A 60948-nucleotide genomic window follows, 5' to 3' on the forward strand; every position below is an offset into this window, starting at 1 on the left:
TTGTCAATTTAATAACACACCTTGGCCCCCAAATCCTCATCCCTGCTACATGCTTCTGCTTTTACTCATGACGACGTCACCGTAATACAGGACTTCATGGAGTGCTTCTTGCTGTAGTTTCACTCAGTGATTCACGTGATTATGATGAGAGCTTTCAGCTGGCTCGTTAAAGACTAAAATGACTTTCTAATGATGTCTCAACAGGTGTGATTAAGCAGTAAAACGTCATAACACCTCTGTAGTAAAGTCCAGGCTTTAATTGTGTTTTGTCACGTTTAATGTGTATTTCACTTTTCAGTTTCACATATTAAAGGTCAAATATTATTTCTACATCAGTTTTACCTCAGACTCTAAGAACACGTCAGTGAAAATACTCCAAATCTAACCTACAAATACAACAACATGTTCTCCTGACTGTTGGGCATTAACTTCTGTATTGTGTTTTAATAATCTCCAATAATTCTGATCTTATATACATAATTATCTGTTCCTGATATCAGACAAGAAAAGTAGCATGAAATTTTGACTTTAACAGCTGACAGTTTATGGAAAAATAACCCATATTATCTGTCAGATATTGAGTCTGGTGAGTTATAAAACATTCACCCCCTTTAGACTACTTTTAAAGGTGGAAAATTAGATACTGCAACCTTTTTCATATCAGGCTGTAAACATGTTTATTTCTGCTGTAAAGTTTAACAAACCACTGTAAAGTAAATAAAATGTTACTCTTTTTTTCTGCTTTTATAAAAGATCAAGCGTAGATCCCTGGCTCGGATTAAATTAACAAAGCCGGTCTTTCTGCAGGAGTAGGGATGGGTATCGTTTAGGTTTTATCCGATACCGGTGCCAAATCGGTACTTTTGAAACGGTGCCGGTGCTCAAACGGTGCTCAAACCGGTGCTTAAAGAATGGAGAACACAAACTTGGTCCAAAAACCTCTCATGTTCAGCTGGTTTTTTGTAAAAAGATAACAATGTTAGCCTTTTCTGCAGCTATGGGGCATATATGGCATCACTCTTGGCTGGAAGCAGTGCTTAATCAATGGAAAAAACACAAACTTTATCCAAAACCTCTCATGTTTAGCTGTTTTCCACTTTTTCTTTGGTCATTTTAGCCTTTTTGGCCAGGGTGAAGGGAGTATCTGCCATCAAACAAGAGGACAGCCGCATGTAACTACGATGATGTTTGTTAGTTCACTTTACATGCATTAATGTAATAACGTGGTTAGCCTACTCAACGTAAATCACACACGAACAATATTAAGCTACTCACGCAGAGAAGAACAGCTGCTGCTGCATCATCATCCGTCATCATTTCTGCTACACTGGCAGGGCTAGGGGCCAGGACTCTCCTCTTCGGGGTTTTTGGGGGATATTGCTAACTCCGGGTCAGATAACAGGCAACCCACGCACAGTAGATGCGCTCGGTGTGAGGTCTCGCAGCAAGCTATCATACGGCGCATTTCTGGGCTTTTAAAAAAAACGCTATGCGTCGCCAGGTGTTTCATCGGATTTGAGGTGTTACCTCCTTTGACAGTATCACCTTAAAGCACTTGTTGCAGGCTGCTGAGTTTGCATATTTTGCTGTGAAGTACAGCCAGACTTTTGACCGCTTCGCCTTGGACATTTTAATCTGTAGCTCTGCTCTAAAAGAAAGCACGTACCTGGACCCGCCTACTATCCTCGGAAACGTAAAATTATTGGCTAGAAGTGCACAGCTCAGGAAAAAAAAAGCACCGAAATAAAGCACCGAAATGTGCGCTGCTTTTCGGTCTGGTTACTACCGTTTATGTCAGAACCGGTGCCATCATGGCACCGGACACCGGTACCCATCCCTATGCAGGAGTATTTTAACTTTTCAGAGGCTAGGCTAGGCTACAAATTCTTGCTTTTTCTATTGTAAATGCAACATCGTCTACAGTCTGAATCCCTTATAAATTTTGTCTTTTAGAGGTTAAAATCATGTGAGTTAAGACAGCATCACAGCAGGTTTGATATTCCAAATACAGCATGACAAAAAGCCAGTACATGGGGAAAAAAAAGTTGGACATTGTAACATCGGATCTGATTCACTGCTGGAGCCTCAAGTGGACATTAGAGGAACTGCAACTTTTGGACTGAGGCTGCTGATTGGTCTTCACCTTACCAGGAAGGATATAGTTCATTTCAAAGCTGCACTTAAATAAATAAATCTGTTAATCTAGGCTTATCTCGTGTGACCAACAGAGAACCGTTTACCCTGAGCTACACAGCAGAACAGTGGTTTAACTCGGCAGTGACCATTGTGTGTATGTTGAGGCAAAATGTCTACATGTGTTTGAAAAGCTCTTCTGCAAAGCTACAGCAGTGTGCAACAATGGATTGATTTTTGCGTAGGACCACAAACAGTCTGCTTCTTCGCATTCGGCGCTCGTTGACATGATGAATATCTCCCACGTGGGCTCACCCATGATTGGAATCCGTATTCCTGGATGAGTCACACGACAGGAATCAAGAGTTTCTGTGTGGATTATCTTCTTATTGTGCGACGGAGATGCACCCTGATGACTTACTTACTTGTTTACACACGACACAGCCGCATGCATGACTGAGCAATTATCTCACTCAGCTGCAGCCGAGTCCGGTTTGTATCTACCCACGAACGTTGCAAAGGAGAACGCTGAAAATCAAACGCATCTCGGATCATACAGGAGTTTCCCTCCGAGCGCAGCATTTTGAAGTTACTGTGTTTGGTATGCAAAGAGAGCGCTCGAAAAAGCAAGAAATGTACAGCAAGCCAACGCAAGCACAGGTCTGCGTTCTCAATGGCCTCCAGAGAGATTTCATCCCACTCAGGCTCAAACTTTCATTTCCCACCGAGCTCGTAATCAGCGCTGACACTGGAGCCTCCTGGGCTTTAAGACTGTGGCCCTCTGTTCTCAACAATGTTCAATTACAGACATGTGGAGGGAGGTTAGCGCCTAAAAATCTGACTACTCCCTGATGATAAACTCTTCAGACTCCTCAAAACGAAAAACCCATTAAACACCCGCAACGCCTCGTCGCCTCTCTGCAGCGCTCGGCGGTCCAAGCCATGAAGGCGAGGGAGATAAAAAGGAAAAGTTAAATAGGAAAAACATCAGAAAGCACCCCTCTTCCTCATCAAAGCACGAGATGCTAGGAGATGACAGACCGCCATGATTTGAGGCTCACAATTTGTTTTCTCTTTTTGTTTTCTCTTTTTTCTTCTCCTTCTTTTTCTCCCGATAAACAGGAGTTGAGCTCTGCGGCCGTCATGAAGGTATTTTCATTTTCAGCTGCCGCCTCATAAACAGAGGGCTGTGAAGACAATGTGGTTAGAAATGATGAATATGTAGCCTGTGGCTTTAATATCTTTAATGCTCGCCGCCGATGTGGCAGAGCATGGAGGGGTGTATTGGATAATGATGAAAAAGAAGAAAAAAGATGGCGAGTCCATCAGCTCAGAGCTTTGTGCTCCTCAGGGACTTTTCTTGTAGCCTGTAATGCTTCACCCCGAAATAACAAGGTGGCTTTTTACCGTTATCAGGCTTAATACAGGGTGAAGCCAAAATAACAGGAACACCTGGAATAAAGGTATTCAATAATTTTTCAGAAATTAAAAATTTCAAACTTTCAAATTAAGTGTGAATTATTCATTTTGTCTTAATAATCCTTCTTGTTGTTTTTAGTTAACCCCCTGCACCCCATAATGGCCGTGATGGGCCAAGATGCATGTACTACTGTTTGTGTACAAAAGTGTTTTTGTATATTTGTGGCATTTTTTATAACATTAACATTTAGCAGTAAATCATGACAAAAAGGGTGACAATTAAATATTTCTTGATATTTTATGTTAACTCAAACCTTGTGGTCACCATTATTATAGTGAGTGCAGGTCGTCAGATCAATGTTTACCTTTTGTTTTTCTTTTTTACCTATACTCAGTTGTTTAGATTGTTCAGATTTCCACTTTCTTCTGAGAATTCTCAGGAATCTGGACTCAGACAGCAACATGATATGATGAATTAATGATGATTTTTAATCCGAATCATCATTATGGTAAAGATTGAAATCTCAGTGCTAAAGAAATGTTGGATAAGTGTAAGTGTAAGAGTAATTACATTGGAATAACACCGATTTAACATACTTTGAGTTATTGTTTGCTATCTGGGAAACTAGTACGGGTCTAGAATGTTAAGCAGTTCCATTCAGGTTTACACGTGAGAATTCTACAAAATGAGGTGGATGTTAATCAAACTCAAGTCCCATAAGTCATTGCACAGAAATCATGAACTGGTCGTGACTTTTCATGCTTCCTTTCATCTGACTATCTACTTAACCCTTTAAGACCTACCATAGAACCAAGTTCGCCAGAGCTTATATTATATTTTTACATGCTGTGGAGCCATTTTTGGGAGCATTTCAAGTTGCTATACATCAATACAACCATTATAGCCCAAACTTTAATAATATGTCTGCATTAGGTGCATAGTAATTACATAAATTGCAAAAAAGTGCAATAAACTACAAAAAAATTGAAAATCGTTTTTGTTTTTTTAACATATATTTCTAGTTAGAGAAATTTAAGAGGCTTATCCCTCAAAACTGTAAATACAAAAAAGTTGCACAAACTAGTTTCCCACCACAGGAAATTTATTTTAAGTGTCTTCATAGTTTTATTTTTGAAATACACCAATTTTTATATACTGCAGGAAAAACGAAAATAAATATTATAGTGCAAATTTGCAAAATAACAGCATATGCATCAAAATAAACTATTTCCAGCAGTGCAATATGAGTCTTAAGCATCCCAGAAACGACACAGAAAGTCATAAAGTCAAACATAACTTTTTAAAACACATAACAAGTAAAACACAAGCTCATAAGGCCCCGATCGTAAAAAAACTACATTTCCGCAAAATGACGTCACTTCCGGTTTCGGGCAGGTCATGTGGTCATGTGATAGTTCGCGCTGATGGACGTAGGAAGTGTTACAAACAGCTGATGGATCGGCGAAGCGTGTTTCTGGAATATCATGTTTTTGTTGCTGCAAGTGATTTTTATGCAGTTTTTGCAAAGCTATATGTGGAAGGAAACTGTGACCTAGGACAAGCTGATGGCATAAGATGTAAGTACAACTCCTCCAGTTTCATATGCAAAAAAAATTATTGCGCTAGCTTACTTGGTTGCAGAGGTACCGGGATTTAAAAATAGTTACGCAAAACTGAGCGTGCCCGCTCCGATCGGCTGTAAAGGGTTAAATGTGTTCACGTATAAAGAAATTAATATCTTTCACTTTTAAATAGTGAAATCATGATATGTCTATGGCACTAGTCCATTGAACTCACTTTCAGACTTAAACTTTTGAAACTCCTTTATTAGTGACGATCAGAAAAATATTTTAGAAATCTATCACAAACTTGTCTAAAACCAAAACTTACTGAATTCATGTCCATCCATCCCATCCATCCATTTTCATCCGCTTTGTCCGGGGCCGGGTCGCGGGGGCAGCAGCCTAAGCAAAGAGGCCCAGACCTCCCTCTCCCCAGCCACCTCCTCCAGCTTATCCGGGGGAATACCAAGGCGTTCCCAGGCCAGCCGAGAGATATAATCTCTCCAGCGTGTCCTGGGTCTGCCCCGGGGCCTCCTCCCGGTGGGACATGCCTGGAACACCTCACCCAGGAGGCGCCCAGGGGGCATCCTTGTCAGATGCCCGAACCACCTCAGCTGGCTCCTTTCGATGTGGAGCAGCAGCTGCTCTACTCTGAGCCCCTCCCGGATGGCCGAACTTCTCACCCTATCTCTAAGGGAGAGGCCAGCCACCCTTCGGAGGAAGCTCATTTCTGCCGCTTGTATCCGCGATCTCGTTCTTTCAGTCACTACCCACAGCTCGTGGCCATAGGTGAGGGTAGGGACGTAGATCGACCAGTAAATTGAGAGCTTCGCTTTTACACTCAGCTCCCTCTTCACCACGACGGACCGGTGCAGCGTCCGCATTACTGCAGCTGCAGCCCCAATCCGTCTGTCGATCTCCGGCTCCCTTCTCCCATCACTCGCGAACAAGACCCCGAGATACTTGAACTCCTCCACTTGGGGCAGGAACTCATCCCCGACCCGGAGTGGGCACTCCACCCTTTTCCGGCTGAGAACCATGGCCCCTCCTTGAATCGCTACCTTATCGTGGTGGAGGGGTTTGTGTGTCACAGGGATCCCAGGGGCTATGTTGTCTGGGGGCTTTTGCCCCCTGGTAGGGTCTCCCATGGCAAATTGGCCCTGGGTGAGGGACCAGACAAAGAGCGATTCATAAGACCCTTATGAAAAGGACATCGAGGGAACAGTTTACCCTGCCCGGGATAGGGTTACCGGGGCCCCGCCCTGGAGCCAGGCCCGGGGAGGGTGCCCGAGGGCGAGCGTCTGGTGGCCGGGCCTTAGTCCATGGGGCCCGGCCGGGCACAGCCCGAAGAGGAGACATGGGCCCATCCTCCCGCAGGCCCACCACCCGCAGGAGGCGCCATAGGGGTCGGGTGCATTGTGTGCCGGGTGGCGGCCAGGAGCGGAGGCCCTGGCGGACTGACCCCCGGCTGCCAAGACTGCCAAGACTGAATTCATGTTTTGTACCCAAATTTAAGGCGGCACATTGGGCTCCTCTGAGAATTCAGAAATAATTCAAGCGTAACACCAACAACTAAAACATTTTTTTTTCTGTTTAGGAACAAAAGTAAGTGTAATTTGGCATCTTATTTAAATAATAATATGCTTTACTACATATTTCTGCTTTTTTGTAAAACAGTAAATTTGAAAATTAGCATTAAAAATATTGTTTTGATTAAAAAGCTTGGGAATACTGGTATATTGGTTAATTTTTTTAGGTAATTACTAACACTGTTAATTTAAGGAAGCTGTGACATAAACCTTGGGTGGAGTTGTAATAGTTGTTAAGCATTCTACTTCCAACTGAAACCACATTTTTTTAAAGTCCTCGGAAAATTTGTATCAAACAAATGACTTTTCCTGACTAGTGAACTTTCTACTATGAGACGAGGATGAACTTAAAACAGACCTCAGTGTTAGAAACTTGAACTGTGCTCTGGGTGGTGGTTCTGGTTCTGGTACAGCACTGGGCACGGTTGAACAGGCCGATACAGGAGTGACAGGATGTATTCATGACTTGCTGTGGAGCGTAACGTAGCAGAAACTTCCTGTGTAGTCACCATTTGCACTCTGGGGTTGTTTTGCACAGGTGTTATGTGTTGGAGGTCTATTGTGTGGTTTACATTACACAGTCGGATGTTTGTTATTTTGTTGGTTCCTGAAATCGTGGAAATTGTAATGGTCTTCTTATCCTAATCATCCAGTGGCTGATTACAGCCACATGAGCAGAGACCAGAGCAAAAGGTATGGCTTCAGGGCTGCATTTAGAACTTTATGCTTGATGCTTCCAACCCTGTAACAAGGTTTTAATCTGAAATTCTGTGCTTCATCATTTATCAGAAAGCAAACAGAGACTCTGTGACTTAGTGTTGATACAAGAGTAAAGCCAAGAATCTGACCGCCCTAATCTAGATTTGGCCATAAATGCTGGCCTGCTGGATGCCTGGCTGTCACAGCAGTAATCTTGCCTGTTGCTTGACACCCCTCCTTGCAAGCTTTGGCAGAACAGAGAGTTATGGTGGCGAGTTGACGGCTGATTTGGTGAGCGGTTTCTAGCCAGCTATAGTGGAAGTGATGCCTGGCTTTCTGCGGCTGTGTTCTGGCAGGTCCTTGTCCTGACTCACTGGCAGCGCGGCTGGTTATACGGGCTAGATGCCTGGATATCTTGGATGACAAAACAAGACTGACTCACCGGCTTAGCGACAATTTGGCCCTGTGCTGGTGCTGTTTCACAGAGTAACATCATCCCGCTGATAGAAAACAGGATTCCTTAATCACTGTGTCCACATTACATCAACAGTGGGCCAACCTACCCAGCCGACACACCCTCACCTTCATACAGACTGCGTTCGTCTGCTATGTTGTGCAGTATACTGTGAGTCTTAACAGTGCATTAACCTGCAACCAAAACCATTCCACCGTCATATCTCTTATGTTACAGAGCTGAAAGGAAATAAGATGGTGCATGAAATACAAGAGAAAGATATAGATCCTGTTTCAAGTCCATTGGTTGTCATATGTCTGAATAAATACAAGTTGCAGCTTGGTGAAACTCAGTATGGGGAAGCTGCCAGATTATGGGCGACTGATCTGGGGTTTGGGTTTGTTTAATGTCTTCCGGGGCATCTTTGTGCCTTAAGCTGAAAAGCTGGTTTCACTACAGCCTTGAACTTTTCAGATGGTGGTTTCGTGTGAGAATATAAATGTCATGTTCATTGGAATCAGATGTCTTCATGGTGGTCTTTAACTTCTCACAATTCACCAGGTCTTCATCAACTCATCTTGGATTAAGGGTAGGGTTGGGGTTTGTTTTCGCCACATGCTAAATGGGCAGGTTTTCAGAAAGTAGAAGTACTTTTCAGATTAAGCCTTTCACAGTGACCTTGGCATTTTTGCTAAAAACCTTTTCCATTTGGATTCACATTCGGACAGTGATCTTGAGAATCTACTACCTTCTTAGTACAGACTCCTCTGATGTCCAGTTGTGTCTATGTGAGAGTACAGCAGGTGATTATCTGGGACCTTCCTCCTGGACGTGGCATCACCAAAAGCAATGATAATCCCATTGTTGCAGACATCTCCTTGTTTGTCCATTGTTATATCCACTTGGTAAACAGAGAACCACTTGACCAGGTTTTATACTTTCCGTGTCTGTGTCTGCTTGGGTCCCAACGACATAAATTTCATCATCAAGGCTTTGCACAAATGTCCGTGTAGCTGCCTGTTTTTTGTGACCGCGCAGACTGTTCTACAGAGAATGTATATTACAATTGACTAGCTAGGGATGTGCCCAGGCAACAAATTTCAAACAAGTATAACAGCAATGATTACTCGGCCACCGGGTCCCCAGCTGTCAATGTTTGCAACAAGAGTATAATCCAAGATTTAGGCTTAAGGAGGCATTTCAGCCACATGCTAATGAAGTCTAGTTTCAGAAAATACAATATATTGCTTGACATATCAACTATACCAACATGAAATTTGTCTTTAACCTCCTAGGACCTGGCGTCCACATATGTGGACATCACATTTTGGGTTGTCTAGACCAAAATACAGCATTTTGCTCTACAAGGGCCTGATATCCACTCACGAGGACATTATACTGCCACTGTTCTATCGAAATTTAAAACAAATGTCCTCATATGTGGATCTCATTTTCTCAGAAACATAAATCAGGTAATTCTCAAATGAAAACCCTGAAGTTTACACAACATGTCAAATCTTTGTGTTGCTTTGTTTTGTTTGTCAAACCATTAACTACACCTGCCAACTCTTTGAGCCAGTGAGGCAAACCAACAACCCACAGGTCTGACACAGAGACCAGCCACCATTCATGCTAGTAAAATCTTTGAAAAACATGCATCTTTCTGGAGATAAACCAAAGTCATGCAGTTCCAGTGTTGAAAAAAAGCCAGCAGGTCTCAATTTCACCATTTTATTCAGGCCATGTTAACAAATAAGCTCATGTTTTGGTGCAGTGGTCATGTTGAAACTTAGATTTGTTAGCTGTTTTCACACCGTTTCATATTCAGCATTGGAAGCATTCATGATGTTCACAGGTATTTCAGATGAGCCAGTCAGCCTTTTAGCTCCAGGTCTTTGGACTGTGGGAGGACAACTGATCACCTGGAGGAAACCCAGCTGGCAGGTTCCAACCCAGAAAGGCGACTAAGTACTGCACCACCCTTCTCTGTTTCATTTATAACAGATTAACCCTGCTCCATGTGTCGCAACAAAACAACCAAAACCCAACCTGGGCCCATTCACAGAGGAGACGTGTAAGAACTGCTTATACTCATATCACAAATGGCGCCAGGATGTAGTTACATAAATGAAACAGGATGCTGCTAGTCTGTCATGTGCTGATACATGGGTTTCTTTCCATTACTGACGTAGGACCATACAGCTGTACCCCCGTGAACATCACCTTTAGGTCAGGTAGTGGAATATAAATCCTACAACTGCAACATTAATTGTACTCTCGTTATAAAAACAAGATCAAGTCAACTTTGACCTTAATATTTCTTAGTTATAGCTTATAGCTGCTAACTTAAAATTTAAGCCCTTTACCCACTATTTTTAGTGACTGGCTCCAACTTTTCTGAAAAAAATTATTTGTCTTGAGCTACCCCTCGTTTCTTTGGATTTTGCTTCTAAAGAGCCAGACTTTCTTACAACTTTTTAAAGTAGTCTTAAGTAATGGTTCTCCAGGCTTTCTGAAGGTCTTTCTTTCAAAACTGACTACTTTTTCACTCATATTCAAGCCATATCTTGTATCTGATAAGTGTTAGAAGTACTTGCCCTAAAAAAAACAAGTTCCAAATTACACAAGAACTAACTGAAAATCAGTGACAACAGGTCTGATGGAGCGAGTCGTCATGTATGGAGCACGGTGGAGGCTCTGTCACGGTTTGGCACTGAGTTTCAGCCAGTGTTGAGGATCTTATAAAAACCGATGAAAAATTAAAAACTACTGTCATATTTTGATCCACCATGCAATACCAGCTTGCTAGAACAGAATAGCTTTCATATACTGTGTTTCCATGCACGTTTCAGTAAATCACCTCATGTATTTCCTATTTTTCTTGCAAAATATTAAAGGAATGAGGGGTGACTCAAGACTTTTGAACAGCACTGTAGATAATATTTTAATTTGACCTTGAGTAGCCTACACAATACTCCTAACTTCAAACCCATTCAGGACCGCTTTAATAAACTGGAACACACACTCTGAGTAAGACCTTATCTAAACACCCGGACATAAGTAATGCTCCTGTGGCAGAATGGGAGCATATCCCTGCAGGAATCCAACATCTTTTAAGCGTTTATCTGCAGTCACTTCCCACCAATATTTGGCAGGAAGATATACTGTATAAATAAAAACGTAAACGACAGAACGAACAAAGAGCGATGAAGTTTGTCCTCTAGAGCAACTCCGCAGTGATAAACATCTAAAAGAAGCCAGTGAAACTGTAATAAAGTCGCCGCGTGAAACAGTCAAAAACAGACATTATTTATTCATGCAGTAAGAAACACAAAGCAGGCAGCAGCGCATCCATAGGAAAAACATTTTATTGAAAAACATTTTCAGTTTGTAACAGACTGGTGGAATGTGTGTCATTTATCCTCACGTTGAACTTGTTTTAAAGTTTTGAATGTTAAAACCATTTTTCACAGCCTGGCCATCTCATACTGCGAGGAAAAGGGGAGAACCATGACATGACTAAAGAAAACCAGGGGGGACGAACAAACAATGCAAATATAATACTGTGTTACTGACAAACCGGACTGAACTCAAATTATCAACAGAACAGAAGAAAAAGAAGAAAGAAACAAAAAGAAACTAATTCAATAAATATTTATGGTACACACTTATGGCACAAATATGCAGCAGTCAGTTTGGCAACTTTTCTCTCTTTTCTTATTTTTTTTAAACCAAATTACAATGGAAACAGTGCAAAAGGGGAGGGAGTGGGGAGGACACGGGCTTTCCATCGAGCGCTAGCTAAAATACATAGCAAAAAATTCAAATTTTATACAAAACATCTTACTTTAAGAGTTTATAAAAATGATTTTATTGGGTTCTGGTCAATATTTACATAAGCTATTTACCAAAAAAGTAGTATGCTCTGTTTTACTGAAGTGAATTCCATTTTTCTGTACTTTTCGCTTCCATTTACGTTCCTAAAAAGGTGAATAAGGCTATTGTAACAACCCAGGATCCATATACAATACAAACATTAATGTATTTACAGTTTCTTACCTACAGAAGTACGGTGCAAAATTACTGAGTCAAGTGACCAAGGGCTGACCATACGAGCAAGGCATTTTACAGTAGCCTGAGGTGCTTCTCTTAGCTTGCGTGCTGAGACTCTCACGGCGTCGCTACGATATTTCCAAGCAGGTCGGAGCACACCTGTCGACGCTGGGAAAGCGTTAGCAAAGCTAAGAAAAGGACGCCAGATTCAAAGAAACTAATAAGATTGTCATATTCTGCCGCAGACAGACAGCAACTAAACAGCCATTTCTCTTTTCTTAAATACCTGTTTGGGTGTGATACATATGCTTTTTAATTGTTTCATTTTTCACAGTTTACCTTTGTACTACGGCACACGGTCAGAACAGAAGAGGTTCAAATAATACTAGAAACGATGCAGGAACTCAAAGCTAACAGCAGGCTTGTGTTTTGTGGTGTTGGTTTGTTGTTACATCTTTCAGTGGTTAAGAACACTTTCCATAGGTGTTTTTTTTTTTTTTCCTCAGAATCGATTTAAAAAAATAAATAAGAATTGCATATTTGCAGATTTTGTAGCCTCTCAGAGGCACAAACCTCAGATCATACAAGGCTTGGCTTTTTCGGTGAAATTTGATCATGTACGAATGAGGATGATATATGCTCGGGGGCAGGCCTACGCCAAAGATATTCATGAATGTGAAGTCACTGAAATGCACACGCACACACTCGCACAATCACACGGAGAACATGAGGGGTGTGTATGAGGAGATTCGGGCGCACTGGGTGTTCATGGGAGTTATCCTTTGGGAGATGCTACACTGAGTGAGCGTGGGAGACACAGCTACTCTGCCCTTGTGTACACCAATGTGAGCTATTTAGGGTCAGGTTAACTCTCCTCCCCTGGTCCTCCTTCCCAGGACCGAGCCAGAAAGAATACGGGACTCAGATTAAAACCGTTTACTCTTGGTATTCCTTTAACTATCACCAAAAATATACGCATATAACGGCCGACAACCGTAAACTGAGCCGGAAAAATATGGGACTTAGCGGCTGATTCCTGTATTCTTTCCATTCTTTCCATCTTCGCAGTCAACTTGCTAATAATCTGTTAATTCGTAGCTGACTGAGTTGAAAAACTGTGGTGGTCTGTGGCTGACAACAGATTTTTTTTTATCAAGTGGGTAAAAATCTGAGACTTGGTAGCCAGTTCAAGGGCCAGTGGCCAGCTCCTGCTTTATTTTACTAAGTGGGGGAAAAAAATCCAGGATTTTTTTGGTAAAAATAAAATATGGGATCCGGTAGCCAACTCCTGGGAAAGAGACACCTCTATTCTGGAAAAAATACTATACTAAGAAAAAGAAAAATAACGGACTCAACAGCTAACTTGTGGAAAGAATACAGGACTTAGCGGCTGACTTGCGGGAAACAACACAGGACTCCCGTATTCTTTTCCGGACCTCAGCAGGATTCCGAGATATTAGATAATCAAAAACCTAGATTGCATATTGTGCACTTATACCATTAATATATTAACATTACTTCTTCTCCTTACCGCCTGACCACACCTGTGCTCTGTATGTGTTTATCATAAATAAATTCTGCTTTTTATTTTTTTGTAATTTTTCATCTTTTAATGTTATTTTTTTAAATGTACATCTATTTAATAAAAAAAGGAAATAAATCGAAAACTCACAATATGGAAATGCTAATGAAGGAACAGTAACGATGTAAGTAGATGTCCCTGTGCTTTTTTTTTTTTTTACATGTTTTTTTTTTTTAAAGGAGAGCACCGTTCACACTGATTTGGGGCCATTTATTTTAAGGGGGCCCTTTTATTCATCACTGGACCCCTTGGGGTAAACGTTACAGTACCTAGAGCTGTTTCAGCCAGCTAACTTCTGCAAGATCTCGGGCCTCTTGGACTTTTAATTCCATCACTTCTCCGTGTCAAGGCCCAGATCAGAGGTGACTAAATCTGCCGGGATACAGCTGCTCTCCCATCTCCATCCGTCACTGCGAACCTCTCTGTGGACTGCGAAGAGTGGAGGGGCCAAAGAAATAAAAAATAGGGGGTTAAAAGTGCTGCACTATAATGTGAAAGTCCTCCACTCTTCCCAGAAGCCACCTGGGTTTATTTCTTTTTTGGACACTCTTGCCATTCCGAGTCACCTGAACTATACCAGGATATGAAAAACAGTAAACCGTAAAAGGAGTGTGGGCGGGGTCTATTTTTCTCTTAAAACCTTCAAGTAAGAGAAGTGACAAAATGTGGGAATGAGGCGATCCACACTAACACCCAAACAGTTCACATCGAGAGGTGAGACAGTGTGTCTGTGCCCGAGGGTGGATGTGTGTGCGTGATGGTGGGTGGCAGGATTAATGGGGTGATGTCCGTGAGTCACTCAGGAAAAAGTCCCAGAGAGGATTGATGGGTCCGAGAAGCTCCACAGAGTCTTTTTCCGGCCAGTGAGTGTCAAGGGGCGAGGAGGCCGCCGTTTGGTGAGTCCACGGTCAGACCATATCCTCTTTTAATTCTTCACCTCCTCATTTTATTCCATCTCTTCTCCTTCTCGCTTTCCAAGCAGAAGTCTCTCTTTACGCGAGGAGAAAATAATTCCTTATCTCATCCTCCTCAGAAAACCTTCACACCTGTCTGTCCATCTCCAAAAAGAAAAAAAACCTTCCCGATCCCACAAACACTCCCACAGGAATGCCGGCTGCCGCAGTGCACAACACAAGACAACACTAGGGAAAGAAGAGAACGTCTTCTCTGCTTCCCGGAGAGCAGCAGCAGTGGCGGCGGCAGCAACAGCAGCAGCAGCGGTGGGCTTCACTACAGGGCCGCCACGCGTTCCCGTCCATGCCAAATCAGAGCGACAAGGTGTCAGCAAAACTCCCAGAAAGAAAAATAAAGTAGTGACAAAACATCAGAGGAGAGGAGGAGTTGACAGAGTGAGAGAGAAAAAGAGTGTTCATTAGCAGGGTGTGCCGGCCGCGCCTGCCGAAGCCAAAAACCCGCTCTGCTTCGTGAATTGTTCCAGTTCCTGCTTCCGCCTCAGACTTTGTAGTAGATGTTAGCTGGACTCTGAGGCGGCATCTCCTGAACTATGTAGACCGGGTGTCCGTAGTCACCGCTGACCTTCTCGTAGTGCGGGCAGAAGACGCTGTCAGCAGTCCTGAGCGGGATGATGATGTCGCTGGGCTCCGAGCCGTTATTGTTCCCGCCGCCTCCGCTCCGCTTCGGAGTTGCCAGGGTGCTTAGAGACAGCGTCGCTGCGTGTTGTGGTGAGTGCTTGCGGTGCCGCCGCCGGTACTTTAGTAGCAGCAGGACCAGCACGACGATGATGATGATTAAGATGACGCTGCCAGAGGCAATGGCCACAAAGATGGCCACCTCGGAAGGCATGACGTTTGAGGACTTGCCGTCGCTCCCGTTGTTTTCGTTGCTTTCTCTGGATGCTGGACCTGAAAGAAGAGAGAGAGGAAGGAATGATTAAGATGATGTCAGATTATTTGTCGTGCACGCTTTTTTTTCTCAAAAACACAGAAGCGGTAAAACAGCATATTAAGATCATTTTCATTAGCCCTCCCAAAACCGTAACTATGACTACAAATTTTTTTAAACATATTATAGTCTGCCAGATCCCAGGAAAAGCAAAGAAATAGTCAAATAAAGCATTATTAGTAATACTTCTTATAACCTAATGACAAAAATCCAAAAGCTATTACAATGCATCCAACTCTAACATGACACATTTCTGATTGGCTGGCCCTTATAAACAGTAGGTTTCAACAGCAGGTGGGTGGGGCTTCCGTGCCTATGACATCATACAGATCCAAGAATAGAAAAAAAACTGCAGTCTCTAAACTGAGAGCTTTTTGGCCGTCAGTAATAAGAATTCCCATCACGCATATGAGGGAAAATAAGGAAAAGCAGAATAGCTCAATGTTAAAATTGAAGCTGATAAGGTGTTTCTCTTCACCATGCTGCTGCCATGAGCAGCTGAGAGTGAAGCCTATACACTGAAGGTGTTTCTGTAAAGGTCACATTCGATTGGTGGCCATTCAGATTCAGCAAGTGAAAGCAGCAACCTTGGAAGTAGGGCAAACGCAGCCCGATGGGACAAACAACGGTTGGGGAGACGCAGGCAAAAACGGCACTTAGACAAATAGCATTTAGAAAGAAAAAAACAACAACTTAATTTTCCAGACTAATTGCCCTCGAAGGAAGAAAATCATAAAGAAATATTTGAGGTTGTCATCATGGCACATCAGTTATGAAAGCCAAGCTGCTCTTACTCCTAGGGAATAGAACTCTAAGGTGAGCGTGCTCCCAAGAGATCCTGTTCTCGAGATGGGAGTTTGTTCGTGGGCAGGCCAGAATAATCGTGTCCCCTCGTCTGTGGCTACTTCCCATAGGGCCTCAAAGTGCTGTGGTAACAAGAGGGAGGTGGATATGGGATGGCAGGCAGCCCAAAGCAAGGACCCTTCGGTTGTTTTACAAGAGGATTATGCTGCCTCAGCCTGTAGCACCCTGACGCCCATATGCTCCGATAGGATGGAAGGATTTGATATTAAAAAAAGAAAATGAGAAACGAGAGCGAGATGCTGACGTCCACAGAGAGCAGAAGCTGAGCAAGGCCACGCCCTCACTGAACCACGACTGCTTATGTAGGTCAGCTTGTTTTTATTCTTAACTCCTTCCTGGTTTTTTTGTTACTTCACTGCAGGAATTGCCTGATTGCCCAGTCCTGATTTTTTAATGTATCATTTTTTTATTTTTTACATGGGGAGATTGTGCTGTAATAGAGATAAGAGCTGTAGAAACTTGCAAGAACCGAGTCAGAATGGGTCATTAAGACACGGCAAACAGCAATCAGATCATTTTCTCGAAAAATGTCTCTTAATGTCCCGGGTTGGTGCTGGAGCGGGGCCAGTCTGGAGATACTGTGCAAGTCCTTGAAGGGGCCGGAGATGCCTATCAGTTTTATGGGCAACATTCAATTACTAGCTGACCTTTCATTCCTTCACACAAACACACACTAACTCAGCACTATCTGCTCTGAGATGGGCGAACAATCATGCGCCCCAAATGCCAAATTGTTTCGATAAATCCTCCCCTCGATTACCTCCCTGTCTCTGTATTTAGAGTAATTCTTACTTGATTTCTCCAGCACGTCGTTGGGGTTGTAGGGCTCCTTGTTATCTGGGTGCTTGGGGGAGGAGGGTACTCTGGTAGGGTCTTTGGGTGAGACGGGGTCAGAAGGATCTGAAAAATGCAGATAAGAAGCACAAGGATTAAACCAGGGCTGTTATAATCCAAATCTCATGAGGAAACATGAATTTTAACTCAAATCCTAATATTTTTCTAAATCTAACAGGATAGTTTTTACTGTCTAAACGTATTAATACTTAAACCTAACCAAAAAATTTTTATTACCAGTATTAAACAGTATGTATATTTTTTACCGTACCGCGTGGTTTTTATTACCTAAATAGTGCCATTTATAATACTTTTCGTAATACTTTTAATGGAGAAATGCAAGATTCATTGCACTGGTCTCTGGTGTGAGAAGCAAGATGTTCCTTAAAAGTAAAAATGTAAAAGTGCATTCATATAAATTAGCAGATTTGAGACTGGAACACAAAAGACATCAAAAAGTTCAACTTTTGAAAGCTGAGATTATTTCACGAACATTCGTGAGACTGTGTTGGTTTAAACAAGGTGGTAAAACTAACAGAAGGAGTAATGCTAGGCTATAAAGAGTTTTTTATTTCTCATGGTGGTACAGCCAAATCTTTTCCACTGATTCCACATAAAGGCAAGCTGTTTTCCCTTCATGACTCTGATATGACTGTAATCAACCATAAAGAGCTGCTAATGGTTGAGTTTTAGCTTCCACAATGAACCCATATGGTTTTAAATGCTGATAAAGTGTCTGTCAGCGTACGTGTTTTCTGGTTTAAACGCCGAACACACACTAAATGACGGAGTCATTCGCCGAGCATCTGCTGTTATAATCTCCGGGCTGAACTCTGTGCCGGAACCGCTCTCTGTCGAACATCGCTTTCAATAAATGCAGTGATTTATGCGGAGCTCGCATCAACATTTATAAGAAAACCATTTTCACCGTCTGTTCTGTCTTTCCTTCGATTAATTCCTCCTGACCCTCAATAGAGAGGGTCGACCCTGGGAAATTACCTCTCTGGTGACAGACTGGTGAATAATTATTGGTCCAATATGTCTGAGGTGTTGCATGCAGAGGCTCACAGATCAGAAAACTGGAAAGCCTTCGACCAGAGCGTATAGGAGCAGATGCTACCAGTGCATGGAAGCATACGGGATTACGTGTGTCTGTTTGGTTGAATTAACTTCTGCTAGATTACATTTCCTGGCCCATCACAGCCCCAGGTGTCATGGAGACGATGCTTTAACACACGAGCCTGCAATCCAACTATGAAATACTCACTTTGTCCCACTTTCATGACAATCTTCATGGACTTGGTCTTGCACACGCCACCCTCCTGGTTGTCAATGCCCTCCATGGTGCCGTTAGATGTTGCTGCAGAAAGAGAAAAAGAGAAAGGTCTGAATTAGCCACCAGCGCCAGGGAAAAATCTGTAGCCACGAACGCCTTAAAGCTATCTCACAAAAACAGCCAAAGACAACAGCAGCAGCTCGGCGGCAAGACACGACTCACACCCCCGTTAATAAAAATCACAATTTGCCGTTCATCACCTCCTACAAACTGTATTAGCTCAAGTAAATGCGACAGTAATGTCTCTAACTGTGCTGACACGGAGGCAGTTAGAAGAGGACTGGGATGAGAGGGCCCATGCTGAAAATTCGGAGGCAGGAATATTGTAAGCCGTAAGCCCTTTATTAAAGATGAACACAGTTTTTAGATAGTGAAAGACATTGAATCCTTCAATGTATGATAAAATACTGAACTAAATTAAAAACAATTAAATGATTTGTTCACAAGTACAATTAAATATTTATATTTTAAAAAACAAAAACTGAAATTAGAAACCAAAGTCCCAGTCCCAGAAGTAAAGCTCGGCTTTTCCTACATATAAAAATATTTCGGCACCCACCAAATAGGTTCTGACCTTCTTCCAAAGGAACATCACCAGGACTGTGGGGTGGGTTTTAATTTACTCCAGGTTGAAATACAATGCTGTTTATTAAATACCAAGAAATAAGAAGAACAGGCTTCTATCTAGCTAACAGGCGTAACTATACGTGGACCGGTCGTCCGTGAGAGCAACACCTGGTGAGGGTGGGGATTCAGAACTCCCTTTTAACCATAAAAGGGAGTTCGGGTAACCTCCAGAAAAATTATATTAATTAAGGCATGAAGTAGTTTTTTAGTGCAACTCCAAGTGGCTACACCCCTAAGGCAAGCCTACCTACAGATTTGCTAAAAGGTATATTCTGGCCAAAAATGACTTCTGGCTCCCTCACAGTAAGACTGACCTTCAGAGCGAGTACCTCCTGATTTTTATATAGCTAATGGCAGTAAATATTTGGATGGCTCTCAAATGAAATGAATTACGAGATCTTAAAAAAATGTTTAGATACGAGGAAACAGGAACTCTGGAAAGGTGGACATGCACAAATATGGCCCACTGCTTCACCTCTCCGCTGCCTCTGGAGGACGCTGGCAGAGTTGCCGCTGAATCACAACAGAGAACAGGCAAACACAGAGAGGAGGATGAAGAGGAGGGGTTAGTGGAGCTTGTGGTCTATCAGGTCAGTAACACAGAGAGCTAACGAGCTGCCGGGGCTTAGTAGCTTGGCTTTCGGCCAGCGCTCAGTGGCCCGCATTCAGCGCCACTTACTCCCTGAAAAACATCATCACATCCCGATCGAAACAGGTCTGAAATTTTAACTGTGCCTCCTCCTCGTCCTTCCTCTCTTTTCTTTTCCTCCCTTGCCCAGGCACCAATCATTTTGATCCAAATCCACTGGATTCAATAAGACGGTGATGAGAGCGGACACAAAGAGCATGTTAACAAGGACTCCCTCCTCCTCCTCCTCTCTGGCTGACCTATGGCTTTCCAGGAGAGTCCAAAAAGCACATTACAGACAAAGCTCCTTATAGGCTCCTCGTGAGAGTGTGAGCGCTGATTTTATAAACCTGTTAGTTCAACACGCTTGAGTTTTAGTATCTTCAACCACCGTGAGGCATTAACTACTGTCACCTCCTCTTCTTCTTCTCCCCTTTTTGCCCCATATCACCATTTAACCCATCGGTAGCTGAAACACCTCTCTTTTTTAAAATAAACCCCTTTGTAATCTAATCCCTCTCAAACACGGCTGCACCAAATAAAAACACACTTCAATCTGGAGTCATTTTAAACTTTTAAATTCTTCTTCTTCCCCTTTAAATGTGAAAACACACACTCTCCGTGTGCCAAGGCTGCAGTCCAGGCGAGCCTGACTTGGATTTAAACAGAATGTGATTGTTGAATCGGCTCAGGCTGGCTGAATGACCAGGCCCTCCTCGGCCAGCCCGGCAATTGGCCACTTTTTCCCACTATCTGGCTAGCATTAACCAGCTAATCCATCCTGCTGGGGGTTTGCTTGGTGGAAAGAAGGAAGGGGGGGGTGAATGGGACAGACCCCTCAGAAAATGAATTTAGTCACCAACTACCACTAGAAAGAGGAGGTGCGTGACCTTCGGGAAGCACGGGGAGAGAGAAAAAGAGCGGAAAAGGTCAGATTTTCCTTCAGAATTGGCAAAAGAAAGGTCAGACTGTGACAGCTCGTAAAGTCACACACCTTCACAACAAATGGGAGTCGAAAAGAGTCCTCACTCAGTGAAATCAGCCTCAAGCAAATCCCCCATCCTCACCCTCCTAACTTCATTTTCTCCTGTTTATCAAATCAAGAGGGTGGAAAATCACCCCGTGTTTAACGAGACAGTCAATTGTGAGCTGAGCTGCAATCCAGATAAAGACTGTGAGAGCAGCTCTCAGCTGGTTTTAATTTCTTTTCTCCTAAACAGCGAACAGCAGGAACAAAAATAAGGAAACCTTGAGGGCTCCAGATTTCTCAGCTGACTCTATGATAAGCATGTGATGCTTTAGAGAGACCACGAAGAACAAACTACAGCAGAGGAGGGACAGAAGATAACTACCTGGATTCTGCTGGTTCAGAGCCGCTGTGGTTTGACTAATATGAACACATTAGCACAGGGAAGGATGGCGAAAGAGGGTAAAATAGTTCATGTTCACCTCTCCCCAGTGGGTTGAGACAAACGTGTGACATGGCAGGAAGAAGATGCTGAAAACAGACCTAACTTCAGAAAAGAGAACGTCTAAGATGATCCATCTACAACATGATCATAATCTCAGTCTGCCCGAGTGAGATTCTTCTCTGAAACGACACCGCGAGTTTCTAAAGATGTGCTGCACAATGAATGGCCTCATTTAAAAAAAAATTAAAATAAATAAATAAAAAAAGCTGTCTGAGAATGACTCCTGGAAAAACGATGAAGAGACCCTCAGATCCGGAAACACGGTCGATATGTCATCACTCAAAATGCAGACTGGGATAATGTGGCACTATGAGGTCTTGAAGATCATTCAAAACAAAAATGTTCCTCTAATTCCGGATTTACCACTCTTTTGACATTTCCGAGTCCCGATTTGAGCCTTTCCCCTGATCTGGTTTTACGTAACTCTCAGCAAAAAGATTAATTATTTGTATTTCAGCTTTGTAAAACTGTCCCGCTCATGCTGCCAGATTCCCTGAGTATAATTAATACACAATGCACTGCCGAAAGACAAAGCTGGGCCGCCCATAAATAGTAGAACAGAGACATGGCGGCAGACGGAGAGGAAAGTAAGGAAAAAAACGATGGATGGATGGATGGATAGAAGATGTGATTACCAGCCGTCGTGCAGGTCACGGGCTGGTTGGCGCCCGTCACAGCAGCGTGTCCTAATGGATCGTGACAGGAAGGGTCGGCAGTGACCCTCGGAAAGAGGTCGCGGCAGAGCCGGGTCATCGTGAATATCAACGCTCGCTCACAAATACGATTTTAAAAGCAGAGTGACACGAAAAAGAAAAGAATCCACATTTTGACGCATGCATTCAAATTCTTTCGATCAGACATTTAACGAGGAAAGTCTTTCTCACGAGAAAGAGGAGGAGAAGGGTGACGGTGGAGTTTTGGCTCCTCCTGCTCCTCCTGCCCTCTTTAGCTCATCTTTCCCTTACTCTGTCTGCTGCTATCCTCCCTTTCTCCCTCGTTAGCTCCCTTTCTGCCCCCTTTCCCTCCACATTCATCTCTCTCTCCCTTTCTTCTTCCTCTTCGGCTCATGTAATCATCTCGCTCGCAAGCTTCTCGGCTGCAGGCCACGCTGCCGCAAACAATCACATCAAACTCATCTGCTCCCAACTGCAGCAGCATTGTGTGCGGCTGCTTCAAAGAGGCACGCAGGCCGATACAGGACACACAGCTGCATCTTTAAACGTATCCGACCAGAAAGCCCCGAACGTAAAGAGCGGCGAGCAGGGAGGTCGAACGTGCCTGTCTAATTTCGGCCGAGCTTTGGCACAATACTCAACGCGAGGCAGCGCTAGCTAATCCAATTGGTTGAGACTCCAAATCTGTGGCATTGGTGCGGGGGCCTCGGCAATTGTGAGAAGAAATGGAGGATTAAACAGCGCTTAATTAATTACGTATCAAGCGCTGCTTTCCAAAACACTAATGAAATGCTCGGCGTGAACTTTCCCGAAGCTGTGTCACACTTCGATGGAAGTCTGTATATCAGTTGACAAACACACACACAGGAGCTTTCAGTTTAAACAAGCCAGACTGCAGGGCTACTTTAGGCCCAGCTATGGCACTTGTCAGGCATGACTCCAAGAAAACTGCAAGTATGGGCCACATTTGGCCCTAACATTCAGTCCATTTGGACCAATTCCAAGTCCAAAGTTGGTCCAGAGGTGGACTAAACGACCTATAGCGTTCCTAAAAGTAGAAGAAGGATGTTTGGAAGTATTATCCTAGATTCACCCCAAACGTGGACCTACACAGGCTAAATGTGGACCTGAATCGGTTTTATCAAGATTACCCAGATGCAGACCTACTCAGCCAAATCCGGGCAACCTTCAGTTCAAGCGGGGGTTAAGGTTTACAGGAAGTGTTTTGTGGGCCACACCACACCTGACATTTGATCCACGTAAGGTGGATCTGGGCCAAACATTAATTTGTATCTGGAATGGTGTTGATTAGGGTTAAGTGTCAACCCCACATGGTGGCTAATGTGCGCTAAAATGCTCCCAAAAGTCAAGGCTGACATGTGGGCCAAATGTGGAACCACACATATTGTGGACCTACATGGGCTAAATCATGCTACATATCAAATAACGAACACAGATGTCACACCACACCTGACATCTGGCTCATATGAGGCGGATCTGTGGCTCAGGTGCGGCTGCCAAACGTGCCCTGAGTCAGCGCCGTCATTTAAGGCCAAATGCGGGAAAAGCACTTAGCACTGTCTCAGGTGCTGGCTCGCTTTAGCGCTGCAAGGTAATGGCAACTGCACGCATCTTTTTTCTTTTCTTTTTTTGTTGTTGTTGATGTTTACTCGTGCAAAGCACCACCATGCAGCTGTTAAAGCTGCAGAAGTGGGACCAGCGCTAACAGAGGAGAAAAGTGAGGCAATTAAAAGTAAAACTCTCCCTCTCTCCCCTCTTCGGGCTATGTATTAGCATTTTGAGGGGAGCTGTGAAGGGAGGAGCGAGGATGAATCTGCAAGAACTGCAAAATTGGATTTTCCGACCATCTTTTTTAAGAATTGAACTTTCCCACCGCCCCTTTCTCTTCCAACTTGTCGACTCGGCAGGACGCTGAGTTTCTTTAGCGTGAAACTGAAGGATTTAGAGAGCGAGAAGGACGCACAGCGGACGCAACCTCGGGCTCCGCGCTGTGTAAACACCAGCTCATCAATAATTAACATCAGCTTTTGAGGTGGAGGGAGCCGAGGAGGAGACATTGCGTCAGTCAGAAGCCTTTGTAGTCCATGTGCACCTCCTCTAACACCAAAGTGAGCATACAGAAGCTAAAAGAAACATCTAACCTGCTATATTTACCTGAATACAAACCTCACCTGCAACACAGTTCAAGTACCTGTCAGGCATGCCCCACCATGCAAATAACCTGCAGCTATGACCTGTTAGAGCAGCTACTCTTACATGTTTGCTTGAAGTTAAGAGGAGGGTGTTGTACCTGCAAACCTGTTACCTACACGTTTGTTTTGCAGACATTCGGCCTCCTGGATAAAAAGCAGTATTTCCTGCTCTCCTTTCATCCCCTCTTCTCCCTGCTTTCTTCCCCTTCCTTCACTCAGAAATATGGCCTTCCCCTTCTGTGACAGCTCACAGATGGCAGTGGCAGAGACTCACAGATGGTCCCCCCACCCTCCACCCTCCGTCAGCACCACACAGATGGTTCAGTCCACCTCCCGTGTTTCAAACCAGGGGGCCCTCGCTAAGCCCCATACCAGCTTCCTCCCAGGATGGTGTTAATGCTGCACATCGCCAGCAGTCAGCAGCCACACCTGCACCCACAGGACTACAACCATCAAGATAATCAAAGATGATTTTACAGTCACGGGAAACAACACCCAACTTTAAATTTAAACGGATCCAATATGTTTATTTAATAGTTGGATTTTTCTTGGAACTTTGGATTTTCCCTAACTTCTCCTGGAAGCATTTCTGTTTCGATGGCCATCTTGGCAACACCTCAGGGCAGTTATTTTAAAACGATGAATGAATGAGGATAAAGCCACAGGTTTAACTCTATGGTAACCCAGACTTAAAAAGTTTGCTGACTTTGTATAAAAACGAACAACATCATCACTGACTGGATTCAAGCTTAAACATTAACATTTTGGCAACTAGCATGTTGTTGATTTTGAGCCAGAAGTGATTATCTAACAAGTAACATGGAAATAAAAAACTGCCACACCTTTAATGTTGCAAACTTTAAGCCTTGATACAATTTCATGAACCTGTACTGTGCAACAACACGATTGGCTATTTGGGACCAATCAGCCACAGTCTTCTTCACCGTCTTTGCGCTGAATTTGAAGAATCTACAGAGATCAAACTAGACTCTGAAATTTAAGGTATATATCTGTTTAAGGTTAACTCCCCCTTTAATTTATGTAAGCTATAATCTACCCCTCTGTGGATACTTACAGATGATGTAGTAGTCCCTTCCCCTGAAGAACTCCAGTCCCCACAGGTTGGGGCTGAACTCCTGAAACTTCAGGGTAAACTTGACGTCCTGGTCGGGCTTGACGCAGTTGAGCAGCGGCGTGTCGGCCTTGGTGATGGTGCAGCTCTCCAGCTGCTCCCTGGGCACCATGTACACCTTGTAGTACTCCACACCCTCGCCAACCCCGCCGTCCACACGTGGGCACACAATGTCCAACTTATCCCCAATCTGGGGGTATAATACCACGCCTTGGCCTGGCACGAATCTGAAAGGAGAGAGGGATGTTAGTGAGGCACCGAAGAACTGATGAGAAGTCATTCATTGTGCACTGTGGATTGGAGTGTTTGCCATTGAGCCTCTCCATACTCACAAAAAAAAAAAGAAAAGTCGGTTTAATAATTGATGTGGTAATTACTGATTGTGTCCATTAATTTTGGATGATGAAGGATAATGGAGGAATGGGAGCTGTGTGTGAGTGTGTGTGTGTGTGTGGTACAAAGTGACCCCAGTATCTGCAGATAAAAATCACTGAGCTTTTCTGGAAAGAGCGAATAATTAACTGGATAAATGAGGAGAAGGCGGCACGGTTGAGAAAATGGTGGAACATCGCTAGAATACAAAACAGGAAATTTAAAAAAAAAAAAAAAAACTGTAAAAGCTCATCTCGGAGTTTCAGCAAATCCACAACAATACTGTCACAGAGAGGCAGAGAGCCTGGAGGGTTGCAGCTGAATTTCCCTAAATTTCTTCCCAAAGTAAAATAATGTTGTCATTTAGTTTCCGAGTGATGAGAGCCCCTGCAGCATTCCAGTGACTACACACACACACACACACACACACACAGACACACACTCAGAGGTGAAGCCTCGTATTTATCTGCTAAACAAATTTTCCCCCATGCTCGAACACAATTTGGAGCGCTAACCACGGACACCCTGGAGGCTTTTTACGGTGTGCTGCGAATACCGGTGCACGTAAACACACACGAAGGCAAAGCAAATAATGAAATGTACTCTGGGTTTACGACCAGGAAAATGGGTCTTTACCCCAAAGAAATGGAGCTGAACAGAGAGTCTTACTTGACATGACTCATTACATGTATTCTCTGCTTGTCATGTATATAATGTGTCTCTCTAATGTATTTTGTATAATTTGCCTAAGGGTGTAAGTGCAGCAAGTTTCCTTCTTAAATTATTTTATTTTTGACCATTAATATGCACAGTTCCTATCAAAAAAATAAACAAATGATACAAAAGCTACTTGATCATTTACTGCATCTTTCTTTTGCTTTTGTTGAAGATGGAATAAAATAATTTAAGGCACACATGGTATAAAATAGCAATAAAGAAAATGTGGAATGAATTATTGATATAGAAAAAGTTGCATGAACCAGCAAAACGGTAGAGTTGGGATGGTGATAATGGTATATAGCAATAAAGTAAAGGTAGGATAAAAAAAAATGATTGGGTTTGGATAAAGTACCAATACTGTAACGGACACGGTAATATTTTAATAATTCTTAACCCTAAACTATCAACAAATTATTAACAAAAAGATTTTAAAAACAATATTATTTGAGAAATTGCTTTGTTAACGTTCATTCTCATCATGTTTTTCCCCTCACAAACCTGCATCCCTTCATACATATTTACAGTAAACATAGCATCTCTGAGTGAACTCTGACCTCTGCCTGAAGGGTCGGCTCATTTCTGAAGCACTGAGATGGAAAACAGTTCTCTGAGCTCCAGGATTTCAGTTTTTTGTTTTTTTTTCTTTAAAGCTGACTACAAAGACAGGCACCGCAGGGCAGCTGCAGAACCTTTACACAGGAGACCTGATTCATAATTAACATATTTTACACAGGAATACGTGTTTTAATGGCTCTGTTTCTTTTCTCATAAGTATACTGGTTCCTTTCTCTATTGCAAATATTATTACATTTTCTAATGCGCATAAATATGACTTTCAAAAAGGAGCATCATCAAAACGAATCGTTATAGTCGAGCTGTTTTTCCCATCCTCCACGACTTCTACGCTTTATTATACGCTTTAATCCTGCAACTTTGGTCTGTTAGCCATCACGTTTAAGTGGGAAAAAAAAAACAATGTTAAAAAACAAAAATGTACTTCCATACAACTTTCCATGATCTTTGCCACAGCAATGATCAGTTCTCGTAAAGTCCTGTAGTCACGAAAACATAATCGATTTTCCCTGTTTTTCATGCTAAAACAACATCCAGGACTAAAAACATGGTCTCAGGTGTGAGCCACGTCCTCTCTATCTCTGAATGTGGACTTCTTTGACCTTTTAAACAGGGAACATATTCATTTAATGTACACAAACACCAATCAGGAACATTTTAGACTAGAAAGAACAATAACTGCAGCAACATGAAAAACCCGTAATATCTGTGTCCAGAAACGTTATTCAGTAGTTTAGAGTTTATGACTATTTCACGAATTTCCATGAGACTGCTGGTAATAAAACATCTTCAGTATGGAGAATGACATCTTTTCTCTTAGGCTTAAAAAAATATAGAAATTTGCAAATCTGTCAAGGCTTGAAAGATATCTGCTGTTACTGTACAGTATGTCATATCATATACAGTGGCTGCTTCTCTTCTTCTGCCTGTCTCTATCGCTCTCTCTTTGTCTTTGAAACGTCCACATGCACACACACATACATTATTCCTCTGCATCATCTTCCCCGCTTCCAGTACAAGCACACACACATGCAGTGGATAACTAGGCCGAGCGAATATTTTCTATGCCCCCCGCCCCCCTCCAGAGACACACTCTGTGAAGATACAGTACGACCAGTGGTGGACAGACAGTGAAGAAGAGGAGAGGGAGAGAGGAAGGGTATGCAGCACCATCTGGCATCATCATCTCGTGTGTGGATGTGAGGGAGGATGTGGAGGGAGGGAAGGTCCTCTGAAGAGCCTCGGGGCTTCACTCGAACACAAATACTGTAGAGCTGTGCGCTTTAAAAACATGGACGTGTATATGTGTGTGTGACTGGAAGTGTTCATTCATGCGTGCAAGTGGGCATGTGTGTTTGTACAGGGGTAAAAGCAGGCAGGCATGCATGTGCTCATTTTAAACGTCTATAGGGCAGATTTACTAACAGGCCTGCACCCGTGGAAAACCGACTTTGGGATTTATTAAAGAGCTGCAGTGACGTTAGCAGCTGAAAGGCACGGACACGGTTGTTTTGTGTATGTATCTGAGAGCACAAAAGCTCCCCGTTAACAGGGCATTATTTAAGGCAGATAATGATGGCCAGAAGATCAAAATCAAGGCTTCAAAAACAACAATTAAACCTCCTTTATGCTAGATCAGACTAAACCCACCCTGATTCTAGCTACAAACCTGAAACACGACTTTAAATTCACATAAAATATTTTAAAAACGTGTGTTTTGCCACACACAGGCACACGCCTCCTGAACACACATACACAGATGAAGCGAGTTAATAATTTCCGATGTTTTTCCGATAGCAAATTTGATCAAAACCTCTGTAACAATATTATCAAGCAGGGTGTAGGAACTCCTGCTCTGCTGCCATCAGTGCTATCTCTACAGGAAGCTAGCTACTAGCAAGAAATCAAGCATGACTCAGATATTTAAGAGCCACATGAATACACTGCAACGGCAACATTAAGCAGTTATTAGACCTCGCCGGCTCCTCCTTTTATGCCTCAAACACCCACTTTAGTATGACTTCAGCCCCATAATTTAAACAAATAGCAACACCCAGGGCTACTGTACAGTTTTAAAAATCACAAGCAATCCTGTTTAAGACAACAAAATAAAAACAGAACCCAGCAATTGTCAAAAGAGCATATTACAGTCCATGTAACAGACATTATCTGATGCTTTTATTTGCCACAGTAAAGTGACAGTAAAGTGAATCTTTTTAGGAGATTTTGGACTGTAGATCTAAAATGACCTTTGACATCAGGAAGGTTTTATATTTTTAGTGTTTTACAAAAGCCTAGTTTGAATTTTGGAGGTGGCATTGCTGTTACATTGCTTTTATTTCCCTTAATCTGTAAAAAAAAAAAAAAAAAAAAACTAGTTACATGCATGTACTCACAGAAAAACAACTATATCTCAAAATAAAATAATAATTAAGGGATAAAAAACTCAAATAATTAATCTTACTTTCTCTTAAACACACCATCAACAAATGCAATGCCTACAGTGAGTTAACGAGAAACTTGAGTCATTTTCAGTCCAGCGGGATCCTTGTCACCACTTTATGCGTTAGCCGGAGGTAAAAACACAATCATCCATCATATTTCAGATAAAGTGCTCATAAAGAGAGAGTTCAGCAAAAAAGAAAACCAGTAGCTGCTTAAAAGGGGCTGAAAAAGAAACACAAAAGGACAACAACACGGTGTTACCGGATACCCGGCCCCCCGGTGGGCAGGTAAGGCCGAATACAGAGAGGCTGATGACAATGCCAAATGGGGACACACAAAAACAAGCCTGCCCCTCCACCTCATGATTGTAAATGCATTTGACCCCCACCGTGCTATAAGGCCCCTCACCCCGTCTATAGTGCCCCCCCCCCCCCCCCCCCCCCGGCCATCATAAATATTCCTGAACCAAAAGAGCCCCAAGTATTCTGGCACGCATTCTTCAGAATAAAAGAAAAGAACTTCCACAACATGTTTACCAGCTTATAGGGTGCTGATTTCCTCATTAAAAAGATGACCTTTGACCTTTAATGGACTGCTGTTGTTTCTGCAGTAAAAAGTCACATGATGCTAAACAAGTCTGTTTCTTTTTGACCACGGTGGTTAAACAGGACCTTTACTTCACATTATTTTAGTTTATGTCATTTGATCAACTGGAAATTTGTTATGTAAAGTGTGTTTTAATCTACTGCCTCCATTTTAGTCACTGACATGGAATAAAAACAGAAATGCCTTTTCTATGACGGGAGGGAGAAGCTAAGTACTGTTAACGCAGAGTGAAAGCCCTGAATTCAACATGTTACGTAAGTAAAAGCAGTTAACTATTATCCAGAATAACACATTAAAGTATTAAAAGATACATGAAGCTATGACTAGATTATTATCTCACATTAACCCATAAAAAACTGGATTTTATGGTTCATTAAAGGGTTGAAAACTCTGACATCAAAAGCACATTAAAATAATCAATTTACTGTAAAATCACTAATCCAAATGTTGTTTTCGCCCTTCAGTCTGTGTGCAAAAATCTTATTTTTCAAATATATCTAACTAGCATTTTGACTTTGAAACTGTAATAAACTTGCCTCAAAACACCCCGCATTCAACATGTTACGGCAGTAAAAACATGTAGGTATAATCTCAAAAACATCAGTTAAAGTACTAAAAGACAGATGATGACATGACTGCATTTTTCCCACTTGCGTATTCATTTTAAAAACAGGATTTGAAACTGCAACTAATGACGACTTCGATTATGATTTATCGAATCAACGAATTTTAGTTACGATTCATTAAAATGTTTGAAACTGTGAAAAACACTGTGGTAAGAGCCCTTAACGTGCCAATTTTCTGTCAGATCACTAATCCCCTCCTTTGTTATATGCTATACTCAATGATCTTCACATGTTTGTGTGTGAAAATCGCTCAGAAAAACGTACTGTAGTAAAAATTCAGTATTTTCCTGTGTTGGTGATGTACTGGAGCACAACAAACTACAGCACTTCAGTCATGAAGCGGTGGAGAAAACATGTTAAAGTATCAGGCAACAGCCAAAATTAAAAGATGAAGTAAAAGAACCTGAAAATCCTTACACGTACCTGCTGAACCCACGAACAGGAACTGAACAATAACCGTGCCTTCTCAGGAATCACTCTAAACGCACTTTACACGAGTTTGACAAGAAAAACTGAAACTGATCAAAAGAAAAATGTCCCTGTGACTCAAATGACTGATTTTTCATATCGGATTCATAATAAAACAGGAGTTCCCAGTTTTGCACCACTGGAGCACATTTTGAATTTTACATAGATTTTATTGTTAACAAATGAGCTGATTAGATCCTCTATTAACCGACTTGTCTGTAAACAAGTGAATGCTGTTCATAGTGAAATTATTTAAGAGAACAACGTCTTCATGTTTTCTTTGTGGAAATCTGAATTTTTATTGTAAGCTGAAGCTGTCAGAGGAGTTACGTGAATTTAAAAGTGCAAAGAACAAAAGTAAAGGTGTGAAAAGAAAAGTTCTTAAAGGGCATGTAATGGAGTTCATAACACTACTAACTTGGCCCCGTCTCTGTCTGTTAATCTTACTGCGACTTCCTGGTAAAATGAAAATAAAAATCTAAAAATAAACATCCCAACACTGCCTGCGCCACTGAAACACAACGTCTCAGCCTTTAACCCTCCAGAAAACTGTGGAAAATCTTCTATATTTACATTTATTTGTTTGATTATTCAGCAAAAAGCAGCTAGATTTCTGTCAGTAATTTCAAAGTTTACAGAAAAGCTTTGTGTCACCCTCACACCAACAATTTAAACCTGTTAAAGTCTAATACTTGCTGTGTGTAAAAGGACCGAGGGTGTTAGGAAGCCGTTAAACGACAGTAAAAGTTTCCTACGGGGCAACAAAACCTGACCAGAGAAACCGGTTTAAATAAAATAATCAAAAATTCTAATCCATACAGCAATAATCATTACTATCACACATACAGCTTTACAAATTCATATTCAGAAGGTAAAAAAAGATCAAAGTCAAAGAGCCAACTTTTCTTTTGTTCCTGTTATAACTGGATACACAGTCAGATTGGAGTAAAGCGCAGGTAAAAACAAATAACACAAAACAATAAACCACAAACACGTAGGTGGACAAGGTGGGTTTTTAAAACAGCGGGAAGAAAAATAACACTTGCATATTTTATATTTAGTTCAACAAAATCACACTGAAGACATTGAAAGCTACAGCTGAAAAGGATTTCTTTCATTTATGTGTCAGAGTTTTTGCAGTTTCTATTGTTTGAGGCACTTAAATGTTAAAATTCATTAAATCTATGTAAATAAATATAAAATCAGAATGGAGTTAGTTTAAAAATATGCACATAAGGCATAAATTAATGATTTTCACTCCTCCCCGACACACTTAGTTTACTTTACACTTCTGTTGTGACAAACTGCCAACTTTTTTACTACTTCACATACTTATCTGTTAAAATACTTAACTATTAAAAGTTTTTCCCCAACAACTGTTAGTGAACAGGCAGAAAATCACAGGGAGAGGAGCTGGATGGAGACCCCGGGCCTCACGGGGCCTCTGTGACGGCGCAGAGAGGAGGCGAGGACAGACGGGGTTCATCTCTACAGCAGCAAAAAGGAGTTCAAGATTTTTAAAGGTTTAACTTTGCTGTGATGAAAGTGACATAAATCAGGCTCACAGGTAGGCGACACTTGAGTGAGTCTTCAAAGGCTTACATCTGTTTTCTCGTTTATCTTCTAAGTGTTTTTAGTGTTTGTGGAGGGCAGGGTAACAAAAGGAGCTCAATGGTAAAAGAAGAAAAACAAACAGAAAGAGGAGCATCCTGTTTGTCCCTCCACTCCCTCTATTTTCAGACTTTCTGGTGGATTTGTGTGACCAAATGGAGCCGCTGACCTCTTCCTGCGGCCCTTAAGTCATGAGCAAACGGCGAGGGGAGCTGGATGTTTAGCTGCAGCGAGGGTTAATCGCCCTCTGTCGGACGAGACGTAGTGGCCTCGTATCTTTCATCTGACCCTAGGCAGCTAAACATAACCATCGTAATCACCCAGAGAGATTTTCGTCTTCTTCTTCTCTCCCTGTTCTTTCATTATATAGAGGCAATCACGAACTGCTTCTCCAACTTTTCATCTGAATCATCTTTATGCCTGAGACTGAAATGCTAAATAAACATTGGGTTGGCGTTAAAACGCAGAGGAATCCAGCCAGTATGCTGACACTGACGCTGGAATAACATTGATTTATAGCTGCTGTAATTGTGATTGGTTGAGCATCTGTTTCTCTGACAAACAACGTTGAGGCAACACATAAACCTCCTCTGTAAATATGTCAGGCCAGTATTTATTTATTTTCTAATGTCTTAAAAACTGAATATTCATCAAACACATGCATTTTATTTTTACTTACACTGTATATGTAATCATTCGTGGTTTTATTAAACACCTCTAACACTTAACCAACTAACATAACTAATGACAAATAAAACATGAATTATTTTACACCACTGCCCTCAAGGAAGTAACACTAACTTTAGTCATCTCAATTAGCTTACCAGTCAGACAGTATCAGTTAGCCTGGACTGGTTAAGTTACCTAGGATCAGCTAGGTTTGGCTCACTCAGTTAAGTTTGCTACTATTTCAGTTATCTAGGATCTGTTAAGTTAGCCAAGATCACTTAATTAAAACTGGCTATCTTAGCTAACTGATACTAGTATCAGTTAGCTAAGACAGATTAAGTTAGCTAGGATAAGCTAGGTTTAGGATAATGAAAGTTAGCTAAAATTACTTAAGTTAGCTAAAATAGGTTAAGTTAGCTAGAAGAGGTTAAGTTGACTGGTATCAGCTGGCTTGGACCAGCTAAGTTAGCCAGGATCAGTTAACTAGGATCAGCAAGGTTTGCTAATCTTTGAATTATCATGGTTCAGTTTACCAAAAAGCAGTTGTGTTATTTAGGATCAGTTAAGGATAAAATAAGTTAGCAAAAATACTACTACTAACAATTTTTTAAAATTATTTTCTACTGTAGTATAGTTATATTTCAGTTGCTCTAACAAAACAGACACAAAAACACTAGAATCGGACTCCTCGTCACTCATTCAGGAGGTTTCTGCATCTCTGCGCCCCCTCCCTCCGTCCCTCCCTGCATCCCTCCACATTCACAAAAGGACCCTGAGAGGTGCCCCTGTCGCTGCCCGGTCACAAAGGGCCTTCGGGGGCTGCTGTGTAATCTCTTAATGAAGTGCAGAGGAGGAGAGGGAGCGCTTCTTTTACATAAAACCATGTAAAGCAGGCCTCGCTTTTGTTTCTCCCTCCCAACTACAAAATGGATTACCACACGAAGGAGGAGGAGGTGGTGAGGAGGAGGGGGTCATTCTCTTGTTTTTTGGGGGGGGTTTTGGTGTTGTTTTTTGAGGGCAGTAAAGTAGTAAAGCTACAACAATGAGGCTTAATCCTTCAGATTTCCAACATCCATCCTCAGTTGAATAGTCAAAGAGGAGGAAGAGGAGGCAGGGGGAGCTCGACCTGTTGATGAAGACACTAAGGACTTTCAGGGTGTTATTTAACCCAAGCAAAAGACGGAGAGTTTAAAAACTACCAAAAAAAAGAAAGAAAAAGAAAAATCAGCCAATGAGATCATTGTGTGACCTCTGACCTCTCCACTCAGACACAGGAATACTTTTGCTTTCTCCCCCCCTCCTGTTTGTCTGCTTATCAGAAGGATTATTCTTAAAGGTCTGCATAAAAATCTGAAGAACTGAGTTTAACTTAGACGTGATGATCTTCCAGAGCTAATCTAGATCCAAATCAGGGAGTTTTTAGAAGGAAACGTTTGACATTTTCAGTCAAATGTCATAAAAACTGACTTTTTAAAAATAATAAGAAAAAATAAATAAATAAAACAAACTAATCCAGTTCCTGCAGGTGAGGGTGCTCCTACGTCTTTTTAAAATAACTACATAAATAAAACTGAACTGAAAGTATTTTTACTAAACACTGTCTCAGGTGTGCAAACTTCAAATACTTAAAGATTTAATTTAAAGATTAATCACAGCAATCTCTGAAATAACCCGAAGATAAATAAAAATAAATTAAATTATTTAAAGTGCGCACACACATAAAATAATATTTTTGATCAAGATTAGCCTCTAAAGGTCCAGACTGAACCAGCATCTAAACTGCGCCCTGCACCAACACTCGCCTTAATGAATTTTTAAAAAGCGCATTTTTTGCGCGTCTTTTCTGAAATTGCGCTGATTTTCTGCGTCACAAAGGAACACAGCGCCAGTCAGGTTAAAGGCGCACATTTCCATGACTTACACCTGTTCTAGTGCGACCACCAACCAGAAAACGTTCCCGCTCTGGAGCCTTTTAGCTGCAGGAGTTCGCCCGTGACCAAACGGCCACAAAGACGGGCGCCCCCCGCCGGGCTGCACGCAGGAGTACCACCTCCTCTCTCTCCTCTTTTATTTTTATTTTTTAATTTCCATTAGAAGAGTTTAACCGCCTCTCTGAATATTCACCAGAGCAGAGTTCAACCCCTCTGAGGCCTTTTCTGTCCGTCTGGCAGCAGCGAGGAGCGGCTGGAAGCGTTTGGGGAGCCGCCGGTTCACTCCAACTTCCAGAAAAACTTTTCACGTCCTAAACACATTTACCCCACAAACTAAAAATCCACCTCATTGCTCAGGGGGTTGAATTCACTGTTTTATATTTACCCCCCACACGCACTCTCCTACACACACACAACCCGCAGCAGAGCATCTGAGGCCCGGCGGAGCGTCCCGGCTGCCCCCGCGGAGACTCCCCGCTTCTCGGTAAAACGAAACATTAACATTTCAGCCACTGAAACAGCTCCTGTCCTCTCCCCTGTCACCACAAACACGCGTGGCAGCAGATTATTATCACAACAAAGCGTGAAAATTTAACTTCATCCGCAGAAATCTGCCCCAAACACGCCGCCGTGACGCACGGCCGAGCGGGCCCGAGCCGAACGCTGCGCGTAAAGACGCCCCGACGAGCCGCAAATCTGACACGGATCAGAGTTTAACCTCTGAGAAACTGCGCCGGAGGAGTGCGAGAGCACACAAGCGGGCTATTTTCTAACCAACCATTAACGTGAAGCTCGAAGGCGAGCTGACACGAAGGGTTAACTCCGAAAAAACCCCCAGCTTTTCTCGCTCGACATGAGACAGAAACCCAGTCAAATAGACCCTGAGAATACCAGCCCAGGATTAAAATCCGAGGCTCTTTGTTCCGCTCCTCTGCGCGCTCATGGGATGGATTTCAGTCTAGTTATTACTATTATAATTTTTATTTAATTATTATCATTATCATTATTATTATTATTATTATTATTACTACTACTACTGCGTCTGGGGGGGTTTCTGAGCGGCACTTACTTGGTGTTTGTTGTGTTCCAGTAGATGGACTCCAGGATGAGCGCCCGGCACAGGTCCACTTTCAAGGCAATAAACAAAACTCCAAAATAATATCTCCACATCGAGTCCCCCATGGTGAGCCTGTGCGCCTTCAAACCAGCCAAACGTCCACACTGGGAGGAGAATGGGAAAAATAAACAACAACAACAAAAAAAGGCTCCAGAGAGACAGAGAGGGCTGAGGAAAGTGTTTTCAGCTTATATCCCGATCCAGGGGGGATGCGCACGGACCACAAACCCCGATCAGAGCATCTCCAGATGCACCAAAAACCAAACGGCAGCAGTTCATTCGGCGCACAGTGCGTTTGTATTCTCCCCGCTCAGCGCGTAAAGGCTGGAATACATCCCACCAGAGAGCAAATCAATACCAATATAAATCCCTCTGCGTTATAGTCCAGCAAAATCCAGCAGCAGCACAGAAAAGGAGAGATGGCTGGTGGTGGTGGTTGGTGGTGGCTGTTGTTGGTGGTGGTGGTGAGATATTCCCTCTTTCTTTCAGCTGGTGAGCAACAAACTGTGGGTGACAGCAGCAGAGAAATGAGGAGGGCGAAACAATGAGGTCGGGTGGTCAAAATGAAGAAAATGATCACATGTGAGAATGAAAGAAATAAAAGGAGCTGGGATGGAACTTCTCATACTATACACCCCTCCAAAAAACGCACACATTCACGGATATAAACACACACATACACACACACCAAAGTGTTTCTGCTGCTGCGGCGCAATCCTGCAGATCCGTCCTCCCGCAAAATAAACCAAAGCGCGCAGGGAGGATGAAGCCTCAGCGGCTGCTCCGAAACCTGGATGGAAAGTAACTGCAAGGGACGGCTACTGGGAATATTTGCTGAGAATAGGCCCCGCCCCCAGCGGCCGCTGATTGGTCCTCGTTTGGTTGGGGAAGTCAATTGGAGCCGGGCTGTCACTCAAAGAGGGCAACTGGTTCAGTTCAGAGGGGCGACTGTGCGCAGAAATGGGAGCCGAAAACCCACCGACTCACAGTCCAGCCGGAGTCCGTGCAAATTCACCCACATTTTAGCATCAGGTATAAACCGAAAAACGAGGGAGTGCGAGCGTAAAGCTCCTCATCTCACCTTTTTAAAGGTTTACGCAGCGCACCGGAGTCCATGTAAATAAAGTGCGTTTTTGCTCCGCAGCGCGTTCATTGCAAAAGAAACATCATGAAAACATTTGCTCCCATCAGGCTCGTACACGGGACTGTATGTGTGTTTGCTGCAGGAGCTCACACACGTACACACTCACACACACTCGAACTCAGCAGGTCGAGTTTTTCCGCAAGCCAAGAGCGCCCACTAGCGGAAAATCTGCATCAGAGACAGCCGAAGAAAAAGATTTAGGTTTATCTTACTTCTAAATTAAAGTTTAAAAAGGAAAAAAAAGGATAAAATATATAGTTTTAATTAAGAAGGAGTGACTCGGGACAGAGTTTAATGGATTTAAAGGAGGAATTTAAACACTCTTAAAGGTTAAAAGGGAGTTTTTCTATGTGCAGTTTTTTTTGCCCTTTAATAAACGTTTTCCACTTTTCTAGAAACTCAGACTGATTAACATGAGTCATGACCTGCATGTTCACTCTTAGCTGTCATTAAACACGTTCACACCTTTAAAACGTTTTTTAAAGGCTCGGAATGACGTTTCAGGACTCGGTCCCTCCAATGGAGACATTTTAGAGACTGTTAACATGCCCACACTTTGTCTAATTCACTTTTTATATTTTATCTCATACCTGTATATTGACATGAAACACATTCGCACTTTTATGAAAAAAAAAAAGGGTTTTACAGGATTAAAGTTTTTCCCCTTTAATAAATAAAAATTCCAGCCTTCTGACATTCTCACAGTTGGTTTAAATAATAAAAACGAGACTTTTTACCCGTTTATTCCCCTTTTATTGAGATTACAAACATTTAACCATTTTGAAACGTCTTTAGAGGCCCCAAACCAGTTTATTTCTCTGTTTCAGGACTTCCCCCTTTAATAAAAATATTTAATATGCTCAGACTTTGCATAATTACTTCTAAAAACATTATTTCCCGCCTGTGTGTTGCCCAGTAAATTAAATTTACACACATTCACACCTTTAAATAAACATTTTCAGGGGATAAAAATTAGTTCTGCTGTGTCCTAGGACTCCTTTCCTGTAATAAATAATATTTTCCAGCCGTCAAACATGCTCAGCCTTCGTTCAATTAACTCTACAAACATTATTATTACTGTTTTATCTGTTTATTGAAATGAAACAGTCACACCTGCTGACTTTTGGTAAACAGCTTCTAATTTAATGAGCACTCCGCTCTGTGAAGTTTTCACACTCTCTCACACTTCACGCTATCTGCGGTTTTAAAGTGGATTGCGGGTGTTTGTTTTGCGGATCTTCACCCGGGAGATAATTGAGGAGTCCCCCCGTCCTCCCCTCTCCTCTGCCGGCCCGGAATCAACACACAGAGCTGCATTCGAAGCTGGATGTTTATTGTCAGAGCTTCACTTTAATTGAATTTAGATGCCGGATGGGCACAGCTCTAAATATGCTTTACTGTATTATTGCTGCTGCACCTCTAGTCTGTGACAAACCTACAGGAAAAAAAAAAATCATTTTCTCACCTGAAAGTCCTCATGAGCAGCCTTTAATCCCCACTATTTGTTTTTATTGATGTTTCTAATTGTTTCTGTTTGAATCAGGACAGAGGAAGCTTCTGTCAGTCTTAAAAGCTCTTCCTGAAGCCGTCGGGCCACGAAAGCGTCTGTGCGCAAAGATCAGCCAAAACAAGCGTAAAACACACGCACGCACTTACCAGTGACTGTCTGACACTTAGAAACAGGAGGTCAGTCTGCACAGGATTTAAACTCACCTGTTTTTTTCAGCAGTTAAAAGATGTAGGGAGTTGCGTGGAAACTTAATTTCATTCAAGTTTGTGGAAATAAAAGTGGTTTTAAGTTTCGTGTAAGTTCGGTTCAAGAGAAATTCAAGTTTAAAAACACCTTTTTTTTCTTGCACACCTTTACTTTCTTGCAGACAGGTGAGGAGGAAGAGGAAATAAGTTCATTCCAGGTAAAAGGAAACAGTGCGGGATGTGTCTCTTATCCAAAAACTATGAAAACACACTGTCGTTTAAAAACTCCCTCGTTTCACTGTGTTTTAAGGAACTCTACTAAGGCTCAGTTGTGTTTTTACACCCTAAACTTGCTCCAGCAGGTCCGGGCTCCGGTCAGCTGCAGCGGGACACGCAGCAGCGCTCAGCCCGCAGAGGAGCGCACCGCCGCGGGCTGTGGGTCCGCCGGGCACCCGGGTCGGGCGGTGGATGTTTTCGCAGCTTCTGTGACAGTCTCACCGACGTGTGGCTCCAGACTCAGAGGGACCGCCTGACTCCGGCAGGAAGTCACAGTATGAATAAATGAACCAATATTTTATTTAGCTCCGGTTCTGTGCACCGCTTGGAGAGCATTAACAAAAATAACAAAGTAAGTTGTAACCTGCACCTGCAGGCTTGGTTTCGGTTTGAATGAGCTATTCTCACCGCTCTGTAAATATTATTACATTTAAACTGAAGGCTTAAATTAAGCTTTCATCCATTCATGTTTTAATAATTTTATTTAGTGCCTCTATAAAAGCCGTGGAGCCCTAATGGCGCTGCTTTGTTCTGCCTGCAGACACTTGGGTGAGGTCTGAAGGTGGTTTACATGTTTAAACACAGTAGTTATTTACCTCTGACATTTACACTCACAGCACCTTTTCTAGTTCCCGATTTACTTTGAGAAATGAACGCTTATTGTCAAAATATATGTAATGTGCATTGACCATGCTAAAATAATTCAAACTGCATAACATGTGTAAATAAACAGCAAGTCAATGTAACTGTCCATAACCTCAACATTTAAATTTTTTTTTTACTAATTTAAAACTAAACCTACATATTTAATTCTCAGACTGACTTGTGATTTGAGCTTTATTAGTTTGAAAGGAGGTAAACTGAAACAAATGAACTCCCAATTTAAAGTTTAAATGATAATTTAGCTAATCTAGGCCATCTTAAGCTACTGGTGCTAATTTCTTTAAAACATTTATTTTTATTCTTTTTGAGAAAAAGAAAAGAAAAGCACAGAAGCAGCACTTTTAAAGTGCGGGAAAAAAATCAACAAGGCTATAGCTACAGCTATTACTAGCTAACCTAGCCAAGTTATTTAGAAAATAGCAACCGATGCGACATTTGTTTCCAAAGAGTATCCTCGGCCATATAAACCAAATTAAAATGAACATAAATATAACAGCCCATGTACTCATTAAAAAAACCCAAAAAAAAAAAACCCCACAAACACAAGGACAGGCACAAAGGAAATAATAAATAAATTATTTATGTAAAATCAGGTAAAACTCCTAATAGAGGCAATTAAGGTCGGCTAGGTTACTGTTCACTAAGCTAATTTAGCAATATTTCGTTCTTTGTTTAGTACCATTTATGCGATATAGAACTGAATCACAAAATTGTTTCAGCAATAAAATGAATCTTTTTTTTAAAGAGGGAAAATGGTCATTTTAGCTAAGCTACAGTGAACGCTATCAAAAGCTAACTTATTTCACTTGAAAAAAATAAATAAATAAATCAAACCACCATCTTTTTCTTAGTAATTAGCTTTAGTGCCCAAACCCAACCAGACATTCAAAACGAATTAAATAATATAAAAATAATTTACTAACAAACATTTTTTCCAGATTGTGTTAGCTAGCAAGACTAAGCTTAAACACGGAAAAAGTTTATTATATCCTGTGAAATCTCAGTGCTTCTTGTTAAAAATATTAAACATTCAAGTAGGTTCACCAGGATAAGCAGTTTGAATCTGCTCTGGGTTATTTGCCGTCTACTCCATTGCTTTCGGTCTCCCAGCTTTCCTGTGCCATAATAATTAAAGATAAATAAATAAAACCTATTTTAGTATTATATTAAAGCTTTAAACTGACATTCATCATAAAAAAAAAGTAGTTTTATTAATTTATTTTTAATTTTTTTTTATTTGCATGTTATATTGTTCAGGTGTTTTTCTGGTTTTATGGTACTATGTGAAATCCAAACATTTCCAAATATATTAAACATTTCTAGAGTAAAATAAAGAAAAATGTGGTCTTCTTGTATATACTGTCAAGTTTTGGGTTACATTTTTCCTTCAGCTGTTTTTTTTAATTTTTTTTTTAATTTATTTTAAGTAAAGCTTTGCTCTTTGGTTTTATGCTTATATTGCTGGTCCATCTCCATTCAGCAGAAAGCACTTTGGGTTTGCCCGTTTTAAAATGGACCGCAGCATTTTGGGTTGTTCCTCCGATTAGCAGAGCTCAGCCTGGTGACCCGAGTTTAGTAACTCGCCACATTAATATCACCATCCGTCACCGCTTCACTTACACCCTCAAACGCAGGTTGACAGTTTCGATTGGATTCATTAGAGTTGGGTTTGAGCTGCATTGAAATGCGGGTTTGCCGAGGTCATTTGTCATCCTCTGTAATCTAGCGAACGGTCGGCTTGCAGCGACCTCACTTGCCGTTACGAGCTGGAAACAAACCAGCAGCTGCAGAAAAATCTCAAATTGCAGCTGCCAACTAATTAGGCAATGTTGTTACAGGGATTTGGTTAACCTGACAGTGATGTATTGACTCGAGAGGAGAAAATGGACCGCTGAGAAAAAAATAAATAAATTTCCAAAGTGGTGCCAACGGCGCCATTAAAATTTGTCACTGATCGGGCTACCTGATTAAAGATGAAACTGTGAAGGGCTGAATTAAATAAGATAGAAGCTCAGGAAAGCATCACACGGGTCAGTGTAGGCATTCAATGGATTTATTGATCTGTTCAGTCCCTTGACAATTGGGGGGAAATTACATGACAAATTCAAAATGCCACAACATAACAAAAAGTCTTTATATACCCACCTGAGGTCAGCCACACGCACACACACACACTCACATTCACACACACTTAAAACACATCCACGCTCGCGCTGACCTCAATCCTCGTCTTACCTGAACTTGTGCGAATCAGTCCTCTACGAATCAACACTTACCTCGCCCGTTAATTTACTAGCACATGACTGAGGGACAGAACACAGACTGTGGCTTTTTGTCTCCTACACATTTTTATCTTTAACTCGGAGTGAGGAGGGAGATGCAGCACATGATATTACATCAGACAGGAAAATGCCATCTCTCCTCAGTTTCCTGCAGGAGGTTCCGGCAGTTCGATCATGGGCAGTCTGGGAGTCGAGCGGCGGGTTCACCTCATTTCTATTTCTTTTTTTTAAATTGTTCCTCTTAGGACAACATTTAAAAGCCAAAATGCATACGGCAGGCGGAGCTGAAGCAGAGCCACAGAAGAAGAGGAGCAGGATTTTTAAAATGGAGGGCGAGCTGGACGGGAAGTTTGCTGTGCTTTTTAAAGTCTGTGATTTGGTAACCACAGAGTCTGCAAACAGGAAACCCACAGGCCGACTCCCATGCTGCACATGAGCCGAGCCGAGCTAGACAGTCAGATGCCTATCAGGTCTGCCTTTCAGGCCGTAAGAAGAGCACGAGAGTTAAGACTTAACCGGGTGGCAGGGCGAGGGACACGTTAGAGCATCTACATCAAAAAAAGTTCAAGTTTTCTAAAAAAAGAAAAAAAAAAAAAAAAAAAACCAAAACAAACAAACAAAAACAACCCAGAAGCACAAGAGTCATCTGTGCAGCAGGGTGAGGATGAGGAGGAGGGGGCGATGGTCCTAGGGTGAAGAGCTGCCTCCTCTTCAAAGCTGGGAGGGAGCGAGTTAACACGCTGGTTGCGCCCCCCCTTCTTTCAGCACTTCCAAAACGAAGCGAGCGTTCCACAGAGGAGGAGGAGTGGGGCTGAATGATGAGGAGGAGGAGGAGAAAGGAGCTGGATGGGGGAGGGGGATGACCTGCGGACGAAGGGGGAGCAGTCTTATTCTGTGGCCTTCAGGGTGAAGGAGAGCTTGGGCCTGGACTTGCCCTTGCCGAGGATGATTTTCTGCTCCTCCTTCTGCTGCTTCTGCCGGTCCTGCTCCAGCTTCATGCGCTCCTCGTGGATCTTTCTCTGCTCTTCCACAATACGCAACTGATCCTCAGCCTGCGGGACAGACACAAAAAAAGGAATCAGGGGCGGGGTCACGTAAGGCCATGATTACACTTACCGCCAGGTCAAGTAAATCCAAGTAAATGAAGCTCCTTAAATGTGCCGTGTTTCCCAGAATATTGCTGCTGAAGGAACTACAACAGGTGTTTGTATTTTTTCCCCCCATACTAACAAATAGTAGTAGTAAGTAGCAGTAAAATTACTTCATTAAATTTAGGCAATAAAAGTTATTCTGTTAGATTTAGCTGATTATTTATTTATTCTGCTATAATATAATAATAAATTATTTATTTATTTTTCTATTACACTTAAACAATGAAATTAATTAATTAATTAATTCCGTATCAATTTTATTAAACAATAAACACGTACTCGTTAGATGGAATCGATTTTAACAACTCAATTCAATTTAAATAGTAAATACGACTGAGATTTAGACAACACGTGATTTTACTTTTAGATTATGTAATTAGATTTATTTCTCGTCACCATCATAGAAGCATTATTGTACTGTGTAACTTGTTCTACGGCTCCCTTGTAAAAGCAAAATAAAAAACAAAAACAAAAAACCACAATACACAATTTTGATTGGTCCTAATTTTTTTTTTCTTCTTAAACATTCATTTTGGTTTTTGAAGTATTACAGGAATGCTGGTTTTCTATAGTTTGACCCTGATTCAAATAAACAAAACTGCAGAATTTATTTTTTCCCTGTCCCACTTATTTGCAGATCCGTTTCCATGGCTGATAACCATCAACTCAAAGCCACTGCGTAGACACTGTTTCCTGCCAGTGGAGTGTTGCCATACCCAGTAATGTCACAGCAAAAAGCCTTAAGGTCTCAATCCGTCCTGATTTTTGGATTAAAGATGTAGTCACGACATTAAAAGCTGATGAATGTCAGTTTCTCAAATCAATCCAATTTTTCAATCCAACTTCAGTCTTTGAATTAACCACTAGACCTCATTCTGACCCGGGGTCCCTTCATCAAAACCAAATAACGTTTAACCTATGTTCTTGCATGTAAATATGCAACGACTCAACAGTGCAAGGATTTCTAGAACATACACTTCTCTGGGGGGGTTTTGAACATTACTTTGATTTGAAATTTCACAATTTATTTTATCGATACCTGTTTATACAGCCCAGTATTGTGGCCAAAGAAAGCCATTTTCTTGTAAGCATTATTAGAACGTTAAACGTTTTTCCAAATTGCAGAATTTTGCATGTTGATGACAAATTGGAAATTTTTGTATTTTAACTCAAAGAGATCTCTCTCTGAATAAGAGAAGATTCATCACGATAATCAAACAGTTTTCAGTGTCTAGTGCGAGCTGAATATTTTATTCACAAACCCTAAATGAGTAATCTAAATAGTAAGCTAAATAGTTTTGCCTTATTTTTAAGTTGCGTTAACTTTTATGTGTTGATAATGTAAAATTATTGCTGATGGTGAGAACACACTGCTCAGTGGATGCTAACGACAGATAGTTGTGTGTCCGTTTTGGCGTACCAGTTTGGCCTGAGCCTCTGCGATCTTGCGGTTATTCTCCTCCAGGATTTTTTCCAGCTCCTCCCGCTTCGATTTTTCTTCTTCCTAAACAAGCAACACGATGATATGTTAGCGCACGAACAGGCCACAAAAGGCACGCACGCACGCACGCGCTCACTCACACACTCACGACAAGTTTGTTCAGCCTCTCACACATTTTTAAAAATCCCTCTAATGCTGCCTAGAGAAAAATTAAAGACTAACACACACCTAGTGCTGCATGATTACACTCATCAATAGAAGACATATATAAAAAAGACAGACAATCAAAGCTGCTGCTGCTTTTTAACATGTTTATAAGCAAGAGAAAAATAAAGGAGGGAATAGTTTTGGCTCACCAATGCACGTATACCATTTTCCTGTGTACCTACACAACTGGTGAAAGCGTTAAACGGTTGAATATTTACTGTCTCGTCCGGACTGTGTGGCCCCTGCAGAGACAGGAGCGCTCCTGGTGTGGGTAGGTAGATATGGGGGTTTCTGCCATACGGCGCCATTCCTCTTTATTACTGATCAGTTTACGGCTTAGCCTGCAGCCGCGGTGAAGGAGTGCAGTACAAAGATGTTTGTCTGTGTTTGTGTGCAGGTGTGTGTTTGTGCAAGTATGTAAGTGTGTGTGTGTGTGTGAGAGAGAGAGAGTGTGTGTGTGTTCGAAGTGGACCCGCCCACGGTACACTTACAGTACAGGACGCGGGTCACGGCTGAGCTGAAAGGTTGCAGGTCAATGCTAGTTAGGAAGGTGGTGTTTCCAAAAAATTAACAAAAAAAACAGCACAAACACATTTCCAAACTGAGCCTACAGGAGAAGCAAGTTGTCAGCACAAAAATAAATCAACACATTTTGTTCCAAAAGCTCCACAAAAATCATCAACAGGTGACACAGGTGAGAGGGGATTAACCTGTCAGGACAGGAAACAGGAAATGAAGCGTCCCTGTAATGTTCCCCTCCCCCAAAGAGTTAAAGAGCAGGTGAGGTGGATTAAAACAGACGTGATGAACATTTCTACACATCGCTGACCTTTCTTCCTAGTCCTGAGGGTAAACAAAGAGTTGGGGGGTACATTTCTTAGCCTATTAGTCCCGAGTCAATGGCCGCTGCGCTTTAGCTGGACCGCTCATTCACAATACTGTGATGTAAACAAACGCCATTTTTCTTAATAGTGCCCAGGGAGGGAGCCAGGGTTGTTTGTTCTTAGTTTAAAAAGGAACCTTTAGGGCGACTAAGCATCTGAAAAGAAATCAGTTTGAATAAAGTTAAAGGCAAGACCCCAGAAGACCTTACTTAGCAGATGTCCTAGCATCTTTCCTGTGCAAACTCTCACTTTTTGCTGGAAAACAAATTAAATTACAATGTTTTTGTCCATCTGACCTTCATCAGGTATACAGGCTATTACCAACTGAAGACTAACGACATTAATCTGCTTATTACCTTCCAAAATTCAACAAATTCACAGCACAAATCAGGTTTTAAAGCAAAACATTTTGATAGTTAAAACATGAGCAGGAATACCAAATGAACCAAACAATGTCACACAAGTACCAAACTAAAACAACCAAAACAATTGGTATGTGTATATAGTAACAACCATGTAGTGGTTCAGATACCTGAAATGATTAGTTTAGCCTAAATCAAGATAAGCTCCAACTAATAAGCTGAAACTATCTAAACTCATCTTATGCTAAGTTAAGAATTAAAGCCAATTTAACTAATCTGAACTTAAGTTCAAGTAGTTTCACACAAATTATTATCAAGTATAATGAGTAAAAGTAAGTTACTGTGCAGTAAGTTGCAATAAGTTCAGCTCAGCTGTGTTCTAGAAGTTAAGCTTTGGATAAGTTAACTTGAGGTAAGTTCAGATAAGTTAAGACAAGTTAAGTTCAGGTAATTTAAAATAAGTCTGTATGTATTAAAATAATACACTTAATCCCAAGAGTTGGAAAAATCCAGCTTTATCAGCTAAATGAAGTTAAACACAGCCTAGCCTAATAGCCTAAAGTGCAATACAATGACAAACATCTCAACAAGGTAAAATTTGGAATAAAAATACTCACACTTAAATTAACAAAAACATCTGTAGAGCTAAAGATTACATAATATAAATAAATAAAAACTGCACTGTGAAATACTGAATTCAAAAGACTAATTACCTGTATTCAAACAAATTAGCTATTCATTATTCAATTAGAAACCTGTGGGCTTTTTTTAAAATGAATAACTAAATCAGTTCAGATCCCTGGCTGATTAAGTGAATAATCCAGAAGTCTCTCTTCCACTTATTAAAAAGTCATGGTCTATACCTTGACTATGCACAGAAACAAGTTAAATAACACGTTTCACACCACTGAAGATTTCCCTGATAATAATTGAACGTAAGATTCGCAGATAGAACGTCTGTAAATCTTACGTTCACTTATTCTGATAAAAGTCGGAAGAAAAAAAACTTTCAGTTTAATAAATATTCCAGCAGTGAGTTTTGTTTTCGCCTTGAATATTTTATATCACGGTTTCGATTGTTAGATTCAGAAAAATTTGTTTTGGGGCCCGGGAAAGAAAAAAAAAATCCACCCTAATAATGGCAGTTACAATGTCAGACTTGTAATAATTGCATAGTATATTTTTTATGTTTTTAAAAAGCCTTAAAAAACAAAAGAAACCCTAAAATAACCACTGACAGGCAGCAATCTAGTTGGTAAAGTTTAATCTTTAAATTTAAAAGAAAAAAATATATATATATATACCTTAAATACAAAACTAAGAAATTTGAGTAAACCAGAAAAGAAATGAATGTTGTTTTGAAACCCGCCATGGCAAAACTCTCACCAGCAAGTTAGAAATGCACTGCTATCCTCTAATCTCTTTTAAATTATAATTTTTTTAAACAGAAATAAAATGTCAACTTTTAACCTTTTAACTGTAGCACGTTACATCCTACCAAACTCAGGGTAGACACAAGATAAACACATAAACAATATAATTTTTCAAATACTCGAATGTGTAAAAACATATCACCTTACCCATGATTTCAGGAATAAGTGAAATTTTTTGGATAAACAGCTGGAGAGTTGAGGTAACATGGTAGTTTGTTTCGATTTAAAACCCATTGGATGGTTTTTCACTATGAGAGGTCCACTCACTGACTAATGAAAAGAGAAACTAAGCTAACAGCCTGAAAGACTCCCACACTGAGCTGAAATGCAACTACTGCAAAAAAAAAAAAAAGAAAAAAAAAGTGAATGACAGGAATTTCGTTATTATTCTCGTCACTGCTGTTATTATTACTTCAGTAATTTACACCAATGAAGAACATTCATTATACCCTTGGATATATTGATTTGCTTTAGTATCTGAAGCCAAGGTACTCCCTTTTCCTTTTATTCTGAAAGCTGCCACTTTCCTTGAGCACAGCTGCATCCAACTGTGTGAAACTTGTGCCATGGCTGGGTTACACTTTAAATAGTTAAAATAAAAGACCAAAGACCCAGTCAGAGTGGGAAACTGAGAGGTGAAGGGAGCTGAAGGGGTTTGGGTACGGGGTGGTGTAGGGGTAAGGGAGGGGCTGCGTTCCAAACGACCGAGCGTTACCTCTCTGGCCTTCTGTGCCGCCAGCTCGGCTTGCCGCTGCCGCTCCAGCTCTTCCAGCAGCTGCCGCTCCATGATGCGCTTCGCCTCCTCGACGCGTCGCAGCACTTCCCGCTCAATCTCGTCTTTCCGCTTCTCGAGCTCCTCCTCCACACGTTTGGCCACGAGCTCCTCAACTCGCCGCGCCGTCTCCTCCTCGATCAGCTTCTCCTCAATCTCCTGCTGCCGGCTAAAGGAAAGAACAAAAGGTTAGCATGTCGCTAATTCGTGTTTCGGTTTTAAAACGGAGAACTATTTAATTGCTAATCAAATAAACCACACCGAACCGCTTTGAAATATCTCAAAATAAAAGCTTAGTCTGTATTTACCCAAAGCTAACCAACCAGTTTTTAATTCATCATACCTGAGAGTGGTTTTTACGAGCCATACCAAACCCAATATTACAACACAGCTGATCAGGTAAAAAAAAAAATTAACAGAAAGGCTATTGTTCAAATGGATATTTAAGAATTTACTAAACTGCTTTAAACAGCTCTTAAATATACATAATTCAACAATGAGGACATTTTTAATTTCAAATGTGAGATTGGGTGCAATTTAGACTGTTTTTCTGAGTGCTTTGTGGAATTTAGATGGAGGTCACCTGCCCTCCTGTTTATCTTTTCTTTAAACTGTTCTTTTTGTGTGAACAGGAACTTATTAGTAGCGATGTAAACACACACTCTCCACCCTCTCAGGGATCTGGTTTCACTCTGTCAGGCTGTGGAAACCAGAAACTGGACCCAGCCCTGCCCAGCATCCTTTATATTTACATTTGTATGCCCGGTTAATGGGCCCTGTGGCTGTTAGGCAGCAGGAGAAAGGAGACGGGACAGACAGACAGGAAGCCAGGTGTGGGCTGTGTGTTATATTACCTGGAGGCTCTCACACACACAGACACGCACCTGAAAAGCTGCAGTCAACATGGATGTATTTACGGTCACAGCTGTTTCATTAAAATCTGAAATAGGATTATTTCAGTAACGAGGATTGAGTTAACACAGTTACTCAATTTTTTTTTTAAGCTGTGTGTTTAAGTCAGTTTGTGATGTTTAGCTGTTGCAGCAGGTTTTGTGGTTGTTCAATGCGTCCTGATTCTCTCTGCATCCTGTTTAAACCAAATAAGTTTTAAATATCAATAGAATTTGACTTTAAAATAGGCCTTCCTGTTAAAGCCAAGTATCCACTTTTCACTCACATTTGTGTTTCTTAAATTCTACAAGTTGTATTACTTACTTTTGTGGGAGTACTGCATTAATCGAGCAGACTAATGACATGAAGAATAGCTGTTTTTTCACTAATGAAAACTTTGATTTTTCCTCTCAGTGGACCATTGTGTTCACATGTGGACTACAGGGTGAGACATTTACTGAGTTTGGTTTCAGTTGATGTTTTTTAGCTTTTTATTTCGCTTCGACTGCAACTGTGAACTACTGATTATAGCAGTATTTGTACTGAGTGTTTGACCAAAGAAAAGATGGCCAGCTGCTTCAATGGAGATGTAGCAGCTGAGTTTGAAGAACAGCAGGAATCAGCACCTGCATACCTGCTAACACCATGAGCCAAACTGTAAATCGAAGGTTTCTGGTTTGAGTCCCTGTGCAGATGCCTGTATATAATCCCTCACAAAAAAATAAAAATAAAAATCAGCACAACAGAAACCCGCCTTAACTAATAATAAACAATCCAGATGGTTTTAACTGCAGGCATCAACATCTGTGCATTTATTCTCTATAAGAGAAACACATTCTCTCCAAATGCTCAGAGCTACAGCTGTCCAGCTGTTTGTGTCTACAAAAACACTCATTACTAGTACAGCCACAGCTGAAGTGAGATAAAATAATCAATGAGTAAAGTTAATATTCAATAAATCAAGAGGTTTTCACTGAATGTCTCACTCTCCAGTTTATATGTTAATACAATTATCTCTCCAGAGGAGAAATCAAAGTGCTTATTGGAGGAAAAACACTCATTCAACATAGAAATCATGCAAGAGCATCATCAAGAACAATTCAACCCCAAAATACACCTGTGAGGGGAAAGTTAAAAGCCCCACTGCTGGAACTTTATTATTGTATGAACAGTACTTTTAAATTTGCCTTTAAACTTTTTTCTGAGCATCTTTGCTTTAAAATAAAATAAAGCGACTCATCTATACAAGTAGGGCTGCTCAATTAATCGAATTTTAATCTCGATTACGCTCTGGGCTTTCAACGATCATTAAAAATGATTGAGCCGATTATTAGCCTCTCCCTCGTGCTTTACTCTCGTGCTGCTCTGTGTGGCAAATCGAGCGCACCTCTCTGCATTTCAAACCCGTCACAACAATTAAGAGGGCCCGAGGGAAGCTCGGAAAGCTAAGCAGAAGTTATTTGGAGAGGAGAGTGACTGCCGTTGGTTGAAAAGAGAGATAAAAAAAACCAAAAAACTTCAGTGGTGTTGAAACATTATGGGTTCGCGGAGTCAGACTGGATCAAGTAGACATAGTGTGTAAACTTTGCTACGGTGTCGTAGCTCCACCACAGAGCAACACTGCAAAGTTCACTAAACATAGATGTTTACATTTTTCATTTATTTCTTATATTGCAAACATTTGCACCTACATATCAGTATTTGCACACTATTTTATATTATTTTTTAAAGTCATTTTTCAATACATTGTTATTGTTAACCCTTTAAATCCCTGTAGAACCAGAACCGCGTAAGCTAGCGCAATAATTTGTTTTGCATATGAAACCGGAGGAGATGTACTTACATCTTATGCCATCAGCTTGTCCTAGGTCACAGTTTCCTTCCACATGAAGCTTTGCAAAAATTGCATAAAAAGCGCTTGCAGGAACAAAAACATAATATTCCAGAAACATGCTTTGCCGATCCGATCAGCTGTTCGTAACACTTCCCACATTGAAAAAGACGTCAACGCGAACTATCGCATGTCCGCCATTTCCTGTCCGAAACCGGAGGTGACGTCATTTTCGCGGAAAATGTAGTTTTTTTTACTTGTAGGCCTTAAAAGCCTATACTGGTGTTTTTATAAGTCATGATTGACTCTATCCGGTTGTTCAGTCTGACGTCACTAGCCGTGTCTGGGTCTAAACTCCGCTGCAGGTCCATATATCAAACGATCACTATGGCATTACTGAGACTTGAACTGTCTAAAGTCTTTCATCTTTAATAAAATGATCAGCGTTCTGCTCTACCAGGTGTAACAATTGAGTTTAACATCCAGGCATCCATGAAAATGGAATTTATGAAATTTAACGGAGTTAGAAGTTAGCAGGAAGTTAGCTCGCTAGCTTCTATCTAAATACAATATAGCATGTCCTGACTGCGGGGTTTTGGAAACAAATTAAAACGTACAGCTCTGTTATCACTTCCAGCATAAATGAAGACAGAAAACCAAACAGCAGTGACGTTTGTAGGGTTACTGAAGTTGGGCTAGCTGGTATATAACGATGTGCTACGTGACCGCTAGCGACACAGCTATGTTAGCATAATATAAACAAGCTAACTTTTTTTCCACTCGATAAAAGTTATCGTGAGTGTTCTCGGTGGTCAGGAACAAATGTAATCGCATGCCAGGATGCTGTAAAAGGACCAAACTTCAGCCAGGAGAACAACTGAGATAATCCATCCACAATACGAGGTTAGTCATTCATATACTGCTGCATGGGCTGGGCTGTAGTTACATCCTAAGGTTTTAAAAACTGAGCTTAAATAAATGATTAGCGGTAATAAAAGCTGAGGGAGGTCAACAGTGATCACTGACTGTTTTAGGAGCTTTTTGAGATTCCATCCATCCATCCATTCGCTTCCGATTATCCTTTTCAGGGTCGCGGGGGGCGCTGGAGCCCATCACAGCTGTCATAGGGCGAGAGGCGGGGTACGCTCTGGACAGGTCGCCAGTCTGTCACAGAGCCAACACACAGGGACAGACAACCATTCGCACTCACATTCATTCACACCTAGTGGCAATTTGGATTATCCAATTAACCTATCCCCACAAGCTGCATGTCTTTAGACGGTGGGAGGAAGCCGGAGTACCCGGAGGGAACCCACGCAAACACGGGGAGAACATCCAAACTCCACACAGAAAGACCCCGGCCTGATGGTGGAATTGAACTCAGGACCCTCTTGCTGTGCGGCAACGGTGCTAACCACCGTGCCACTTTTTGAGATTAAATAGAAGAAAATACAAAACATTAACATTGGGGCAGGGATAGCTCAGTAGGTAAAGTGGTCGCCCCATGATCGGAAGGTCAGCGGTTCGAATCCACTTAAGGCTACCCTGAGGTACCCCTGAGCAAGGTACCGTCCCTACACACTGCTCCCCGGGCGCCTGCTTAGTGGGCTGCCCACTGCTTCACTGAGTGAATGGGTCAAATGCAGAGAAAAACAAGTTATTTCCCCATGGGGATCAATAAAGTATCCATTATTATTATTATTAAACATGTTAACAATACAAAAGCCATATTAAACGCAGACTACTTTCGGCCCGGAAGTAGGATTCGTCACGTCATCACTTAACAATCGGATACTTTTCTGAATAGTTTCTGGGATGCTTAGAACTTGAATTGCACTGCTGGAAATAGTTTATTTTGATGCACCTGCTGTTTTCTTTGCAAATTTGCATCATAGGATTGTTTTTTGGTTTTCCTGCAGTATATAAAAATTGCTGTATCTCCAAAATAAAACTGTGAAGAAACTCAAAATAAATTCCCTGTTGGTGTAAACTATTTTTTGCAACTTTTTTGTATTTAAAGTTTTGAGGGATAAGCCTCTTAAATTTCTCCAAGTAGAAATATATGTAAAAAAAAACAAAAACGATTTTCAATTTTTTTTTGTAGTTTATTACACTTTTTTGCAATTAATGTAGTTACTATGGACTTAATGCATACATATTATTAAAATATGGGCTATAACAGTTGTATTGATGTATAGCAACTTGAAATGCTCCCAAAAATGGCACTACAGCATGTAAAAATATAATATAAGCTCTGGCGAACTTGGTTCTATGGTAGGTCTTAAAGGGTTAAATAAATATCGTCAAATAATCGAGATCTCAATTTCAGTGAAAATAATGGTGATTATCATTTTTGCCATAATCGAGCAGCCCTATATACAAGTTAGAGCAGATTGTGGGGATTTTGTTTTATTTACACGAGGCTGTGATGCTCCTCGCTCTTCTGGATTTACATCAACTCCACTGCTGTTTGTCCTTTCAGTGTCCTTGTTTTTTATTTATTTATTTGCATTTGTATGTATGCATGCATTCATTAGTGAGCACTCCAGGTGTTGTCAGTACACCCTCAGCTCTGGTTTAATATTGGGCTCAATGTTATTAGATCACTAACTGTGCCAGATTTATCCTCATTCTAAATGCAGGATTTTCAAGAATCTATGCACTGAAATTGATGCCCTGATGTCTGTGGAGAACCTGGAGCTAAACCCACACAGATCGCTTTCTCTTCACTCAGCATGGAAACATTAGGCATGTCGGTAACTGAGCATCAGCATCTCCTGAAGCATCAACATCACTACTGATCTGACCTTCAGTGCAGGTCAGAGAGTCAAATCTCTGCCTGCTGCAGGAAGTTTATGACTGCAGGATTAACTGACAGACCTGCACACCAATAGCCACTCATTTGACATATTTAAACGTTAAAAGAGAATCCAACATGCATTACTTCGTTAGTTCAACTTTACCAGCACGATTCCGGGGTTTTTTTTAGGGTTTTTTTTTCCAAAGTGAAAACTGCAGGTCAGTGAGAACAACCTCACAATTCTATCATGATGCTTAAAATACGAGTTTATAGTTATGTTTATCTGAATTAATGACGGTAGAACTAGAGGTGTGATCCACCTGAACAGGTAAAGCTTTCCTCTGACAGGCGCTGCGGCCTTTGCAGCCTGTTAGCGTTAGCCAACTAGCTCAGAGAGCTAACGATCGCCATGCAAATGACCGCAGCTAGCCTAGCATTTAGCTTAGCTTGTAGCCGAACACGGGCTGGGGTTCAGTATCGTTATGTAACAGTTTACGTGCCGGTTTCTGTATTAAATATACCCACATCTTCCTCTGTCGCTCCATCTCCGCCTTCCTCTCCTCCTCCTCCTTCCTTTGCTTCTCATCAAGCGCGTTCCTCTTGCTCAGTGTCCGGCCGAAGATGTCGATGCGCTCCGGCGGTGAGGCTGCTCTCTCTCTGCGGGACGACGCTGTGTTGGACCGGGATCGGGACCGGGATTCTCTGCGCCGGTTCCTCTTCGACTCTCGGGACTTGGAGCGTTTCTTGGAGCGCTCCCTGTCTCGAGATCGCGACCGGCTCCGTTTCTTACTGTGCTTGCTGCTTTTGGAGTGCTTGGACCGGGACGAGCTGCGGCTCCGAGAGCGGCCCATGGTGCCCTGCGGACTGCTGGATTCTACGGCTGATATGTGTACCGAATCAGGCCCTCCACTCCGCCCGCTCCTCTTTAAGCTTCTTATTCACACGAACAGCTGATGTTGCGCTGCTCCAGCGGGTTAATTTTGGAGAAATAACCCTTCAAACTAGCTGTTGTTTTGCCCTACTAACTCGCTTTAAGGAAAGATGGCGGTTTGATGAGTTTTCCCAGCAGGCACCGCGGGCTTCGGGATTTTCCGTCGCTCTTCGGCATTTCCCGCTCAAAGCAAACTAATAGACTGAAAAGACCAGAAACCAGCCAAAACATTTCAACAAATTTAAGTCCTTTATGAATGGGAATATATGATTTGTATATAATTTATACATTTTAAAAAAGTGTAAAATGCATTTTATATAAAATATATAACTGGGATACATAAACTTATCTTTCCACAAGTGAAGTAATCACATATTGAAGGCTTAAGAAAAGTTCTGGCATTCCATTTTGAACTTTGGATTTTAGAAGACTCAATAAAAAGTTTTCTAAACTAACGCATGATTTTATTTTTTTCTCTTAATGAAAACATGTATACTTGTATTTGTTTGTTATTCACTAATGACATTTGACATGTGGTCAATTCTGGGAGTCTAGAACCAAGTGGGTGACGTTAAGGCAGTTAAATCTATATTTGTATTTAGCCTGTGGTTTTAACATCACACCAACGATAAAGATGACATTTCAACACACAGCTGTATTTGTATTTTTAAAAAACAGCCTGAGTACCATCTGGTATGTCTCCAGTTGTTCTGGTTGTATTGTCAGATGCATACACATTTTTATGTCGCTTATCAGTCGCTTTCTTCCTGCCCCTGTTTCAGCTCCAGTGATCTCTTGATTAGGGCAGGTGTATCGATAGGTTGCTAGACACCAAGTTAGCTTTAGTTTGCTCCTCCTAACAAATAAGTTGTGAAAAGTAAAAAGTGGTGTAATTTCTGACATGTTACTGGACATTGACTGGATTGCATCCATATTACTCTGTGAAGGAATTTGTTATTTCTGTTGATTGAATCCAGTCTGAATCAACATGCTGCTTGGTTTCTTCAGCCTGACAGAGAGGTAATCCAAAATACTGAGACTATAATGAATAGATAAAAATCTATGGCTCTCTTCCACAGCATGTCTCTTGTTTTGCCTACCTCCCCTCAAACCCAACCGTTCACAGCAGATGGCCGCTCCTCCCTGATCCTGGTTCTGCTGCAGGTTTCTTCCTGTTAACAGGGAGTTTTTCCTTCCCACTGTCGCTCATGTGCTTGCTAATAGGGGTCATCTGATTGTTTTGGTCTCTCTGTATTTTAGGGGGTTTACCTTACAATATTGAGTGCCCTGAGCTGACTGTTGTTGTGATTTGGCTCTATGTAAATACAACTGAACTGAAGCAATGGAACCAGACCATCTTCTGCATCATTTACTGGACATGCAGCCGAACTCTTTCTCACTTAGCTCAAAACATATTTTCAAATTTTCATCACCTCATACACAATACTTAGATTCATTTGAAACTCATTGTCATGTCATATTTGCCTCTAATTTTCTGAGTTCTTCACTTTTTTGTAATTTCTGTTTACTTGAGCTCCTTTAGCTTTTTGAACTATTTAGTTCTGTGATATTATGTTTATTTTAATAAGCTAGGTTGTTATTTCCAAGTGTTGATTTTCAGTCATTTTAAATTTTTGAGATAAACTAGTTTTCATTCTTTTTTATAATTAACTGAATTATAAAGGCCTTTAAAGACCCAGTCCAGCTGAACTCCCAACCCAGGCACTTTTCACTCATTTCTCCTCAGTTTATTTTCTTCATGTGGTTATGTGAGGTTTTTTCCATAAATGTTACCACCTCACTGTCATTCAGGGCCTTTAATCTCTATTAGGTTAGTAAATTTAAATGTCATTCAATACCTTTTGTGAAGCTACTGTTATAATATGGGGTTGACACAAAATCCCAAACCACATCATATGTGACCAACTTGGCAGGTGATCTCATTTTTGACAAAAATTAAGTTTAAACAGTAAAAGTTATAAAGAGTTGACTGGACGTGTTGCTCTGCTGCAGGAGCTCGACAGCGATTTGAAGTTTTGTCCCTTTTTGACCTATCTCTAACGTCGCCGTGTCCATTTTTAAAAGCTGTTTTCATGCACTATCAGAGCTGAAAATGACGCTTTTATCCAAGCTTGTAAATATAGAGACACGAACATCAGATAACAGACAGAACGAGGGAGGAAAAAGGAATACCCAACTTGACAATGACACAATCCTGCACGCAACGTTTGCCATCACGCTCTGGCAAAATGAGGCCATTGTGATAACTCTCCCCGGAGTGCTGCGCTCAAAATAAACTGCCATTACTATATTTAAAAACACATAACTCACCAGCCCAGCTTCAAAAAGGTCACACCGCTCAAGCTCAAAATGAAAGTGTTCTTACTTCAGAGGGTTTTTTCTGTTTTTGTTTTTTCTAATTACCTGCAGCGGCATCTAATTTTAGTAGAAAGAAATAATTTGTTCACAGGGAGTCACACTGCGTGCTGCCTCGATTGCACATCAAAAGCACTTTTACTTGTTGTGAACTGAGTTGTCAGATGACTCACTTATATACCCACACAGATGGAAAAGGGCCTTTGTGTTGAGCTGCTGTGCATTCATCCGTGAGCCTGTGGTGTCACATTGAGTATGAGCACTTCCTCAGAAATACAAATTTCCTCTGAATTAAAGCAAAGTCAGAAATGAGGTGATTTTACTGCCACAAATTGAGGGCAAGTCGCAGTTGATCCGTCCAGGAACAGCATCTCCTCCCTCCCTCTCTGCTCCTCGTGCCTCTGCTTGAAGCCAAATAATCGATTTTCTTTAACTTTTATTTTAATGATCCGCGGCGTTCTGTCCCACAGATGAGAGGAATTGGCATTAAAGCACCAGAGATGTCTTGTTTTTCACTTGGAAAAGGCAGAAGTGCTTAAAGCCCCCTTTTGATGAATAATAGAAAATGCTTCATGGAGGTGGAGAGGAAAGGAGTTCCAGTGTGACTCCGGTCGGGGGGAGAGGAGGAGTCAGATTGGAGAAGCAGAGGATGTGTAAATGAAAGACTTTGCCTCAGTTTGTCTGCTTTGCTTCTGGGTGGTTTGAGGTGAAAGTAGAAGAAGAAGCAATAGAGTTGGTTTAATGTTTCTCTAATCCTCTTTTGAAAGAGTTCAGAGGTAATCTCAGGAGAAGCAGTTTGGATAAGTCACAGATAATAACGTCAGTCAAGGCTTAAAGGTGTATGTGATACAGGAATGTCACCAACTCCTTTGAAGAGCAAAATATCCACTGAAGTGGGCAACTAAAATCTCAACAATGGGCTTCAGTGTCCATCACACCACGATGGGAATAAAATGATACGTAAAAAAATGGGTTTCACACCTGAAAGCACCATTGACTCACCTGCTTTCTTGTCCTGTAGCGTCCCTCAGGGCTCTATTCTTAATCCTCTTTTTTTGTGCCTGCTTCCATTATAATATGTATTTAGATAGATCCATCTTCATTTATATAGATGATGTCCAGTTTTAATAACCCAAACTCAAACTACCAGCAACAGACAACAATACAGCAGGAAATAACATGACAGGCCAGTTAATCTTGTTAGATTTTGGACTACTGATCAGACAAAACTAAGGATGTGAAGATGTCACCGGTTACTTCATACTGAGAAAAGTCTTTGATAAATTAAAAGCTGATAATTGAATGTTATTCAAAGATTATGTGAGAATTAAACTGGGTGGTTTGTAATAGGTAAATGGTACCATGTACAAGCTATGTTGTTATCATCACCATCATCATCATCATCATTATTATATAAGGTCAACTGTCATCACTTTGAATTTTAACCAGTGATGCTCTTTCCACATTTATAGAGGTTAGAAAGCAGCTGTGATGAATCACATGACATCTGCTTGTACTGTATACTTTCAATGTAGTTGGATGAATCCACAGAGAACAACAGCACAGGTAAGCTGATCACAGCCCGTCCACAAAGAAAACAACTGAAATTATCTGACTTATTTCTAAGTTTATTCATTTCCCCCACGCTGTACTGCAAATCCCACGTTAACCCCTGATTACAACCCTTCCTGTTTACATGCATGAGTGGAAACAGTGCTTTCAAAGATGGCGCATGCTGTTGCTTCAGGGGGGAAACCTCTGCTGATCCCATTGATATTCATGTGTTGAGATGAACCTCAGCAACACTGATGCTCAAAGCTGAGTATAGAAAAAAAATTATATTGTGACTCTTGGAGTGGATATAAAACTGTTTTGGTTTCAGTTTTAGCAGAGTTTAAACGTGTTTTTTAGCCCAGAAAGTTTAATGTGGATGTCTGCTGAATTCATAGGGCTGTGAGTCATGACATCTTCATATATGTTGGCAAAGTTACTTTAAAAAATATGAGCTCATTTAGACCATGTCTCTGAAATGGTGGGATGATTCCTCTAATTTGGCGGATTTAACATGAAATGTCCTTCAAATAATTTCCAGTGTGAGCCGTTCTGTGTCAGACCTGTTTAATGTACAGATTGAAGAGTTTCTTTAAAATAAATTCAGCATTGATCCGGGAAATCAGAAAACCTCCCCGGCCTGCTCGGCTCAAGTTAATCAAAAAGTCCGTCCTTTCACATCATGTGATCAAAGTTCACCCTCTGCTTTCACAGCTCCCCTCTCCTGCCCCGTGGTGGCTCTTCAGGGGCAGAAACACTTAACAAACACAGGATCTCTTTTAAAAAGCCCCGCCACATTGTCACATTGTCATGTTGATGGCCCAGGGGTCCCAGCATAAAGAGCTATTGAGGATGAGGAGGAGGAGGAGGGGAGCCTGAAAGGCCTGAATGAGAGCAGCTCTTTCTCCTCGGGCTGGGTATGGGAGAGGTGAGGAGCAGAAGGAGACAAAAGGGGAGGATGGTGGAGGTGGAGGTTGTAGGAAAGGGAAGGAACTGAGGAGGGAGGACTGAGCAGTGATACCAGGAAACAATCGTTACTCACTCATTAGAGCCGTTTTCTTTTGGGTTAAATGTTGGCGGTGTTGTATTGTAAGTCCTCTCTGGTCCACCTGATTCCCACTGACTGGATTTTTCTTTTTATACGCCCACCTTTGACTGGCTTTAGGCAACAAACATGCTACAAAAATTTACCTTCAGCTTAATTTCCTGCCATTCTAACACAGTCTCACAGCAGTGAGTAAAACCATCATTTCCCAGACTTACTTTTAGATTTTTCATTCTCAGACTGTGAAAATGTCCACGTTAGGAGGCGTGACTCACTCCAGATTAAACTATAACGAGAAGCCTGAAAGAGGAAGACAGCAAATAAACAACAGCACCGACGTGATGATCGCTTAATAAAGAACAGCAGGAAGTTTTTTTCTATCTGAACCGTGCAGTTTGTGATTTGCTTCACAGTTTTAGTCATTACTTTTTCATTTTCTCTTGGAAAAAAAATGTTTTTTTTAGGATTTAAGTTGGATGGAACGATCAGATTATTAATAGTTTTTCATGTTATTTGTGCAAAAATACGATATCCGAGAAAACACCTGCTTTTGTAACAACAAAATACAACAGTGGAAAATGTCATGTGGGCAGGATGTGGCCTAAATATCACAGCACACCGGACATTTAACTCATATAAGGTGAACACTGTCAATCCAGGTCAAATGTGACCAAAATTAATCTGCAAAATCTACACCAAACATTCAAGCAATCCACAATGAAGTACATTAAAGGTGAACCAATGCAAGCCAAAGCAGACTCTTTCTGGCTGAGTATTGATCCCTCTTTGTGTCATCTCACTGTGGCGGATAGGTGCTAAAACGTGGAAGCCGTTGATCTTAATAAGGTGAACCCACATGTGCCAGGCTGATTGTGGGTCTACACAGACCAGATGCACTAAA

General features: G+C 41.4%; 2 protein-coding genes across 4 annotated transcripts; both read right to left on the reverse strand.

The window, feature by feature from the left end:
• Positions 1 to 13508: 13508 nt before the first annotated feature.
• efnb2a (ephrin-B2a) lies at positions 13509 to 37308 on the reverse strand. Of its 2 annotated transcripts, XM_080291185.1 has the most exons (6): positions 37001 to 37308; positions 36265 to 36816; positions 25118 to 25401; positions 18360 to 18452; positions 17051 to 17158; positions 13509 to 15354 (listed from the first exon to the last, which is right to left on the reverse strand). In XM_080291185.1, the coding sequence occupies exons 2-6, from the start codon at positions 36375 to 36377 to the stop codon at positions 14945 to 14947; spliced, it is 1008 nt and encodes a 335-aa protein (XP_080147311.1). In that variant the 5' UTR covers positions 36378 to 36816; positions 37001 to 37308; the 3' UTR covers positions 13509 to 14944. The 2 variants fall into 2 exon arrangements, with proteins under 2 accessions (XP_080147311.1, XP_026000310.1); XM_026144525.2 differs by having other exon boundaries at positions 36265 to 37119.
• A 4819-nt stretch (positions 37309 to 42127) lies between these two features.
• LOC113007855 (arginine and glutamate-rich protein 1-B) lies at positions 42128 to 55830 on the reverse strand. Of its 2 annotated transcripts, XM_026144859.2 has the most exons (4): positions 54670 to 55830; positions 48566 to 48791; positions 44944 to 45027; positions 42128 to 43424 (listed from the first exon to the last, which is right to left on the reverse strand). In XM_026144859.2, exons 1-4 carry the CDS (start codon positions 54993 to 54995, stop codon positions 43260 to 43262), a joined length of 801 nt encoding a protein of 266 aa, XP_026000644.1. In that variant the 5' UTR covers positions 54996 to 55830; the 3' UTR covers positions 42128 to 43259. The 2 variants fall into 2 exon arrangements, with proteins under 2 accessions (XP_026000644.1, XP_026000642.1); XM_026144857.2 differs by lacking the exons at positions 42128 to 43424; positions 44944 to 45027 and having other exon boundaries at positions 47665 to 48791.
• Positions 55831 to 60948: the final 5118 nt, after the last annotated feature.

Source organism: Astatotilapia calliptera, chromosome 16 (assembly GCF_964374335.1).
Source record: "Astatotilapia calliptera chromosome 16, fAstCal68.1, whole genome shotgun sequence".
NCBI lineage: Eukaryota > Metazoa > Chordata > Actinopteri > Cichliformes > Cichlidae > Astatotilapia > Astatotilapia calliptera.

Excerpts from the sequence above, each read along its gene's own strand:
- efnb2a (XM_080291185.1), bottom strand. The coding sequence starts at position 36,377 with ATGGGGGACTCGATGTGGAGATATTATTTTGGAGTTTTGTTTATTGCC. Across the intron at positions 18,453-25,117 it reads AAGGGACTACTACATCATCT|CAACATCTAACGGCACCATG; the intron begins GTAAGTATCCAC and ends CTCTTTCTGCAG. Across the intron at positions 15,355-17,050 it reads CGACGTGCTGGAGAAATCAA|GTCCAGCATCCAGAGAAAGC; the intron begins GTAAGAATTACT and ends CTCTTCTTTCAG.
- LOC113007855 (XM_026144857.2), bottom strand. The coding sequence starts at position 54,995 with ATGGGCCGCTCTCGGAGCCGCAGCTCGTCCCGGTCCAAGCACTCCAAA. Across the intron at positions 48,792-54,669 it reads ATGGAGCGACAGAGGAAGAT|CCGGCAGCAGGAGATTGAGG; the intron begins GTGGGTATATTT and ends TCTTTCCTTTAG.